The sequence below is a fragment of the Argentina silus genome (genome assembly GCF_951799395.1).
Source record: "Argentina silus genome assembly, chromosome: 20".
Taxonomy (NCBI): domain Eukaryota; kingdom Metazoa; phylum Chordata; class Actinopteri; order Argentiniformes; family Argentinidae; genus Argentina; species Argentina silus.
The window spans coordinates 2,468,180-2,540,268 of NC_139674.1; the positions used below are offsets into that span (position 1 = coordinate 2,468,180).

Genomic DNA, 72,089 nt, shown 5'->3' on the forward strand with positions numbered 1-72,089 from the left:
TATTAGATTCACATAAATAAAAACATTTGTGACATAATATATAATATCTTTCACAGATTTATATTACTAAATATGAAACGTCTTATTGATAAACCTCTCTGCGCATGCCTGCAGTGGCTACGTTGGATTTCGAGCCACTCAACCAACTTCTAATTATAAAACATATTTGCCCTAACCCCAACCTTCAAGCGGCAATCAGGGATTGGTACATCAATTTTTGGGCTTTTAAATTATATAGTCATTGTTACGGGTGGAGAGGTCTTTTTCTGTTAGACCTGGGGTGTTTGTTTGTCCCTCCTGTCAGGTGAATCAGTGGGAATGCCTGGCAGCTGGGATCCTTCAATCAAGTCCTCATTTGTCCATCAATTAACCCCTACCACACCCTATTTAAGTTATTTTGTTTGGTTCCTCAAGGGGAGTGGCAGTCCTCATTTGGTTTGGCTAAGTTAGAGAGGTGGCAGCTCTCCTTTTGTTTTTTGATACTTTGTTTAGGATGTAGTTTGTGTTCCTGAGTTTTCACTTGGTTTATTGTTCAGTTTGTTTACCTTTTTGTAAACCTTGTTTTTTTCTCTTTTTTCAGCCGGGCACAGAGTTCGAGAGGTAGGGTAATTAGTTACAAACCTGCAGGTTTACATCTTGTCCTGCACAACACGTAGGGTACCCCTTGTATTAGTACATCAGATAGAGCGGCGACGCTAACCCTTGTATTGTTTAGGTGCTTCGGCGCCGGTCATGGGGATTTGTTTAGGGGGTTAGTTTTGGGGTTGTTTTTGAGTTATAAGTTTAGATTTAGTTTTTTCCTGGGGTTTTTCCTTTAGTCGTCGCTGCATAGCTCAGGGGGTTGGGGTCTATGTTGTGTCTCGTTCTCTGTGTCCCGTGCTGCTGCAAATAAATTATTATTGAACAGGTTTTTGGTTGTCGCTGGTCTCCTTCGTTCATGCTCTCACTGTCCTGTGTTGCGCCGGCGGTCCCCTACCACCAGGGGGTTTGGGCGTAACAGTCATTGATTCTTGAGGAATATAACCGAATATAACCTAATATAAGCCACATGAGCTTAGTTCAAATTACCCCATCACAACCCAAAATAAAAGCTTGTTTTACTATTTGTAAACAATGTAATTGTAAATAAACACTCTATAGCTTCAAAACATGGTTACTATCATTTTGACCTCATGGATGGTCAATCCTCCATAGCACTGTCTTTGAATTTGAGAGTTGTTACAATTCTCCAGCCCTATGTCTGAGCTGTTTACCCCAAAAAGTGGCGGGGTGACTGCTTTGTTGTTGTGTGAATCCTAGATTGCCCCTTTAACGCAAACAGTAACCACATTTAACCAATTCAGAAATTGCTCCCACAAGATCAACTCTAACAAAGAGTATAACCAAACATTTTAGATGTTAGAGGTGTTGCTGTAACATAACCAAACACAAATATAGTGCAGGTTCTATCTCTGTCTAATATTGGCACTAATGAGTCCAAGAGTAAAATGCAAAGTTTCATCTAAATAAACTGAAGACTTTTTTTAGCCTGAGAAACTTAAAGAACACATGCTCTGTATTTCTTTGCTACATCTTATATTGACTGACAAAGAATAAAGCATTAAGAATTAAAGCATTTTATTTGCTATATTATATAAAATACAATCGACTTGACAAAAGACACCATAAACAATATTGTACAAAAAGGCAGAAAGCGGAAATATCAATAATAACTGGAGTTAATAAAGCATTATATTTAAAAAGTGGTTGAGTTAAACTCGTGTTACACATGTATGTGGTCTGCTGTAACTGTAGTTTTGTTATAGGCCTAACATCTTCTTAAGTGTAGACCCTTTTTTATATCACGTATAAGTATAGAACATTCAAGGTAGACTCTGGGATATGACATCATATTGTTAGACGTCGGAGCATGTGCACCGTCACTGTATGTGTGCCGGAGTTGTCATCATTGTAACATCTCTAACAGTCAGTAACTTTAAAGTGCTAGACAAGACAGTATGCTGTAGGTCCAGAAATGGAGGCACTGATCTTATCCTCATTGCTGCTTCTGCTTGGCCATCATAGTTACCACCAACCAAACATAAGCAAAAGCTATTAAGCTATTGTGTTCTATTGTTCTCAAAGCTATTAAGCTATTGTTCTCAATGCAAACAACATACTGTGAATTTTTGTCTGCTCATAATACTGTTACAGGTCCCCTGACAAATAACACTCAACAATGGAATTTGGGTTATGACTTGAACTCGCTCCAGAGGACTGGCAGGTCTCAGGACGTTGTCAAAAGTCAAGTTCCATCTCCTTGTCCTCAGTGTGTTCTAGGATTTTGTCAGCGAATGGCTTCAGGCGCTTGGTCACCAGTTTGAGGCTGGCTTCGTGAAGAATGACCTGGGTCAAGTACTTCTCTCTCTTGATCTGTTCCCTCACCCGATAAGGCACGTCGGGAATCATGTAGGACAGGATGAACTTGGTGAGGTACACGATGTGCTGAGGGGACAAGACGGTTTTGTTAGGCTGGAAAAGGTGTCATCTGGCATTAACAATGGAAAAGAAAAAAATAAGCTATAGTTCACACTCACCTCTACAACAATTATGAAGGCCATCTTGGCAGCTATCACATGCCAGTAGTAAATACTGTATTCATATTCTCTATCATGTCCAGGGGGATACCGGAAATCTCGATACCTTAAGCAAGAAAAATGTAAATGATAATTGGTGATCCTCACCTGAAATCTCAGAGAAGCTGATGGAAATGCTCTACTGTCTAAGGGTTTAGGATTAGTACAATTTATTAAAGGGGCAATCTGGGATTCAAACGACAACAAAGCGGTCAGTTTTAACCATGTTTTAAAGCTATATAGTGTTTGTTTACAATTATAGTCAAGGCTTGTCAGAGGAGGGGGGGCACCATCGTACTCAGTGAATTTCAGACAAATAAAAAATAGTGAAAGATTTATAGATACAACTATACTAAATAAATTCACGTCACCAAATACCTGATTAAAACCCACTGTTTTGCAATGAAAGTCTAGAGTAGTCTCAACAGCACCCTCTAGGGCAGCACCATGGTGTAGCCAACAGCTGTTTTCCGTCCAACACACAAACTAGTTTTTAGTCAGCTGTGGTCTGTACCTGCACGTGGTGATGTTATTGAACCAGTAAGGTAGTTGACGAGGCCTGCTATGGTTAGAAAAGTCCTGGATGTCAAACACGGAGAGCGTGTTGTTGATGTAGCCCTCCATGGTGTGGTATGACTGGTTTCCATATGGATACACTGAGAAAGACCAGTAGTACACCAACCGTGGGATCATGTCAGACGTGAAGGCAATGATCATGGCCTGGAAGAGAAACCAGGAGGTGGCACGGATCCATTAAACTGACCCTGTGTCCTCAATTTGACTCAATTTAAGCATTGCATAAGCTGCAAAAGATTCAAGGTATCACTATCAATTAGGATTACACAATACTCAGAAGTCAAACTATATCTGTCTTGAAACACTGATCAATAGTACAGTAAGCTCTCTTAGATCCAAATAAGTTCCGGGCAGATTAGAGGAGCAGTTACTTACATTGGTTGCCACAGCCAAGATGGCGACGCCTTGGAGAATGGGCTGCCATGCTCCAATGTCCTGGGCCTTCTCTGGCACAACACGGCGGAACTGGGTGGTGATCTTCCAGGCGTCCACCCGGATCTCAAACAGGTTGTTGACCAGAGCCAGGACAGGGGCCAGTGGGAATGAGGCCACGAACAGCGTCACAAAGCCAAACTGGATCACTGTGAAGAAGACACGCAGTCATAGTGTCAAACTGAATCACTGCAAAGTGATGAACTGAGGGGAATAAAGCCTACATTGAATATATTTGAGATGCAATAATTTGTTGCATACTGCATACTTAGTTAGGAGATTCAAAGTCATTTTTAAGATGAAGTGCTACTTCGTGATTCACTGTTATTCAAAACTCAGACATGCAATATCTTGACCACCTTCTTGAGCGCACAAACACATTCAAAGCTTTACTCTTCATACTGTATCTTACCCATCTCCAGGTATTCATAAAAAAGTCCCAGCTTTCCAATGGGCAGCAGCTGGTAATCCTGTTCCCAGCGGGGGATTACTTTCTCAGACCCCACCCGTGTGCAGTAGCGGAAAATCAAATTCTTCACCCACCTAATGAAGACAAATATAATTAAAAGGTGCAATCTATAAGTTTATCCTGCAACAAATGCATACAAAAATAAAGAAATAACTTATTATTTATAATTATGGCAGCAAATAACTTACGGCAACAAAACCTCCTGAATATTATTCCAGATGGCCTTTCCACCCATGATGACAGTCAACTGGGTTGTCAACTCAATGAGGCATCCTCCTGGATCACACTGTAAGGACAGCACATTGTATCAACCGCTTGAATTAGACATCCTGTAAAACTAGAGGACTGGGCACTTCCATTCAAACAGCATACAGAATATCCATTGGTAGGATTTCTACATTTAGGTTTCAATTTGTGATTATGTACAGCATAATATAAGCCTTATTTCATGCATTATCATTAAAAACATCAACAAGCTGACCATCCATTTGATGGATGTAAATAAGCAGCAAAGAGTATGCCAACTTTTATTTTATTTTCATCTTCTTTCTTCAGCTATCTTTTTTGTCCAGTTTGTAATACTTACTCTCCTTCAGAGATTTGATAGACGTACCTCCTCATTCCTGTATTTTCCCAGTAGGTAGACGGGCTGTCCAGGGTATCCAACCACTTTCCCTTTGGCAAAGGCAATGTAGAAGCAGGAGGAGTAGTAGTTGACGAATTGGAAGAGGAACATTTTCAGAGTCAAACTGTTCTCATACTCTGTCTTTGTCCTCGGTAGCTCTGTGAAATGGGTGAAACAGGTAAAAAAATCTTCTCAACCTTTTCAAAACAATCTGCATTTCCAAGGTTACAGTGGAGGGAAATAAATCATATAATTAATTTGTAATTTCATTACTATTTCATTACTATTTCATTACTATCTAACTATCCATTTCATGCTTTGTTTTCATTTGGGGTTCTAACCGAAGTCAGTGATCCAGATGGCAACCCTCTCGTAGAGAATGTTGAGGATCATGATGACCACAAAGCTGATGATGGAGGCTGTGACTGAGGTGGCCATTTGTGGAGTCACATACTCCTTAAAGGGCTCAAACTCCTTTAGGTCGGCCCGGAGTCTTGCAGAAAATGTAAAGAATACTGCTAAGCGGTACACGATAATGGCCACCACTGATACCACGATCAACACAATCTGTACACAGTATGAAAACAAAAACAAGAGAAGGGGGAGTCATACTTAGGGTATTTTCACATATAGTCCTCTTTAAATGAACCAAACTCACTCCTCTTTCAGTGAACCAAGAGGTGTACAGTATTCACACTGCACTTTGTTTGAATGAGTTCTCTTGCTGGTCCATATTTCACACTTGGTCCCTTTCAGAAGATTTTACGAAACTGATGCATACGTGAATGATCCAAATGAACTCAAACCCTTTTGAAGCGAACTGAACTGAGGCCATCTCCGGAGGTCTGAGTTCAGTTCACTTCAGGTCTGCAGTGTGCAATGTGCAATTACCCAAGGTGCAAATCAGTTAATTCCAATTAAAGATGGTGCTTTGAAAACTAAGTGGACCTCATCACTGCTGAAAAAATAGTTTTTGAACTTTTTCTCAACCTCTTGGTTCACTTAAAGAGTTTGGATGTTTTAATGAGGACGAAAATGTTGGCAAACCATTATGCAAAAAATGTCTGAAAGGGATCAAGTGTGAAAATACCCTCAAAGAGGACTATACTGTATGTGAAAATACCCTCAAAGAGGACTATACTGTATGTGAAAATATCCTTAAAAGCAATGGATAGAGGATTGATAGGAAAGATGAGTTTCTACCAAGATTAGAACCACACACAGAATGTCAGAGTAATAATCGAGAAAAATACAGACAAAAAATTATTGCAAGGATATAAGAGTGTATTTTTGAGTTTGACAACAGTATATACAGTGCCTCTAGAAAGGCGAGGTACACGAAGCCTACACCCCCTTTCAAAATGTTCATATTTTGTTGCCCCAGAGCCTGAAATTGAAATGCATTAAATTAGGATTTTTTTCCCACTAATCTACAGTACACAGCCTACTGGACACTTTCAAAGTGAAAGTGAAAAATGATTTCCAATAATGTATTAAAAATGAAAAACAGAGAAGACCTGTTTGCAAAAGTGTACACCCCCTTGCTGTGGCCTTCATAAAATTTACTCAAGTGCAAAAATGTCTTCAACAACTTACTCAATCAATTGAACTGAGTCCATTTATTGCAATGATAATAGTTTGAATAGCAATCAATTGGCACTTAATATTTTGATTCCAGGCTCAGGGGTAACAAAAGGTGAACATGTTGAAAGGGGTTGTAGGTTGTTTCTATAGGCACTGTATATTCAATAATATGATAAGATAAGACAAGTTTTACCCAGAACAATACAGTCCCGATGCCTAAAGACACTCTAATACACCGACCACAGGCTGTGTAAGGCACATTCTCTTTCACCTAAAACAGAAGAGCAGAAACATGTTTACAAGAGAACAATGGAAAGAGCAGGCATTGTTCATTTATGACATATGACATACTGTATGTAGCTACAGTACTCTGCATTTGAAGTTATATAGCGGGCATGCCTATACTAGATCGCACAGATCTTATGGCACACACTAAGCTGTGTAATGGAAATGCACTTCCCTTGGATCACTTCTAAGTCAATTATACACACTGTGAATACTCTGTATTAGAGTCCTTGTGCAAATGGAATGAACCAAAATCCCTCTGTGTGTGTGGTAAATGGCATATGTTCCAAATCAAACCAGTTCATTTTGTATATTCCCAAGCACGCATTCTTATGGTACTGTAGGCTTTATGCAGCAAAATCAAACAGGTAGAATGATAATGTTGTCTTGTCTAAAGAACTCAACTTCTAACCAGTGAGGCTGAAACAGATCAGCCGTGACAGTACCCACATATCCCTAGAGACGTCTGTGTTTGGTTCGAGACAGACACGCACACGCACAGCGGCACCAGCGCTAGCACCGTTGTGTTACTAGTGTAGAACAATGACTAAAGTCTAAGACCCAAAACCAGGTGAATCAAATTAAGGGTAGACTCAGGGATATGATGTTGCTATATCCCAAATCGTGGGCAGACTACCGGCATAGAAAACCGGCCTGAAGCTAGACAATTCACTTGCCAGCCTTTTTGTCATGTGGCTCTCAGGTTATATTGCTGTGCTCATGCACATGCAGCATCACTAAGTGAAAAGTATTGCTTGTATTAGGCTGAAACATCTCTGAGGTCACTCCACTGAATCTACCATTACATCTCAAAATAGAATTTGACATTCTCGGATGGATATGATGTACCCCATGATGTAATTTGCTTTATCACAAGTGATAGCTTTAATGCTCTTCATTGTGTGATTTACTAAAGGTCATCTGGACCTTGTTAAAGTCCAGTAGATTGCACCATTACTCCCTTTTTGTGTACAACGCCCTACTACATAAGCTCCCAGATTACCTCCCTGCCTTGTTATTGAAATATAGGAACAGAAGTTACCAAACTCATTCTCAGGGTTGGTTAACTCTTGAGGTTCCTCGGGTCTCCAACAAATTGGTTAAATCCGCTTTTAGTTTTTCTACAGAGTACATTACAGTTGAAAGGGTTGCAAGATCTGTACCCCAGGGTACTATCTGGGCTCGTAGAGCAGAACACAGGTGTGAGTAGAAGAAGAATGAGGTACCAGGGAGATTCTAATGCTTTTGTAAATCCTGAAACGCAGGTAGGCTTCGAACCTCCGAAATGTCAGCCAAGGTTTAGATATCTCTATCACTCCAATTTGGGAAAGAGATTGGCTGGACCCTCAAGAGGACATTGTAGTTGTTGAATAATGGCATATTGGGGTGGTGTTTAAGAATGATCTTACAATGAGAGCCCATTGAAAGCCACACTGAAAGCATTCGAGTAATAATCAGCCCAAATGTAAACTTACGGACAAACTATACCAACGGCATCACGTCGCCGTAACGTCTCCGTACTGTGAGCCGCAGTTTAATAACCGTGATCTATGAGACATGCTAGACCGCATGCAAAAGCAGTATGTCTGCGAAGCGAGGCTCGATTGAAGCAGCTTAGTTTTATGCTTCAAATCTATTTTCCTCGGCAGCAAGAGTGTTGCAGAGGCTTAGGTGCAGTGAAATAACCACATAAAATCGAATATAAATTCACAAATAATCCCAATCATCCTAAAACTAACATTGCAAAACCACAATCGTTGATGTCATGCAGGTATAAGCTACTACAAATAATTTAAATTGCAGATTGGTTGTTGAGGTTATATACAGTATATAGTCTCCTGTTATGAAGTGTAGCTGAAATTATTTTCAGATAGCTTCCCTTTATGAAATATAGCCTTTTTTGTCTGCAGATCAACGTTTGCGGCAGCACATCTCGTCTTGCTCTTGGTGCAGCACCCTGAAAACTGTGTTAACAGAAGTATGACAGTACGCTCTCATTTACGGTGTTGGTGTAGTTTCAAAGTTAGACTTCTGAAGCGGAATTTTAGCATAAAAAAATCTTGGAGCCTGTGTGGCTTTATTAAATTCTCCTCCATGGGGCGAAAGATTTATATTCCAAAGTTTTTTTTAATTTACTATGTATGTGGATTTCAGGTGAAAACAGGGTGTTCATTTCTTCATAAAAATATTAAGAAGGATAGGTAATGAGTGTGGTACATCTCTGACATACAACAGGATGTCATCTGCATATAAATAAGAAATATGGTGGTCAGAGTTATGCACAGTTATAGGAGTTATGGGAGGATTGACGGATTGCCTGAGCCAGAAGCTCTTAAGAGCACAAAGAGCAGGCTGGAGGGAGGGCAGTACTGACGTGCTCCTCTCGCAGTTAGAAATTGTCGAGTGCATACTTTCCCAGTAAGGAACACAGCTGATGGAATGACATTGATGATATTAATGAAACAATTTCCGAAGCCCAAATATTTGAGAACTAGCCATAAATTCTGCCACTCGTCTAATGAGAGCACCGCATTGGGCAATTCCACATCTACAGCTACAATGATATGAAGTAGACGGCAGATGTTGTCTGAGGCCAAGCGCCGTTTTATGAAAGCAGTTAGGTTATGGTGGACTAAAAGTGTCATATAGCATTTAAGTCTGCGAGTGAGTGATTTAGCATACAATTAATTTAATCAGAATTTAGGAGCAATAGGGGCAGTAGTGTGCACATTATTTTTGGGTCCATGTCCTTTTTAAGTAAAAGTGAAATGATTACTGTATTTACTTTCCTCGAGAAACACCCCTAGGAAAGTGAACATTGGATCATCTCCAATAAGTTAGTTAGTTAGTTTCGGTAATTGTTGCCAAAAGGCAGTGATTAGTTTGGGGGGGATTCCATAAAATCCGGGTGACTTCCCTATGTTAATGCTATCAACTGCTTCTTTAAGTTCATGTAGAGAGACAGGAGTTCATGTATAGAGACAGGATTAATGAAGAGAGACAGGACTAATGAAGAGATAGAATCTTTTTCTTCATAATTTTCTTCAAAACAAACTCCTCAGAATAGGTGAAACAAATTTAATTGTTCTTATTAAATTAGATATGGAATCTAGTTCCTCAATTGAAACAGCAGAAAAATGTGAAAATGTGATGAATGAAAAGTTTGTTGAGTACTGTCAAATAATCAAATCATTTGTCAATCACTTACTATGGGAACAAAAAGGAATCATAATTCCATCGGTTTGGGAGAATATTCAAGCTCCATACTGGTTACGGTTAGGATTTGGGGAGGGTAAACTGATATTAGACCTGTAAACTGGGTACAGTGCCTGGTTGACTGCCATGTCTCTCCCTTACCCATGTGACTGGGTTGACTGCCATGTCTCTCCCTTACCCATGTGACTGGGTTGACTGCCATGTCTCTCCCTTACCCATGTGACTGGGTTGACTGCCATGTCTCTCCCTTGCCCGTGTGACTTGGTTGACGGCCATGTCTCTCCCTTACCCGTGTTACTGGGTTCATCCTCTCATGGGTACACTTGGCCTCATACTCTGGCCGCGGCTGCTCCTCCTGCTCCAGGAACTCCACTGTGTCCCACTCATACTCCAGCTCTGCCTGGTACCGCTTCCAGAACTCTAGAAACAAGGTCACTGGAGCAAAGGCGGGAACAGGTGGAAAATGTGTAATGCTGTACAATTATTCAGTACTCAAAATAATAAAATAAAAAAACAATAATTCTATGTTCTATATTAATAACAGGTAAATAGCTGATGGTAAGATAAAGCACCAAGAAAATAAATCAATAGTTGTATCCCAAAATCTGAAAAGAATAAATTCCTCCTTTCCCTCATCATGACCACTGATGTGGTGACAGTACTGGGTAGGTGTCTGCTATATTGACTAGATCTATCAAACTGTTTCAGATGGATTGTCATAAGGATAAGATAAGTATAATATAAACTGTCAACATTGTTGGTTTTACTAAACCCTCTAATCCCTTGAACCTGAAATGATCGCACATGATGTGATGTCACAATACGTGCTCAGTGTCCATACTGTTTATATTCATATTGTTAAGGTTCATGCAACTAATACCAAATGAGGTTGGACAGCATATTCAAATACAGTGTCCAGACAACAGATACATTTTTTATTTTTTTTATTTAAAAGGGGCAACTGTAAAATGCGGACTCTAAAGCTAAATGAAATTATCTTAAATGACTCACCCCAAATGGCCATAAAGACAGCAAACACCAGTGTCCCGTAGTTATCAAATATGCAGAGTTTCTACAAAAGATGAAGTCAAGTGAAAAACAGTTAGTTAAACGTATTAGGCCTCCGTTTATCATCTCTATGTAAATACACAAAGAACAAAACTTGTTCAGAGCGTTTAAATATCACTTAATAACTGGCCATTCAATTGCACAAACCATCATGTTTTTTTTACATAGTGGCTACACGTACGGACACGTATTCTAATATTGTTCACTATTCGTCCAGTATTTACTATATTGAAACTTCATTCTACCAAACTTCATTTGCCATGATGGCCTCTAGTGGCTCTGAAGTATTTACAGCACATTAGCATCAGAATCAAATTCTACTGTGACATTTTTCTCCCACTCTTGGGTTTAGGGTTAAAGGAGCAGGATGTATGATTTATTTTAGCTTTAAAAAGAGATTCAGTGGGAGAATTAGAACATTGAACAATGTAGTTTTCTCTAAAATCACATTTTCAAAGTATGGTGACGAGGTCAAGCATATGTACGTTTTGGTTGTTTAGAAGGATATGCAAATGTTTGACCCTATGAAAAACAGCATATATATCTTTTCAATTTCCAGTGTGGCCACAGAGAGCAGCAAAGCGGAAAACGTACGTTGTACAATGTACGATGTACAGTGGCTTCGGAAAGTACTCAGACCCTTTTACTTTTTTCCCCCCATTTTGTTGTAGTTATAGACTCAATGTAAAATGTATGGATTTATTTTTTTCGATCAATACACACACAATACCCTATAATGACAAAGCGTGAACACATTTTTAGAAATGTCTGCAAATTTATTAAAATTGAAATACAGAAATACCTAATTTACGTAAGTATTCAAACCCTTTGCTATGACACCCTTAAAATTAGCTTAAATGCAAAAATGTCATCAACAAATCACTCAATAAGTTGAACTGCGTCCATCTTAATGCAAGGATAATAGTTAATGTGATTTTGGAATTAATATCTTTGTTTTTATAGGGTCTCTGATTTGCATAGGAATCAATTACACACTGTGTGGATCAGGTTGTCATTACAAACTGAGCAAATGGAGAGGAACAAAACTGCTCAGGGAGGCCTGGGGAGACTTACAAAAATCTACAGTCGATGGGACAACATCATCTCAGTCACTCTACACAATTGGTCAACATGATGGAGTATTGTGTAAGGATTGATTGCAAAAAACATATTTAATCCATTTTTGGGTCTCAAATTGGGTCTATAACACAATAAAATGTGGAAAAAGTGAAGGGGTCTGAATACATTCTGAAGCCACTGTACCTTCAAGGTATATGTTTACGATTGGTTAAGGTTAGGGTACTGTAAGAGTTAAGGTTAGAGCTAGTGTCAACAGTAACTGCCAAACAGGAATTTTGTCAGCATAAAATACACACGTACAGTTGCGAATTGATTATGTTTAGGTTATGGTTAGGTATACTGTAGGTGCACAATTGGTTGTGGTTAGGTATATGTTTAAAAGCATCCTTAAGTAAATAACATCATTGCAGTAAATAGAATGTGCCTTTGTAGGAGGCTAACCCTAAATCATCAAAGCGATGAGGCTCGGACCGGGAACCTCTCATATAGATGACAGATATACTGTACAGCATACTGTTATACCAAAAGGACATCATTGTGGTTCAAGGGTTACATTTGGGTTTACAACTCTCAAGCAGGGCTATTAATCATGAGTGTAACTCCAAATCTCCACAAAAAAATTCTGTGACAGGATTAAAAAGTAAATTATATTACTGTATAACTCACTTTAGATGATTCACAGGTGCTGTTGAGCCTCCAGTATGTGCACTCCCTATCACACTGGGGACACATCACAATATTTCCTCCAATCAGAGGGTTGCACACCTCTTTGCTGTCCAATAAAATGAACAGAGCAGACAGGTCAAACCTAACCAATGAACTCAACAACAAAGTGCATGGTGTACAGAGTTATACACAGTTTAAGTGACTTAGTAATACAGTGCCCTCCATAAGTATGGGAAAGAGGAAACATTTTGTCTTCTTTTAGCTCTATACTCCAACAGTTTGGATTTGAAATCCAACAATTACTATGGGGTCAGATTCTCAACGAGAATTCAATGTTTTTTTTTGTTTCACCATCTAGAAAGTACAACCTTTTTTAAACATACTCCCCCTATTTCAGGGCTCCAAAAATCATACAATGTCCAAAAAAGCACTTATGTTCAGTATTTGGGCAACAATCCTTTGCATGTAATAACTGCCTGAAGTCTGCGACCCATTCACCCCACCAGACGTATATTCTATGGTGATGCTCTGCCATGCCTGTACTGCAGCCATCTTGAGTTGTTGTTTGTTTTGAGGTCTTTTGGCATTACGTTCCCTCTTCAGCAAATTAAATGCATGTTCAGTAGGATTTAAAGACCTTTTTCCAGAACTCTGCAGGCTCTTTTAGGTACTTTTTAGCAAACTGTGATCTGGCCAACTGGTTTCTGTTGCTGCCTAGTGGTTTACACCTTGCAGTGTATTTCCGAAATATACTTAATAATTATTTTTGAGTGAAGTTCTGCTTTGAATGAACTCATTACAACCTGTTGTTTTGTATTTTAAAAATTCCAATATCTGATGTCTCAAATTTCATATGCACTTACAGCGCTGCACATAGCTCTGGATAATATTGTCTGCTAAATGACTGAAATGGAAATGGAAACAGAACACACATACCTCCAGGTGCTTGTTTCTTGAGTATTATACCCGTATATGAAACAACCTAGTCCAACGATAGCAGCAAGTGCTAGCATTGCTGTGTAGAAGCCCAGCCATGCAAAGTAAATGCCAATCTTCTCCCCGTAATACTTTCTGTGATAAAATGAAAAAATGTGTTGTTAAAACCTCATTGTAATAGCATTTGATCAACCTTTCCTTTGAAATAAGACATGTATATACTTTTAACCAATATAACATATGATATGATCACATTATGTTTGGAAGAAATAATCACAATACAACTAAATTAATGAACAGTTGTTATGTTACCTTATAAGATCAAGTGGCTGCATCTTATAGAAGCTTTTAGGATTAGCCCACTCCATATACAGAAGATATCTCTCATTGGGGCAGTCCTCTTCTGTCGACCTAACATTGAATCTGCACTAAGTTCACATAACACTCTGTCAAACAGCAGTCATACAAATTCAACATAGCAGTAGTGTAACTTAATCATGATCAATAATGCATTCAAGTCATTAATCATTGTGTTATAGGCTTCAGTGAGTATGCACAGAAAGACCAGGCCACATACAGTTGCAGGTACTTATACAGGCTGAAATCTTATCTACTTATCTACTGTAATCACCGCAACCACCAGTGCCACCACCAGTGCTACCACCAGTGTCATTCACCTATTAGGCAGAGACAGTAAACCCACATAACCCCTGTTGTCTGAAACAACAAAAAACTGGTTGGTTTCATATGTACTTTTGGATTTTTGTGTTTTAACTACTACATTTAGTGTCTCTTTAAAGACAATGGGCCTCATTCATCAATGTGTTCTTAGATAATTTGCATATTTGTTCTTATGAAATACAAATCTTACATGAGATTAAGGAAACGTGTGTAAATCTCTAGGGCATCATGAGGACGTTAAATACATGACCTAACGGGGACATCCTGGAACTTGTTAACTTAATTGATGATGTAACTGCTGACGGCAGCAGCAGAATGTATTCTGAAATGTACAGAAACATATTGTCTGCTCGAGTACAAGCAAATGCCTCCAAATTAATTGGATGGCGCTTCATCATACAGTAAGACAATGGACTCCATAACTGGACTATATTGGACCATTTCCTGAGGACCAATATACTTAACTTTGATCATTTGGTCATATTGATATCGCCGGGACATCCTAAGGACGTCCCAATATGGTCCAATTGTGGTCCCTAGTAATGTCCTGGCGATGTCGAAAGTTAAGTAAAAAATCACTGATCGAAGGATGTCATTTTGCGATGTCCTAATGTCTTTAGCTGAGCAGCACAGGACATCAGCCTAATAAAAAACTGTTTAGTAACTGTTTACACAAGGAAAAAGTGTGGTCTGCGGTCCAAAGAACAAATTTAAAAGAAATGCAAAAAGAAATTGCAAAAAGAATTCCCCCCCGGCCCCCACTCACATCATGCAGAGGATAGGCAGCCTTGTACACCGCGCTGTCCAGCAGCTTAGTGATTCCAAACTTCTTCAGATTCCCTTTGACTTCATAAGGAGCTCGGCTGAGGATGTAGTAAGCCTAACAGGAGGGTAAACATTGCAGATCATTCAGTTATCACTGAAGTGTTAAGACAAAGGTCTGTATTTAATTGATTGGAGATTGTGACTTTCCACACTATACTTTCAGAAGTAACTTTTCACAGCAGTATGTCCCAAATAGACACAGTCCTCTGGATGTCTTCATGGCCAGGTTTGACATTGGAACTGAATAGATCACGCTTTGGGACGGCCAGTTACTTAACTCTATCCAGGCTTTGCAGCTATGTTAATAAAACACACCTACACACCGGAAAGGCGCTTTGATTGAACACTGACCTGACCAAACTGAAAGTTGGCATTTTATCAGCACAACTGTTGAATGCCATTTTGTTTCAACAATGTAGGAAGAAAAAATGTGTTAAATATAATTTTGCAGCATTGGACACCTGAGACTGGGCTTTAAAAAGAACATGGTATAATATAGTTATCTCATAAAACATTACAAATAGTCAAAACATCAAAAACAGACATTACCTTGAGCCATACATAGGTTACTAGTGTGTATTACAACAAAACAATTTGCACATATGATTGTTATAGCTATAGTTATACATATGACACTAATTCTGATGTCATGAATATGAACCATTAATTGGTTTGGGGCTTTGTTACATTGTAAATGTTTGCTCTGCAGTGTTAAAGATCACCTCCACTAAGGAACTGAATCACATCTGGAACCCTAACCCTAATCCTCTTCCAACATAAATACCTCTGTAAAACGTCTAAGCCCTGAGGCACAACAGAAACCAGGCTGCAGACCAGGAATCAGCCACACGGGGATTACTGAGTGCTTTCACTTTAAAACTCTTTAACAGCACATTTCAGGGACATTGTATGAAATGCTAATGCTGCTTTGAGCAACATATTTTAAACTTTAAGACATGGTGTAGAATCCAGCCCCTGCGGATGGATCATACATGTAACATCTGCTGACTGGAGTCGACTCTCTATTAAGAGTCTGTAGGAAATACAGAGGAGGAGACAGAGGAGAGGGAGAATAGGGCAGACTGCCAGACGTGGGCGGGATCCCGGGACCTTCAGGAGGGGAAAATATACACTCACCGGCCACTTTATTAGGTACACCAGTTCAACTGCTCGGTAAAACGACCTGCTGAAGTTCAAACCAAGCCTCAGAATGGGGAAGAAAGGTGATTTAAGTGGCATGGTTGTTGGTGCCAGACGGGCTGGTCTGAGTATTTCAGAAACTGCTGATCTACCGGGATTTTCACGCACAACCATCTCTAGGGTTTACAGAGAATGGCCAAAAAAAGAGAAAATATCCACTGAGCGGCAGTTCTCTGGGCGAAAATGCCTTGTTGATGCCAGAGGTCAGAGGAGAATGGCCAGACTGGTTCGAGATGATAGAAAGGCAACAGTAACTCAAATAACCACTCGTTACAACCAAGGTATGCAGAAGACCATCTCTGAATGCACAACACGTCGAACCTTGAAGCAGATGGGCTACAAAAGGGGGTCCAACCCAGTACTTGCCATTCTACTCCTCATGGACGGCGTGAAGAAGAGGTCCTGGTCTTTCACGTAGAAGTGCTCCAGCCTGTTCTTCTCGAAAGGGGCAGTGAAGAACTCTGTCTCTTTGGCGATCAGGTCCTCGCTGGGGTAGAAGTACTTGGTGAGGCAGGAGAGGAAGCTGAAGGGCGATGCCTTGGAGGACAGGTCATTGGGCTGGATGGGCAGCTTGATGTGCAGGACCTCGGCATAGGTGCAGAGCACATCCCACGGCATATGGACCTTGACAAACATCAGCTTTTCATCCACCACCTCAGGTGGAGAGAAACAGGGGAATAGAGAGATAAAGAAAAAAAAAGAAAGGGGGAAAAAAAGAGAGCTTTCCAGTTGAGTTTGAACCCCGTTAACCCACTATAAAATCCATTTTGTGTTCTGTGTTGACCACTCACAGATCTGGTTGCCTCCAGTTCCATCCCCATCTTCATCAAGCTGGCCTCAAAGTACTCTCGCCGTTTCTTGGGGAAAAGAGCAGAGGGTATCATCAATGGATCTTGTGTTTGAAACAGCATCCAATATCCATCCCAGTGGTTATGTTTCATTACAATTGACTGCATGATCATTACTCATGCACAGTGTTATTACATTGATTTTTCATTTAGATATATTCACTCAACTGCTCTGGATATCTGCATGCTACCATTTAGTGTCTGAACTAGCAATAGTCCCAAAGCATTGCATTTACAGACAAATCCTGATGGGCACACTTTGGACAAGTGCCCAACCACTCTGTTGAGAATATGAGGAATGAATATGACAGTTTGTAGCCATTTGTTTCATGGAAGTGGCATGTCAATGTGGCCATGAAATGAATGTCTGACAAAGCACAGGGTATGTCCAAACAGCCTCTCAAGGTTCAAGGTTCCTCCCCTAAGATATTCCCCTCCAATGCTTTTTGAGTAGGAGGCAAGGAGAGATGATGTGAGGATTAGAGGAATGTCTATTGGGATGCAACCACAGGCTAGAAGTACCTCCCTTGTGGAATATATCCTATATAATAGTCCCGCTGAGACATGACATCAGCTGTACAAAGAGCTTTCTTAATGTGTGTAGCCACAGCTGCAGGGGCGCGGCACACTACTGCTGCTCCCATATGACTTTTTGGACAATCACATCTTTACCTATCATTTTTGCCACGTTGATAGAAATGTGAGCTGGAGCATGCTGCAGACTCAAATTTTCTCAAAGTTTCTTTGACAGTGCAGATTCAAATCCACTCATTACTACTTTCTACCATGTGTCCTCTCTCTCTCTATCAAACTCTCTCATATTTCCCACTGTCTCAATACACTGGTAAAGTGATTGCATCACAATCAAAGAATACCAGGACTACAAAAATATCTGGAGACAAGCTTGTATAGAAAGCTCCATCGGATACTGTAAATACATCTATTTTAGCTAGGTTGTTGAACTTGATTTGATTGGATTTGATATTCGAGACATGTCTTCTAGTACAAGTAACGTGGCTAACTGTGACCAGTTGCTAATACTGTATAATGTAGCTAAAAAAATATTTTTGATTTGATTAGATTTTTTCACACTGTCTCTGTCTCTGAAAGTGAAATAATGAAGAATATTCAATTATATTACTACATTTAGCAGCCAAATATTTCCATTTTCATGTCAGTTTTACAGCGTTAAACGTTTGTTTGGCTGTCTCCAGTGACGTTCGACTTTACCAGCGTATACAGGAAAAAGAACACAAGAATGAAACTCCCCTAACCTTTGAAAAAAGAAAATGTGCAAGAATAGTGTTCCACCCACTTTACGTCTTTGCCACCTTGTTGTGAGTGATGTCGTAAGACATGTGGTCGGCGATTTTATCACCGCCCCAGCTTGAAATGCCTGACACGCCTGTGCTTCCTGCCAACAGTTTCCTTATACTGAGGATGTTGAATCAGAACTTTTTTAAATACACTTCTTCAGCAAGTTTTTTTCTTCTGTATTTGATGGAAATATTCCTCAAGGTTTAATGTTTGCATTAGTACTTGTTTGGCATGAAATGGTATGGTAAACTACTTGTCATTACTCTTACCTAGAAGTGACACAATAACGGCGCCAACAAAAACTCCCTTTACAAATACTCAAATACTCCCTTTACAAATACTGAATAATGTAGGTTATAAGGAGACTTAGAGTGTCATTGGTCAAGATAACTTATATGACTGAACATAACAATGATTCTGCTTTAATCAGATAAAGCAATCTTTTGACAACAGTTTGAAACTAATTTGTATTATGACATTTAGTAATTTCTTTGATAGAGAATTTGACTTGAGGATAAAAGCCAGGTTTAAAGTAATAGTAAAAAGCTGCCAATTACTCTACATGAATATTATTTTGGATTCGTAAGAAGTTTTCCACAAAACTATGTTTATACTATAAAGCAAAAAGAAATTTGGCTGAGTTTTATCGTGGAGAGGCTTTTTGACAGCTTTATCCCAGAAAGATCCTTGTGACTGCTTTTGAGTGAATGATGCCACCTTGTCTAACAACTGAACCTCCACCAGAAATGTACATACTTTTCGTCTTTGAAACGTGTGCCTTTTGTCAAAGTCTTTCTTGTCCTGGTCTTCATAGACCAAGACAAAGTCGATCCGCCTCACCCCATCATTGAAGAACAGAGAGTCTGGTTTGTCGTTGAACTCAGCCTGAGGGCAAAAACAGGGGACATCTGGTAACTCCAAATCCTCAAACTCATACTCCTCTTCCTCCATGATATCGTACATGCTGAGGGAAAAGAGGGATCTAAGAACAGCTTCACTGAGATCCTGCTACACTTGAATCAGCCACGTACTTTGTGACTGACATCAGACTTAGATGGGGAGTGGAGTGCAGAGTCAATAACAGCACAGAGTGGCCCACCCATTTTTTCCATGGACAATAACATCCCAAACCTAGGATCTCTCAAACTTAGATCTTTTCTGTAATTGAGGAGAGTTGGTATACTATGCAGATAATAGCAACTGAATTAATTGAAATGTAAGGTGAATGTTAATGTTATTCTTGATGAACTAGTCTTGTTGGTCTCATGCCTCTTTGGGAGGATTATTTTAGATTGGCTTGGATTGATCTGGACTGAGTGATGGGAGAATGTGCTCTTTCATTGGATGTTACATTCCAAGATCCCTCCCCCCACATGCCCATAGAATGGTTACTTGTTGTTATGTGCATCCCTTGTACGACCGGGTAGGACTATTCTGCAGAGAGTTGTTGTCTATGCTAGAAAAACTGAATTCTGTTTATTTGGATCTCTGCCCAAGCAAAGTATTGGTTTAACGGATTTCCACCCCTTTGTAGCTACTTTCTGCAAAGAATTTCCCCAGACTAGGAAAGCCTGATCTCAACAAAGCTATTTATGAACGAACTGAATACTTTTAGAAAAGAAGGAAAAGTCAATGCTTTACAATTATGGTATCAAATGTAAAGGCAATCATTTGCAGCTCAAAATATAACTAGCAATGCTATCTGCCCATATGAGTCATTTTCATGATACAGTGTTAATAATAATGGATAAAACTCACCTCCTCTGCTTTGGGAACCGATGCCCCTTCAGGTATAGTTTCATACGTTGGTAAAAACTCCTGAGAATAGACTGCCGGAGAAAGAGAAGAGAACGGGGAAAGAATAATAATATTGACATGACATGCATGACAGTCATCAGTTAATTTGTGGCTTTACCAAGTTGACCTATATGAATCTAAGAAAAGTTACAAACTTGAACTAATATAAAACGCAAATCTGGCCCTTAGAAAGCTTTATCTGTTATTAAATTGGACACACACTCTGTGTGTGGTGCTACATTAATAGTTTAAACAGACAGCACAAAATTACATCTGGAAAACCTTGTAATTCTTCCCCTGGTAGAAAGCACTATTGGAAAGCTAACTGGAGTCAGATGTTGTTTTGAAAACATTAGCCTTAGTAACGCACTCGAAAAGGCTTTAAATGGTCAACTCAGATATTCCATGATGGAATTATTATGGATCTAAAACTGAAAAAAAGATCACCATGTTACATTTATGTGACATAAATGCATCAGACATTTCTTGTAGTTTAGATGTATTGATGACATCTATCTTATCCATGTGTGCTGTCTGGGAAAGTGGCACAAACTCTAAGTTTTGACATTATTTCAAAGAGAGGTTTTAAACCAAGAGTCCCAAGACACACACTTCCCGTATGTTGAAGGGTCTTTCCAAATCTAATGTGGTGGTGGTTTTACATGCTCTGCTGCTCTTACTGTTGCTGGTAAACATGGTCAAAGTCTGTGTTTACTAATCCGTGACAGAGACAGGCAAAACTGTGATCAAGCACCAGCTAGAGCCCTAGATATGGGCACTTCCAAAGTACTGTTGGGCTTCTGTGTTAAACTGGAGCCTATGGTATACAGTACTATCAAATACAAAAACAAAACACAATAAATAGATATGTCTTTCAGATCCTTTCAGGGCCTCTGTTGTGCTATTTGAGTGGATAGTTTTTACGTAACTCACTAACTGCCAACGAATTCTAGACTGCCAAGTGTTTTATGTGGTATTTACCTAGCAACAATACTTAGATTGGCTGCAAAATGAAGCATCACAATTTATGCATTTTTGGGTAATAAAGTCACCCTTGGCTCTAGAATGTTGACCATTTGAGCAACTTTATTCACCTTCGGCAGTAAATGAGTTACTGGAAGTGCAAGATGAGTGGAAAAAAAAATGTTTGAGGGGCAAGTGAAACCAAGTCTCAACAATGTAAAAACTCAACAATTTACAATAATAAGAAACTGAAACAACTGGACACGTCATAAAAGGGCTATACGGCATCGACTTCATTTAATGTTTAAATATGCTTTATACGTTTGTTTGTTTTTAATATAAGAATCGATTTGAGGAAAATTGTGCACAACATATTGCATGATGTATGCTGCAATTCACGACTCACGTTCGAAAAAGGGGAAGCCGCCTTTTTCTCATTTATTACATTTATTTTTTGGCGAAAAATGAACTCACCGACTTCCTCTCCTATCATTCCCATTTCTAGCTCCAGTTCTGTCTCGGACGCAGAGTCCATCTCAAGAATGTCGTTATCCCTATCCTCAATACGTGCGTTCAACTTTACTCACCACTCACACTGTTTCTACGGAAATGCCGTATTCTGATCAAGTTTTTACTTGAGACAATGGGTGGGGTGGGGTAGGAGGAGGAGATGGGACTTGGCAGTGCTTGACAGCTATGCAGTCACAGCCCGTTTCGTTCAGCCTGCAAAATAGTACAAAGAGCATTCTTTCTATGAATCTTACTGTAATACGAAACTGTCTTCCGGCTCTACGCAGGGTTCTGTCAGTGGAAGGATTGCGTTATTGCCAAAATCTGAAAACCTTCTCATTATCATTAGCATATATATGCTTCAGTATTTTGTGCCAATTCGCACTGATGGTTACACTTGATGGTATTTATTGAAATAGTCATAGGATATATAATGAAAATGTTCGCCAAAAAGCCTATCAAATTATGTGATGATAGTAGGCTGTTTTTGCTGGAGAAATGCACTGGAGTTGAATGTCAATTGGTATGTATGGATACAATCACACTTCATTCTAAAACCATCACACGTCCATCTGGTTCTGTGAACGTCAATGGTGGAACTCCGCCAACCTACCTCGGGTGCAAGTAAATTAAGATGTGTAAAAAATAAAAGTGCCCACGTTAAACTTGTTTAATAATTTAGCAATACTAAATATCGATAAAGGAAGCACAAATTATATTTAACTTATCTCTGGAAATAAACATGTAATCCTCTCAATGTATCATTAGTGTTTTTAAGGGTTTGTAATTCTTCTAATATCCTAATTACCAAGATAAAAGACTGCATAGGGCACACATAATAGACTGTACACAAACAATTTTCCAAGGCTACACTTGATATTTAGTGACAGTCTACTCAGCAACACTTCGAGAATATGAATCCATGAACCATGAGCCGTATCATACAGTGTTGGTAGCTCATTACTGTGGCCCAACATTTCAAAGTGCCCCTAGTGGACTCCATAGGGTACACATAATGGACTGTACACATTTTCCAAGGCTAAACTTGATTTTTATTTAGTACCAATCTACTCAGCAACACTTCTAGAATATGAATATGAAAGTGTTGGGCCACAGTAAAAAGCTGTATGACACTGTTCATGGTTAAAACTCACTTGCCTTGTGCAAGTATGTGTGTACAGTCATTACATTATACATGCCGTATGCAGTCCAACAGTGTTTCACCAGGGTAATTAGGATATTAGAACAATTACAAAACAAATTATACATTGAGAGGATTGAATGTTTACTTCCAGAGATAGTTAAATATAACTTATGGTTCCTTTATCCATGCTATATTTATACTATTTCTTAATGCTTAAACAAGTTTAACGTGGGCACTTTTATTTTGAAAATATCCATATTTACATACACTGGAGGTAGGTGGGCAGAGTTCCACTATTATCGTTCACAGAACACAGATCTTACATCCTCTCTCAACACAGGATACAATTAGGTATTTTTGGTAAAGATCACATCTTATTTTCTTACAGTGCCTCAAAAAGTATTCACCCTCATTGACAATTTCCATTACCATTATTGTCATATCTACTGTCGACAATAGTCCCAACTGACATAGATGTTCTTCTTTTTCTCTGTTTTTTTTAGAGAGATTTAGTTCTCCATACATCTGAAGATGTCAGTAGGCACTAAACCAAACCAATACAAATGACTGGACTGGAATATCACACCAACGATCAACAAAGGCTTTGGAGTCATGGAGAATGCTAAACAGTGAAGGTAATCTACAAAGGTATGCTACAAAGGCTCTCCTAGGGTGGGTGGTCAACGGACCACTCCATGATGACACTGACCTGGATGAATGTGGTCGACCCTGCATGAGTGTTAATAGGATATCCATTGAAAGAGTGGAGGAACTGCTTGTCTCTGCATGAATTTGCAGAGCAACATGTGACAACATGTGATGACATACCACATCACAGAGTTTATCATCCAAGAAAGAAAAACATCTGTGTTGTGTTTGATTGGTGCATCGTGGATCCCTGAACCAAGAGCTTCTCCGAGGACTTGACCAACACTCTGATTGGTGTGCTTCTTGTTTTCCACCAGGGTCAGATTGCCCTTATGGCAGATGTGGAAGGAATGTTCCATAAGGTAAAAGTGGAATGAAGATGAAGATGTTGACTTCCTTTGGTGGCCCAATGGTGACATCAGCCAAGATCTTGTTGGGTACAGATGGCTGTACATCTCTTTGGTGCCGTATCATCTCCAAGCTGTGACCCCTTTGCACTGAGGAAGACTGCCGATGACAATCAGGAGTACCATCCACCAGAGGTCACCAAAGCCATCAAGGAACTACTTGGATGATTGCTTAAAGTCTTTTGACACAGAAGGTCAAGCTATATCATTAGTTTACTCATTTGTTTACTCTTCAGCACCTGATCAGCCAGAGGAGGATGGGCCCCCCTGGAGTCTCGTTCCTCCCAAGGTTTCTTCCTCTGAGGGAGTTTTTCCCATTTTTCTCCCCTCTGGGGAGTTTTTTCCTTAGCTTACTCCTGGGGGTCTATGATTTGGTGTTAGATCATATTTTTTGTATTGTATTTATTGTTTATATTGTTTAGTATTATTTTGTTGTGAAGCACTTTGTGACATTTGTCTATGTAAAAAGTGCTATACAAATAAGCTTGATTGATTGATTGATTGTACAGAGATCTCAGAGATTGATTGTACAGAGATCTCAAAGAAGTGTGTTCTCTTTGGTTCTCATGTTGACATACATCAATAGCAGACTCCAAAGGCAAACGCAAAGCCTAGAATCAATACTAGACATTAACAGCTCTGTTATGCCTGCACAAATTATGTGATGGAAAACACCTGACTAACCAGAAACACCTGTCAAGCCAGTTTTCCAATACTATTTTGTGCCCTGAAATAGGGGGACTATATATAAAAAGTGTTGTAATTTCTAAATGGTGAAACCAATCTGAAAGAAAGTAAACATTTAATTAAATATTAGATTCTCAACTTTAACCTCATAGCAATTGTTTGATTTCAAATCCAAATGTTTGGTTTATATATAGTAGTAGTTGTATAGAGTAGTAGTAGTATAGAGCTAAAAGAAGACAAAATGCTTCCTCTTTCCAATACTTATGGAGGGCACTGTATATTGGAATCATTGAAATTGATTGAAATAATTAAATTAGTTTCGATGTATTTCTTCATCATAATGTGATGTTTCCGTTTGACCAAGTATTTTTCCATATTTTTAATGTTGCTAATATGTTGGCAGATTTTTGGTAATACATTGATTTTATTTGACAGAGTGTCTTTTAACTTAGAGGGTCAAAGGATCAAACTGACAACTTTGACTGAACCTTGCTCTAAGGACTGATGTCATTGGGGCCGGTATGAGAACACAACTTCTAATCTGCATCTTATTGTGGCAGGACCAATCTCTGCTGCATAGCGCAGTTAAAACATTGTTAGATTCAGACTAGACTCATAAACATATTAATATTTCTCTTCTCTTCTCTTCCTCCCTCTCTCTCTCTCTCTCTCTCTCTCTCTCTCTCTCTCTCTCTCTCTCTCTCTCTCTCTCTCTCTCTCTCTCTCTCTCTCTCTCCAGGTAAGCCCCTCATTGCAGGGTCTGTTTGGCCTTCTGTTACTGTATCCTTCTCTTATCAAAGCACTGCTGAGTATCACTGCCTGTTCTACCATCATGAATGCTACTGCAAGACAGATGAGACCATAAATGAGAAAGCATTAACTAGGGTCTGGACAACTCCCAAAAACAATGTCTTTTACCATACATTCCCCCCATCCCATCTCTTTGGATCTTTACCCAGTCTCTTAAGCCATTCTCCTCCTTCTCTTCCTTCCTGTGGTTTCCCATAATGATAGCTCTTTAGCATATGTATCACATTTGTTTTTCCCTGTTTTACACACAACAGAATTGTTCTAAAGTATGCACCAAACGCGGGGGTGGAGGACGGCCACATAATAAATAAATTTTATTTGACGTTGTAGCAATTATATTTAATTACTGTTGTGAGATAAATGTCTGTCTCACCCAAATTATATGGTGCTACAAAATAAATAATCAGGCATCAGTGGGCGTTTTCTGATATCAAGGAAGGCTTATATGAACAAACACCCAGAATTGCGGTCTGCGATTAAACCCTATAGAATCTTTAAGATAAGATGTTATCCCCATCATGCAACAGGTAATGAAAGGCGCTGATCAGCGCTGGTTGGCAACTGATCAATATGTATCCTCTCAAACATGGCCCAGTGGGGCAGACTTGGTTTATCATCTGTGTTCTCTGAGCTTGAACTAGCTCCATTAAGACTTCCGGTTTAGCTTTTCGCTGTATTCGCGGCTTCAAAATAAAAGCACGAGTATGGAAAGTGATGGGATCACAATATTTTCTTTTATCTTTGCTGAAATAAGGACAAATTACCAAACAGAAGGTTAATACAGCTGTGAATGTACATATTGGTGCAATTACATGTAATTTTACACATGCCTATTATAATTGTATAAATTGGACTGTAAAGAAATATTTTTTCAATCATTTCAATTCATCTCTGGTACCGCTCTACTCGGCAACACTTCAAGAATGCAGATCAGGTGAGTTGGAGTCTAAATGTCTTAGGATATGTTGCTAGCCGTTTACTGGGGCCATGCACCTCAACGTACCCAATCTGCAATGTGTAGGACACATATAATGGACTGTACAAAACTATTTTTCAAAGATTTCACTACATCTCTGTTACCACTCTACTCTGTAACATTTCTAGAATACATATGAGGTGAGTTTGAATCTAGAGCGATGTCATTGCAAATGTTGCTGGCTATTTACCCCCGCCATACAGCTCAAAGTACCCAATTTGCACTGTGTAGGACAGATATAATGGACTGTACAGAACTATTTTCCAAAGATTTAAATACATCTCTGGTACCACTCTACTCCTCAACACGTCCAGAATGCATATCAGGTGAATTTGAATCTAGAGCGATGTCATTGCAAATGTTGCTGGCTATTTACTTCAGCAATACACCTCAGAGTCCCCAATCTGCACTGGGACACATATAATGGACTGAGTGGTACCAGAGATGTATTGAAATCTTTGAAAACAATTTAATAAGAATAAGAACAATTACAAACCCTTCTGGGGTAATACTATACGAAATATTACATTGTTATGATTGATATATATTTGTTATTATTAGAATATTTTTTGTGGTTCCTTGACCCCTATTTACCACGTTTGAATGCAAAATAAAGTTAAACTTCTGACATCAATGTGCATTGACTGGAAATAGATGGGCGGAGTTCCACTATTGGAGCTCAGAGAACACAGATTTGTTTGTCCACTGTCACCTTTCAAATATGCCTGACATGTAAATTAATTCCAGAGATGGGCATCAAAATAATGTGTTGCATATAATATAATAAAGTTGTCAACATCCTCGCACTGTAAGGTGGGAACCATTTGAGAGCAAAAAAACACGCACGATCTACAATTCATGACGGACATGCTTCCGCCAATAACATTTCCATGAAACTGCATTTTTATTTTAGTGTTTTCTTAGCTACATGAACATTAACTCAGTTGTACAATTACCACGTGTATGTTATTGGTGTAAAGGAATTATACAAATAGTGGTGGTATATGAACAAAAATATATCAGATGGCTTTATTCTTTAGATGAATTCGTAAAGCTATGCTTGTTTATAGATAGCTGCTAAAATGGCTCGCTGAGTTGACTGGCAAGGCATATTGACGCGCTTCATCGGTCTAAAAACAAGCACATTTAATCCCTCTGATCGTCAGGGTTGTAGTCAACGCATCGAATATAGCCAGGTAACGTTGTGACAATACACTTGATACATACAGGTAGTAGTCACTGACAGCAGTACAGCTAGATAGCTAGCTGGTTGGCGAGCTAAATGTAAGCTAATGTCGTAACTTCAACTGCCTGCTTGACCTCGGACGGCTAGCTAACGTTACGCTAGCTAAGTTAGCTTTAGCAGACATGTTAGTTAGGATTGCACAGTTGGATCTGAGAGTGAAATTCGAATTTCAGTTGATCTTCCAGAGCGTGGAAGTCAAATAGGCGATGTTCTTTTATTACTCCTGGGCGTGAAATCAGTTTGTCCTTTAAGATACATTTATTATGTATGCATGCCAGTTATCTCATTCGTCTGTGAGTTGCTATGAGTGATGGAACCAAAACCTCCATGGCAGTTCCTATGAAGTTAACTGGGGTTTATAGATTTTTGTAGTTGATGTTTTATCCCTAGCCCCTTTCCAAATTGAGAAAACAGATGGCATGTAATGTTTTCTATTCTCCTAAGCAGTCTCTTGACTCCAGACTAGTAAACTTGTCCTTGTTCTCCCCCCCTCCACACACACACACACACACACACACACACATACAGACCTTACACAGTGCAGAGGCTGAGATGAAGATGTTCTCAGTCCCCCACAAGACTGCCTTTGTGGTCGACCACTGCCCCTACATGGCTGAGTCCAGCCGCCAGCAGGTGGAACATGATGTGCTGACCAAAAGCCGGGCCCAGGGTGTGATCCCTCTGGCCCCGGTGTCCAAGTCCTTGTGGACCTGCGCTGTGGAGTGCTCCATGGAGTACTGCCGCATCCTCTACGACGTTTACCCCACCGACAAATTGGTGAGTCAGCCCTTGCCCTCTCCTTGGATATTGGTCTCAGTTCCAAGCCATCCATGTCCCAGATCTAAATGTGCTTTCGCCAACTTCTTTTACTCTTTCTGTCATGAGGAGTTGGCTCAAATATGCACACACCTGGAACCATGGTTGTGTTCAGTAGGGCACAGTGTATAAACCTATTTTGAAACTGAAAATAAAAATCATGTTCTTGTCTGACAAGTTTATGCTCAGTCTAAAGCAGGTTGACTGGACTGAAGGGTTTCTACAAACAGCTGACAAGCTGCCCAAAGAAGTAACTGTTTGGGCAACGTTGTATTGAATAATTACTCCTCTGCTAGTGATAATTTGGTGTTTGCACGTTGTTGTAATGCCTCTGTGGTCATGTTTCAGGTCAATTACATTGTGAGTGATTCAGAGTTCCACATCCTGAACAGCTGGAAGCAGGAGGACCAGAGCACTCATGAGGTAATCAGCTTCACAGTTAACAGAACCTTTCAATTGAACATCCATGACAATCTGAGAAAGCAGGCTAATGTTTTTATCAATTAGGACAAACATTTTGCACAGCACAGATTTTAAGGAACCTAATCTTATGTTGAAATTGTACAGTTGTGTGTAAAGACTAGAGGAGCTGATGTGACGTCAGCGGATTAGACTATTCTGCCACTCACTTTCCACTTCCCCAATAAATGTTGACACGTCTTCAGTGAGAAAGATCTTGCTGATATGTGTGGTTGACCTGCTTCTCCTTTCTGTGTCTCTATGGTAGCTCATGGCTGCACTGGCAGCTGTTGGGCCACCTAACCCACGCGAAGACCCCGAGTGTTGCAGCGTCCTGCACGGGCTGGTGGCAGGGGTGGAATCGCTGTGTAAGGTCACTGAGCTGCAGCACGAGAAACGCACCTCCCTGATGGACACGGCCGAGCTGGTGGCCAACAGGGGGCGCATCATCTGCCTCACCAACGCCAAGAGGTAAATACTGGGAGGTGGCTAACCCTAACCCAGACACTGGTTAAGCCTAGTCCTGAAAATCTCCATTGAAGATGCTTTTGTAGCCTAGAATTAGGCTTAACCTGTGTCTATGAAACCAGCCCTCGTAGAACCTTTATTTGCCACAAAGCATTCAAGAAACTCACCCGAGTGAAATAATTAATAAATGTACATCATTGAAGACATCCACAGTGTTCAATAGAAATCCTGTTTATCGTGCAGTGACACCCATGTGAGGATGCTGGAGGACTGTGTCCAGGAAACCATTCTGGAGCAGAACAAGCTGGCAGCAGGCTCTGACAGGTCAGTATTGAGCAGTTGAAAAGACAATGAGATGGTGGGGTGAGTGTTTGTGTTTGTGTGTGTGTGTGTGTGTGTGTGTGTGTGTGTGTGTGTGTGTGTGTGTGTGTGTGTGTGTGTGTGTGTGTGTGTGTGTGTGTGTCAGGGTAAACAGGTGTGTGTGTGTCAGTGTGGTAAGAGCATATGTGTCAGGTTGACCTGATTGATCATCACTGGAGAAAAAACGTGAGCTTCTTCTTCGGGACAAGGCCGTCCTTGGCCCATTTGATTCCACTATATCCCAGAATTGAGCTTGTTTAAAAATAGTTAACCACCCCTTTAAGGATATAGACTTAGGGCTCCAGTTTGCTTGTGTTAAACAGTTGCGCACAACGCAAATACCATGTGCAAAGACCGGTTTGGTAATTTGGTGTCACCTTTAGCTGTGTCTGCTCCGACCCACACAATTTTTATCCTTTAATAAATTGTCATTTAATTGTTAGGAACCCTGACTCCTCACGCCCTCTTCTCTGTCCTTCACACGCATCCTACTGAAAACACATGGGAGGAGGAGGAAGAGTGGTCAAGAGGGGGTGGGAAAATTAGCCACGATCAATAATTAGGCCTTACAATAGGTGAAAATAGACACTGTATTTGATCATAACAGGCATAGCAATTATCTACAAATATGTGAAAGTAGTGTTCTTACACTAAATTCCTTAGGCTATATTCCCTAAAACATCCATTAATGAGAATGTTCCCAGCATACATAATCACCTCCACTCTGTGCCAATTCTACCTCCAAATCAGTGTTGGGGAACTTTTAAAAGTAACTCATTACATTAAAACGTAATGCCTTGCGCATGTTGGTCATTCTTATGCCCAGTAGAGGACACAGTCTACCTTTGAATGGCTTGACTGACTGATAGGCAATACTAACACGTACAGCAGCTCTGGGAGATATTTGGCATCGCATCTCAACACAACAGCAGCAAAAACTTGCCCGACATATCAACTAAACTTTGTGGTGCGCAGAGCACTTTTAGTGGAAGAGGGAATCCTTTGTGTTAGGTGCTGTTCATTTCAAGGGTTTGAATTAGGACTACAAAAGGGCAATTCTTTTGACACTTGTGAATCAGTATAAAGTGTATTTTTGTTTCAGACTAATGACAATCCAGCAGTGTGAGCTGGTTCTAGTCCACATCTACCCTCAAGGAGAGGACACCCTGGTCTCAGACCGGCTAAAGAAAGAGGTAGGTTTAACCGTCCTCAGAACAACTCTTTCTTTGTCAATGGACTCTTTCATTCAAAACACACACTGGCTGTTACTAGTCTTAAGGTTTCCCTAGATGTGTCTAACATTGCCCCAAATACCTCACCACTTCACATCTTAGTAAGAGACTGCAGGTCTCTAGATCAAGGCTCTAAATTGCGAACAAAATGGTCGCATTTGTGCACAAATATTTGGCAGTGCGACCTGGAATTTGTTGTGCGACTGCAACCGATCATCAGAAACTACCATGCAGAAGCGGTTTTTAATACGTTCTCTCACAGGAATTGCCTCCTCATTAAATGTCTCAAATGGATTGACTCACATTTCTGGCTCATCTTGAATATTTTCATGCCACGCAAAATTTTAATAGCAGCACAATGACTGCAGAGCACACACAGGCTATTTTCAATTGCCTTGGTAAGCAAACTTTTTTGGTGAATCTATACTTTTGAAAGTAGTACTTTCTGATCAGATATTTTGCACAACTTCTCATCCACGACAAACTTGTCAGCAGCGGCAACATTTTGAAAACGATATAGGGTTTATGTCTGAACTCCTAAAACGGCCATAATATGTCCAGATGTGAGGGGAAACAATGTTTGAGAGATAATGCGTCCAGGCGAGCAATCAGGTTAGTGCGAGTTTACATTCACACAAAAGTGATGTGTAACCAAAAATGTAGATTGTCACTATCAGACGATGGGAATTTAATTAAATCCACTTTGCTTCTCTGACAATTCAGCTGTCATTAATTTGACTCACCCCTCATATCTAGCAGGTCTATAAAGATCTACTACACCTATCTGTAGTGTTGTTTACTCACCCCCTGTTTTGAGGAGGTGCTCCTAAAAATATTTTTGGTGATCCTAAAAAATGTTGTGCTGCTCCTTAATTTTCTCGTTTGTGAGCCCTGCTCTCGATGTGGATAAGTCAAATCACTAGTTATCCTCAAAAAGGATGGTCAGGTTACAGTTTGGTAAAAAACCTGCAGAATATTATCATGTGCCAGCGTGATTGCAAGAGGAAAGTTTGGAGAAAAAAGGATCTGGCCAAGATGTACAGCATACCACCTCATCAGTGAAACAAATGGTTTGGGCATGTGTAGATGCCCCTAGACCTGGCTAACTTTTCTTTTAGTAAGTTTGTTCGAAATCTGCCACTACAGCGAAATTCTGTTTGAACATCATCTTCCCTAGTAATAATATAATCCCCGAAATTGACTTGTTGAACAGTGTTAGTGTTGGGTTTCTGCATGCGCAAACGATTCAAAGAGGCAGCAACCAAAAGGCGCAAATCGATGAGTACACTCCCCTAGAACACCCCTGGCAGTAATTTTAGAAAATGCTTTTTTTTTCGGTCCAAAACAGTGTTTGTAAATATTTCTTTCAAGGGATCTCATTCCCTGATCGCTACCAGTTAAACATAATCATTACAACCATTAGGAAGCTTTTAGAAAGCTTGAATGAATTTTAATTGATTGTAACTGCTGACTGCAGCAGCAGAATTGATTCTGAAGTGTACAGAAACATCTTGTCTGCTTGAGTACAAGCAAATGCCTCCAAATTCATTGGATGGCTCTAAATAATACAGCAATACAATGACCCAAAACATACTGCCATAGCAACTAGGAGTTTTGCAGGGACAAAAAGTAAAAGTTATTTACTGGCCAAGTCAATCTTCAGATTTAAATCCATTTGAACATGCATTTCATTTGCTAATGATAAGATTGTAGGCAAAAAGACCTCAAAACAAACAACTACTGAAGATGACTGCAGTACAGGCCTGGCAGAGCATCACCAGAGAAGACACCCAGTGTCTGGTGGGGTCAATCAGTCACAGAGTTTAGGCAGTTAATGCATGCAAAGGATTGCCGAACAAATACTAAATATGAGTGCAATCCAAACTTTTGGAGTATAGAGCCAAAAGATGAAAAAATGCTTCACTGTACCAGTACTTATGGAGGGCACGGTATGTCTTATAGACCCCAAGACACACTGCAATATACATGCCTCATATAGCCACTGCTGTTATTGTATTACTGTGTTACTATTGTATCCTATGGTACTGCTGTTGCGTTCCTGTGCTATTATTATATTTTCAAAGAGGAGAGCTTGTGAGTAAGAATTTCACTGTACTGTCATCCACTCCCCTGTGTCCCAGTACATATGACAAAACATTTTGAACTTGAACTACACCCCCCTTTCCTCCCTGTCCTGCCTATACTGATAGGTGTCTCCACTGCTGACCAGCGAGGTTCACAGTGTTCGGGCTGGGAGTCATTTAGCCTCCAAACTCAATGTTCTGGTCCAGCAGCATTTTGACCTGGCCTCTACCACCATAACCAACATCCCCATGAAGGTATGTCCTGCTCTAATGTACTGATCACCCCTGCACCAAGCCACGATATGACCTTTCATCCATTACTGAACATGTTGTGATGATGGCCTGGATACAGCCCCGTTTGCATTTTGCTGTCATACTCCCTCTCCTTTCCTTATGGCAATGCCCATGTCGCTTTTCTCGCCTGAAGCTGTCTACTGAAATTTTGCCCCCCACACCTCCCCCCCCCCATCCCATCCCATGCATGCCCTCAAATTTCCCAACTGCCTGCCTCTTTGTTTCTCTTGTTTTCTCACTTTTTCCCGCACCCATTGAGCATTATGATTTTCGCAGTGTTAATGTTTTCTTTGTTCATCACATCATCATGTTGAAATGAATCTTGGAACAGCTGCTGTTTTCATGCTGTATTTTCTGTTTTGCTAGCCCACATTAAATGTTTGCGAGCAGGTCAGTACTCTCACACACACCCAAGGGGACCACACAACGCAAGGCTGTGTGCATCATACGGCAGATGCTCATCGCCCTTCTCAGTTTTGATTATCCCTGACTGTCCACACGACACCACAGCGGCCAATTAGACTCTAGCACAGGCGTGGGCAACATCGGTCCTGTAGGGTCCACAGTGTATGCAGGCTCTTGTTCCAGCCCAGGTCTAAAACAAACACACACACACACACATTTGAATACTTTATTTGGGTTCACAGTAAAGCATTACATAAAAAGAACCCAAAATATAACAAAGGGCATACACATAATCATGGATACAAGTAGCACTGTCTTCGCCACATAGCTAATCTTCTCACAACAGCTGACACAGAACATTATCTTACAAGCTTCTTGGCTTTTTTCTTTCGGAGGCCTGGTAATGCACATGTCCAAGTCTGCCAAATGTCAGTATTACTGGCTGACACCTGAAGCCAAGGCCACTAATAAATGTGACTAGGGACTGGTATTTTAACAGTTTTGTAGAAAATGCTTCCTCCATGTAAACATCGAATGAGCAGCCTACTTCTAATAGTCACCTCTCTTTGGCTATTATCAACAACAACAATGTCAGGTCTATTTGGCACATTAGAAAATACCTTGTAATCATTCTCACTGAACCAACTTTCCATAACATGGGAATGCTTGTGAATTTTAACTGTCGATGGTGATACCTGTTTAACTTCACTAGCCATTCCGTCTACAACGCAGTCATGCCTGGCAATGTAAAGGCCTTTGTATGCATGCAAGCCATTAGTGATATGTGCCACTGACTCCATTTGATGTACATTTGGGTGCATAATACAAAAAGCTCATGGCTCGCAAGATACCAGAGTGCAAGGTTATACTTAGTTGGCAGAACCTGTAACCTTGCTTTAAGATTAAAGAGAAGGATAAGTATCTTTGGCTATGGCAGTGTAGGCACACACACACACACACACCTGATTAAATTAATCATATTCTAAATTGAAGAATATTTATATCATGGTGTGTTCATGCTGGGTTGGAACAAAAGCCTGCCCACAGCAGTCCTCCGGGACTGGAGTTGCCTTTCCCTGGTCTAGAGCGTGTTGGATGACAATGTACGCACCCTGTAGTTTTCCAAACCTTCCCCTGGCCCCATGTCCTACTCCCTGTGGATACCTTCTCTACTTGTGAGAGAATATTGGCCGCAGTCCCTCCTTTGTCGTGTCTTTCTGTGGTCCATTGTGCTTTGTTGAGTAGTAGTTATTGCTATCAGACCACCTTCTCTTCCTCCTTTTCTCTCTCTCTTTGTCTCACTCTCCCCCTCTTTCCTTTCTCTCTCTCTGAGGTCTCACGCTAATTTTCTCTCTCACTATCTCTCTTTCTATCTGTTATTTGAATGGGGAGACATTTAGTCTAAGCTGTGACAGGGAGGTAGATTCCTATACCCTAACAATCTCCTAAATGTCTTTGCCCTCCATATACGGTGCACTGCATAAGTAATGGGACAGTGAAGCATTTTTTCTTCTTTTGGCTCTACACTCCAAAATTGGTTTCACCTTTCAGAAATTGCAACACCTTTCATGCATAGTCCCCCTATTTTAGGGTACCCAAAAGTGATGGGACAATTGGCTTGACAAGTGTTTCTAATTCTTCAGGTGTGTTCTATCACATCATTTGTGCAGTCATAAGAGAGCTCTGTCTAGTATTAATTCTAGGCTTTGTGTTTGCTTTTGGAGTGGATTGATGTCTGCCAACATGAGAACCAACAAAAACCAATGAAAGTCAAGGAAGCCATTATGAGGCTGAAATATCAGACACAATCTGTCAAACAGCCAAAACCTTAAACCTACCAAAATCAACAATTTGGAACATCATTGAAAGGAAGGAATGCACTGGTGAGCTCAGAAATCACAAACGAACTGGTAGGCCAAGGAAGACTGTGGATGACAGTGGATGACTGAAGAAGTTCATGGTTAAGAAAAACCCTAAAACAACTGTCCCAACGATTAGGAACACTCTCCAGGGGGCAGGCGTAAATGTGTCAGAGACTACCGTCTGCAGAATACGTCTCCAGCAGAACTAGAGAGGCTACACTGCAAGGTGCAAACCACTAGTTAGCCACGGATGGCCAGGTTTAGGTTGGCTAAAAAGTACCTAAAAGAGCTTGCAGAGTTCTGGAAAAAGGTATTGTGGACAGATGAAACCAAGATTAACATGTACCAGAGTAATGGCAAGAGTAAAGTGTGGAGAAAAGAAGGAACTGTCCAATATCCACATCCACAGCACTCTGTGAAATATGGTGGAGGGGGTGTTATGGCTTGGGCATGTACGGCTTCCACTGGTTACTTGTCTTCCATTGATAATGTAACTGCTGATGGCAGCAGCAGGATGAATTCTGAAGTGTACAGAAACATCTTGTCAGCTCAAGTACAAGCAAATGCCTCCAAACTCATCGGACAGCGTTTCATCATACAGCAGGACAATGACCCAAAACTTACTGCCATAGCAACAAGGGATTTTTTTACAGGGCCAAATCCTTAAATCCTATATCTCCTAGAGGAGACACAAGGCAAAACGTCCACCTCAAAACAAACAACAACTGAAGATGGCTGTAGTACAGGCCTGGCAGAGCATCAAATACTAAACATGAGTGCTTAATTTGGACATTTGATAAGTCTGTTCTATCACTTTTGGTGGCCTGAAAGAGGGGGTGTTTCATTTCTGAATGGTGAAACCAATATCCACACAAATACCATCAAATACAAGCTACTTTACAATCTCTACTTTAACCTGATAGTAATAGTTTGATTTCTTTTGGAGTGTATAGCCAAAAGAAGAAAAAATGCTTCACTGTCCCATTACCTACGCAGGGCACTGTAGTTCCATGTTATCCATCTGTATATGAAGACATTTGGTCATTTACACAAAAGCACATTGACACTCATGTAACATAAAGGCTCTATGATGTGAAACTCTGAAAATCAAGTCTGCAGCAACTGCACAGCTCCACTGATCTTCACATCATCAGAATTACTTTAGAGAAAGGACAAGAGAGAGAAAAAATCTGAGTAAAAGAGTGAGAGAAAGAACAAGAATGAGAGAGAGGAGAGACATATGATGCAAAGATCGGGGGGGCTTTGCATCTGCTCTATCACTTGGACCCTTGTGAACAGAAAGCAGCAGTAATGATGCAGACAGCCAGCTGACACTGCAGCAGATACCTGAAGCGTGTTTCTGTTGTTCTTCCCATCTTCTGTCGACGTAAAGGAGGAGCAGCATGCCAACACATCGGCCAATTACGACGTGGAGCTCCTGCATCACAAGGACGCCCACTTGGAGTTTTTCAAAAGTGGTGAGTTGTTTTTTGGGCAGTGAAACATGTAGATCTGTCTTTGTTTGTGTCGTTGGGAATTTTAGCATTCACACTTGGTATCAAGGTATTATTTTGGCCATAGGACAGTAGATAATAAAAGTCCTCCCTTAAAAGTGCAAAAACCCTGTAGTCAAACAAAGATGACAGTGGCATTGAGTTAAAGTCACAATCGGTAACTTTTATTTCCAGTCAATAGTTATAGTATATAGTATATATTTTATATACTATATAGTATATATAATAGTTCCCCTGTATTGTTTGTCAGCTGTGGGATCGATCTTAGCAAATGTGGCTGCCACTGAGTTGTTTGACTTTTGTGACCCCCCCCCTTCCAATTGGCTGTGCTTTTGACAGAAAATTAGTCAGTTTTGTTCTGCCTTTAACAGTGGTTTTAAAGTTTCTCTGCTCAGTGAACTATTTACACAAAAGTTCAAACTAAATCACCCTTTCTTTTTTCTTCTGCTGTTTAGGTGACCTGCACATGGCTGGTAGTACCAGTCGAGACAGTGGGCTAAAGGAGACTGTTACCCTCAAGTGGTGCACTCCTCGCACCAACAGCGTAGGTGGGGACCATGAACCCTGGGAAATGTAGTCCCCCTCAGAGTTAGTTGTGCTCATTGAAAGACACGCTCAGGAAACAGTGAGGCTGGAGTGATCTGTGTTTGAGAAAAATGTGTTCTGAGGAATCGGAAAAAGCTCATGGTTTAAACTGTTGTGTTGATGTATGTCAGATGTGATGTATCTCAGAAAGAGTTTATGTAACATTATCCTATAGCTTATCTGCATTATTACCTTCTTCTTTCCTGCATGTGTGTGCATGTGTCTCAGAACTGCACTACTGCACTGGAGCTTATCGTATCTCGCCCACGGATGTCAACAGACGACCCTCTTCCTGTTTGACCAATTTCCTCCTCAATGGTGAGCCTATTTTACCCAATCCCAAATCAACCCCTGCCACCTACCCCCAAGGCACTGTTTTAGATCTTGAATGATGTAATGGGTATGCTATGTGATGGTAGCTCTTCATTGGCCTCTGGTGGCATTTTCACCATATTGCTTAGTCTGGGGTGGAGCAATGTTGTTGTTTTTTCTTGACCAGGCCTAAGAGTTATTGTCTGATAATGTATTGTCAGGTAATGTATTGTCAGTGCGATTGTATTAGATTTTTTTGTTTACTTCCTTGATTGAGCTTGCTGGTGCAATGGAACCAATGGGAAAGTCACTAAATGTCATGCCCTGCCTATCTGACACGACAGGCAGACTCAATCAAATGCTCAGAGTATTTAAAGGAAAACAAATAGGCCTTCTATTTGAACCCTGGTCTGGTCTAGGATGATGACTTTGTTTTCACATCTGTTTTTATTCCCCTCTGTTCTGTAAAGTGTGTTGAGACCCTTGTGTGAATATATTGTACTAAAACACACTGATTGATTGATTGCTATTCCTGTCTGCCCAGGTCGCTCAGTGCTTCTGGAGCAGCCCAGGAAATCTGGCTCCAAGGTAATCAGTCACATGCTGAGTAGTCATGGTGGGGAGATCTTCCTGCACGTGCTCAACAGCACCCGCTCCACTCTGGAGGATCCGCCCTCCATCAGCGAGGGCTGCGGGGGACGCGTGACGGACTACCGCATCACTGTAAGCCTCACCTCCCTGTACTCTCTTAAGATGCACGCAAGGTGACATTGCCTCCAACAGGGGTAAAACAACAGGGTCCACCAGTGCTTAAGTGCCACAAATCATGTCATTGTGTAGGTTATTGTGTCATCATGCCTGACGAAGACCTACTTGGTTGAAACATTGCAGAAATAAACTACAGTTGTGCAGGTATCTTCTGTCTTTTCATTGTGTAAGTTTATACCAATTGATTGAGTCAGGGATATACTGTACACTAACTACACCACAAATCATTAAATGTGGTTAAATGTGTGAAACCAGTTTGAAGAACTACTCTCTCTCTTAGGCTATCTGTTCTTGTGCCTGCTGTTACTTCTCTCTCATCTCAGCACTGGTGCCTATTTGCCTTTGTGCTTCAAATTCATGTTGCCACATTGTAGGCAGTTACAGCCTCAAAATGCAAGGTGACCAAAAGGCATAGTCTCACACCCTAACTGCTTATGGGGTGACCTACAATTAAATGCGGACGGTCTTGCATCTCTATCAGCGAGAATTGTCAATTGAGAACTATTTTCTTGCACTGGTGGCCGATGTTTTTTTTATTGCCACTGTTGAATAACGGTGCTTGTGCTGTATGACTTTCTGGAGTTTCTGATGGGCTTTTGATATAATAAAGCAATATGATACAATAGGCTGTGATACGTTGTATATGTACTGTATATATCACTAAAGACCGTCTCTAGCGATATGGCATTATTATCCAGCTCCATGACTGCTGTTATACTGCTATGAATGTGATTTAAGGCAATGCAACAATTCATAAGAGGGTTCTTCAAGGAAAAGTTTTACCCAATGTTTCTGTGTGCTCCGTAGGACTTCGGTGAGTTCATGAGGGAGAACCGGCTGACTCCTGTCCCAGAGTCCCCGGATGCTGAGACCTATGGGAAACCACCCGCAGAGAGGGCCAAAGCCCAGCTAGAGCGCCACACTCGCTACTGGCCGATGATTATCTCCCAGACCACCATCTTTAACATGCAGGCGGTAAGCATCTCCTTCTGCCCTCCTGCTGCTCACCTTATGGCACTCATTTGTAGGGACAGACGGAATCAGCTGTGACAGACAGGATTTGGGGCTTCATTTTGCATTTTTTGCTGTGCTGAGTAAAGTTTAGTTGACATCTGCGTGTGGTTTGGGTATCATTAGGATTTAATGTTGGTACCAATTCAGATTTTTATTAATGATTTGGTTCTATTAATGGTTCTGTTAGTGGTTCCCAATTAATTATTGTTTTATTGACTTTAGTAATGCAACAAGTTGAATATCAAATAATGCATTTTCATTAAACAAATATGAACACCTAAATACTAATAATATTGACATTACTTGGCTCAGTAAGTCATTTCAATATACAGTGCCCTGCATAAGTAATTGACTAATTAACAATTACTATGAGGTTAAAGTAGAGATTCTTGGCTTTTACTTGATGGTATTTGTGTACATATTGGTTTCACCATTTAGAAATGACAACACTTTTTATACATATTCCCCCTATTTCAGGGCACCATAAGTAGTGGGAAAGATTCATCAAATGTCCAAATTAAGCACTCATGTTTAGTATTTGGTCAACAATCCTTTGTATGCAAAAACTGCCTGAAGTCTGCGACCCATTGACCCCACTAGACGCTGGGTATCTTCCCTGGTGATGCTCTGCCAGGCCTTTACTAAAGCAATTCTCAGTTGTTGTTTATTTTCTGGTCTTTTTGCCTAAAATCTTGTCATCAGGAAATTAAATGCATGTTCAATTGGATTTCAATTTGAAGATTGACCTTTTGCCCCTGAAAAACTCCCTAGTTGCTATGGCAGCATGTTTTGGGTCATGTCTTACTGTATGATGAAGCGTCATCAAATGAATTTGGAGGCAGTTGCACTTGAGCAGACAACATGTTTCTGGACACTTCAGTATATAATCTGCTGCTGCTGCCAGCAGTTACATCATCAATTAAGACAAGTTAGACAGTTTTAGTGGCAGATATATATATGTGTGTGTGTCTGTGTGTCTGTGTGTCTGTGTGTCTGTGTGTGTGTGTGTGTGTGTGTGTGTGTGTGTGTGTGTGTGTGTGTGTGTGTGTGTGTGTGTGTGTGTGTGTGTGTGTGTGTGGGCAGATCCTTTTTTCTCCAAACTTTCCTCTTGCTGGTACATAAGATTAATTTTATCTGTCCATAATACCTTTTTGGCCTACCACCCCATTTGCAATTGCTGAGCTTACCATCTTTTTAATGATAATAATTTTAATGTTAAAAATTGTTGATTTGTTTCTGAATTTATTTATTTTTCTTCTAATAATGGCTCCCTTGACTTTCATTGACACCACTTTGGTCCTCATGTTGACAGGCACCAATAGCCAAATGACAGTCACAAAATGCCAGCACAAATAATGTGACGGAACACACCTGACTTGAATCACCTGTCAAGCCAATTGTCCCATTACTTTTGGTCCCCTGAAATAGGGGGACGATCTATAAAAAGTGTTGTCATGTCATAATGGTGAAACCATTATTTACATAAATACCCACAAATAAAAGCCTAGAATCTCTACTTTAAACCTCCTCATTTTTGGAGACAGGCGTCAGCATTATGATTGCTAGAAAATGTGATCGGAGCTGTGAATTAACAATTACTCAGTTTACCTCACCTGGAAAGCTTAGTAAATCTTGGGGCAAATGAGAACATATTTACTGTTAGCTAGCTACCGATCAGATGACAGTTATGTTTACATTCTGCAGTTTATGTTGTATGGACCTTCATAGTTTATTAGGATTTCACTGTCAAGATGATGAATTCAATGGACCGAATGGATAGGTGGACAGATGGCTTCTATGCCAGCTTCTTCAGCCCCCATGCAGGGCCAGCGTCCATACTTAACCCTTGCTGTTTTCACAAGGGGCATTCATTTTTGACAAAAATCAAAACTGTCTGTCTGTCTGTGTGCGTTTGACAGGTCGTACCGCTCGCTAATCTAATCGTGAAGGAGAGTCTTAGCGAGGAGGATGTGCTGACCTGCCAGAAGACTGTGTATAATCTGGTAGACATGGAGAGGAAGAACGATCCCCTGCCCATCTCCACCGTGGGCTCCAGGGGTAAAGGCCCCAAGAGGTAGTGTGTGTGGGTGTGTGTGAGAGAGAGAGAGACTGTAATGCTGAGAATACATTGTGCAGTTGTTTTTCTCACCAGCCACCTTTTTTTTTTTTTTCAAGATCGGCATGAAATCCTAATGTCTTGAGAGGATCGGGACACCGTTATTTGCAATGTGATGGGGTTAACAATGTCATATTTTATTGCCCCTACGTTCTCCTGACACCTCTGTGACGGCCGATGAAAAGTCTGGGGGGTACAAGCTAACCTAGGCTCCTAGTCTTTCTTCTCACCTGGGGAAATTCAAGGTAGAAGTGCTTTAGCGAGGAGTGGAGTCCTACCCCCCCCCCCCCCCCCAACAACCGAATTACAATTCCAGAAAAAATAAAACCACTGAAGTAATGTACATTTTCAAAAATATAGCGTGCTAGCAATGGCTAACACTGACAAAATGATATTGCGCCCAAGGAAGCTCCTCCCCCACCTCCACTGTTGTTTTTCATTTTCATCCTAGAGTTGTTTATGGGAGCTAGATAATTAATAAAAAGTTAGCGATGGAGATGTCCAAGAGACTAAAAACAAAAAGCTTGTTTGATGTTTTTCATTTCAAAATGTGATGTGCTCGCTTGTATTACCTGATTGGTGCTACTACCTGTAAGTAATTTCATTTTGAACATCAACAGTCCACCCACTTCTGAAAGCTCAGTAACCATTGAACAAGCCAAGTTTGACAGACTCTAGAGTTTGGAGTGAGGGAGCGTTCTATCTGTCGTAGAGAGACTAAATGTAACAGGAGAGTTGTTGAAATCTCAAGTCGCATAACAAGTAGGACTGTACACACCATTCTCTCTCTCTCAGGCTGCATGGTCATTTCCTAAATGAAGCCATTCAACGCTGAAATTACTTATTACAACACACTTCCTATTTTCTGGTAGGCTAGCATTTAAACTTTGTTAATGCCAGGTGGCATCCAAGTGGAAGGGCACCACTAGCTGGTTGCCTGGGAAACCCCCAGCACTTCTCCGCCTTCTGCCCCACTCCCATAGAAAACCCATGGACCCCTAACGGCTGAAACCCGCTTTATTGTTGCCTCATTATAACCTCAGAAGCCTGTCAGTTGTTAAGAGAATGCATTAATACTCTGAAATGAATGGTTTATCAATTAATTAAAGCGCTTTTTAAAATTCCTTCATAATGAAGCACTGCATATAGTGGAATGCTGTCCATAAAATAAAAACAACTTTAGTCAAGATATAAAAGGAAAATGTGCATACAAGTGGTGTGAAGCATCTGTAATTTGTTACGGTCCTCAGAACAAATTAGAAAATAAGAACTTTGAATGTCGAAATGTTCTTGAAATCGGTCTTACAAAAGCGACACACTGCCTCTTGTAGAATGAATGTTGTGGCCTACCCTGACTGGGTTTATCTTCCTCCTCAGGGACGAGCAGTATCGTATCATGTGGAACGAGCTGGAGACTCTTGTTAAAACACATGTTGGAGGCAGTGAGACACATCAGCGGGTGTTAGACTGCATCAGTGCTTGCCGCAGCAAACCCCCCGAGGAGGAGGACAGGAAGAAGAGAGGGAGAAAGAGGGAAGACAAGGAGGACAAGGCTGAGAAGAATGGCAACAAAGAAACTGAAGACAAGAGCTGGCAGGAGTCCGAGAGGTAATGTATGACACACACACGGAGACAAAGCTTTTGGTCTCTTGGTCCGACTTGGTTGGCTTTTAATGCCAGTCTCCTGTAACCACCTAAAGGCCTAAGAAACTGCTTAGCTCTCTAATTCAAATCACACTACATAGGTTTGATACCTCACTTGACTGGCGCCCTATTCGAAAGTTACCAGTTTCCAGAAATATAATGCACATTTAGATACAGTGCCCTCCATAAATATTGGAAAGAGGAAGCATTTTGTCTTCTTTTAGTTCTATACTCCAAGAGTTTGAAATCAAACAATTACTATGGGGTCAAAGTAGAGATTCTCAGCTTTAATTCAGTGTTCTTTTTCTTTCAGATTGGTTTCACCATTTAGAAAGTACAAATGTTTTTAAGCATCTTCCCCCTATTTCAGGGCTCCAAAGGTATTGTGTGCCTACCTTGACTGTAAAAGAAGCTGCCTGCTCCAGCCACTAGACAGTCGTTCACCACCTAGCTAAGCTAATAGCTAGCTAAAGTTAGCATATAAGCAATATCATTCTCCATGCTGCTAGACATTTAAGCATTGTAACTCAAGAGATTCTCTCTGAATATGAATACTCGTCTTACTGGTCAGTGTCGGGTAGGCTATGATTTAAGTGAGAGTAATGTTGCATTCAAGTTCTCCTCGGAAATAGGACATTTGGAAATGTCCGACTGGGCAACTTGTGTTACTTTGGGTTCTATGCTAAATCTTGGTGGGAAGCTTTGAGTTACAGAGGATCATTTGAAGGCATTAATGATTAGTAAAAAGCCATATGCTCTTTTTGAATGGTAAATATTGAGTTTCATAATGAGTAGCTAGCAACCTGGTAGTAACAGTTGTAACACAGATTGTCGAGATGGGCTGTCAGTCAACCACCAAGGATACAGGCCCCGTCAATCCTGAGGCTTCTGAGCTGAGGAAAATCTATACATTCACAAAAGCTGATTTGATTTTACTTCACTATAAAATAATGTTATAACATTGTTGCTCTGAGATACTTTAGATGCATAACAAAAAATATTTTCAGACTTTAAATTTATCCTAGAAAACCTGTGTTTTTTTTATAAAGTAGAGAACCTTAGTCATTGTATATCTGTCCGCTTATGCGTTGCGTGTTGTGTTCCACCACCAGACTAAAAGGGGTGTTGGAGAGAGAAAAGGAGGAGCAGGAGTCAGAGGTTATAAAGGATTCTCCTGATTCGCCAGAACCTCTCAATAAGAAGCCCCGTCTGGCTGCAGATGAGATCCAGCCTCCCGAAAGAGCCAAAGGTGCAGTATTACTGTCACTTAATGTTTGTCAAATGCTAAATGTATTGTTACTAAACAATGCAAGTAAAATGTAATTAGTCATCATAGTTTTTGTCATCATCAGAGAACTACAGATAGTAGTTCATTTGTTCAGAAGGAATGCGTAGCAAGTAGACTAGTGGAGAAAGTGCCATCTACATTTGTATGCACTTGCTTCTGTCTTGGGCCAACTTAATGCGACTGGGTGTTGTAGACACCTCTGCAATTAAGCAGTTTGTCAATCATTGTCTCTGCATTGTCTCTCTGTGTTGTTTGTCCACCTGTCTACCTGTCTACCCGGTTCAAAGGTCCAGTCTCGCTGCTTACCATGTGGACCAACAGGATTACTACCGCCAACTCTCGGAGGCACCAGGAGTTTGCTGGAAGGATCAGCTCGGTGAACAACAAGGCAGAGTTATACCAGCACCTTAAAGAAGAGAATGGGTGTGTGATCACTTGGTGTGTGTGTGTTATGATATATTGATATTACATTCAATGTCTTATTTGTTTTATTTATTTATTTTCAGAATGGACCTCCACGAGAATGGGAAAGCCACCAGATGATGTCATGTGTCACTACTCAAGATCCTCGGTGTCCCTACACAGGATGCCACAGCAGAAATAGGATCTTGGACCAGAGATTGTCAACCTGAGGTGTATGGAATGTCCTCCTGTACTCTGTCCATTGACAGATGGACGGAAAACTTTTTTAGAATGACTTTTGTTTGTTTTTTACCCACGTTTGTATGGTTAGACTCACACATTGTGTGAAGCAATAAAAGCTGTTTACAGGCCGTTTTGTCCGTGCCATTGGCTCTCCTATGCTCTAAATGTGTCATTTTTCAGTGTTCATTCATAGTATTCAGGTGTTGGGTCAAGTCCCAGCCATGTTCAGTTCAGGATGCTTTAAGCCTGATCTTGCTCCCAGATACTTATGCCAAATATTCTTGGAAGATCTGGTGGACCAACATCAAGCTTGGCCTTCATTTATCCATTAGAAAGATTGGAAAAAAAACTTGTGACGCATAGCCAGTGGCTTTACCTTGCATCAGTCATCTCCCATAGCACTCCTCCTCCTTATCTACTGTTTTCTCAGACATAAATTAGCAATGGAGGTTGCAGTCACAGAATTGTGAGAGTCAACTCAAGTGGAAGTCAATTCTTCTCCCTTTCAAAATGAGTCGACTCCCCACCACTACAGACAAGTTTGACTTGTGCTCTAGTAAACCACAGTGTCAATAAGTATCTTGACTAATTTTCACTTACTTACATAGGCTTTGGATATGTTTGATGACAGTACCTACAAACAGTGTCTTTGCTAATTACATTTAGATTAGATTATGTGCAATGCCGTAACTACTGTATCATAAACTAGATTGAGCCAAGAGCAGGGATTTAGGAGGTATATTTCGCAAGGGGGTGCTGCCTAAAATGTTCTACCCAGAGAAAACACTGGGACCCGATAAAACAGCTCTGATCACCAGAGCGTTGCATATATTTGTCAGAATGTCAAACCCAACTCATCCAAACCGCTACAATCTAGCAGGAGAATATGTCAACGCACTACTAAAGAAATTGATCGCATATACTGAGAGAGAGCAACGTAATGTGAGTTGGAATACGGTGAACACCTCGTATTTTGCCTATTTGTCCCGATTCCGACAATGACAGAAGATGTCCCCAGCGAAAATGTTGCCTATCACCTGTTAAACAAGCAATTCCGGTGACTGTTGATGGAAGAAGAACATAATAGTTAGTGCGAGTGAAAAGTGTAGAATCCAGTAGCAGTCACACAATCTAACCAGTTGCTTAGATGACGCACATAGACTTCCACATACTTTCACACACACACCATCACAGGAACATAAATTAAAACAAAAAAAAAGACACCCGCCCTTCCAACGTGCCTGGCCAAGAGCAAAGTGACCATCATGGATACTCTGAGAGATAGAGAAGGGAGAGAGACAGTCACACTGTTATGTCAACAAGACCAAGATGATATCAGCGAAACGTTGTTTGTGTGTCACAGAAAGTTGTACTGAAAGATCCTTTGAGGTTATAGTAAGCAGATATTACCCTATTTTCCTAAAGTCACTAATACATTTGGGATTGAGTGAGTGGTGAAGCCTGTTCTCCAGTCTAAGTAAGTTGTAAGTAAGTGTTTAAAGTCAGTGTGCTGTCCAAACTATTAAGTATTTTTATTCTATTAGTTTGTTTTTTCACTACTCTGAGTGTACTGAGTGCTACTTACATCTTGTATTGTCCACAAACCCTCTATATACCGGCAAATATCACAATGTGCTTTCTCCCCACTCCTGTTATTTCATCCCTCAGGAGGACACATCGATGCTACACCCCCACTTGCAGCCCTTACAATCTAATCTACCCACCATGCTCAACTGACCATGTTATGGAAATCTGAAATAATTAACCAACCAGTTCTTATCTTTGAGACTTTTTACTGAATAAGCTTCTACAACTCTGACCCCCGACGCATGTGGCAGGGCATCCAGGCCATCACAGACTATAAACCAACTAACACCTCACCCCTCTCCGTCGACGCCTCCCTCCCTGATGAGCTGAACCACTTCTATGGCCGCTTTGACAGGGACAACAAGGAGGTGGCCATCAAGGCTGTGCTCCCTGCGGATCACCAGCCCCTCACTCTATCTCCCACCGACGTGTGTGCGGCACTGAGCAGGACTAACGCACGCAAGGCTGCTGGTCCTGATGGGATCCCCGGACGCGTCCTCAGGGCCTGCGCTGTGCAGCTGACTAAGGTTTGGACTGACATATTCAACCTGTCCCTAGCCCAAGCAGCTGTCCCCGCGTGCTTCAAGACCACCTCCATCGTGCCGGTGCCAAAACACTCCACTGCAACGAGCTTAAATGACTTCCGACCAGTGGCACTCACGCCCATCATCATGAAGTGCTTCGAGAGGCTGGTCTTAGCTCAACTCAAGACCTGCCTACCACCCACACTGGACCCCTTTCAATTCGCCTACCGGCAGAACAGGAGTACAGAGGATGCCATTTCAACGGCACTTCACTCCGCCCTGTCCCACCTCGACAAGACTAACTCTTATGTGAGAATGCTGTTTATTGACTTCAGCTCAGCATTCAACACCATCATCCCCTCCAAACTGATCTCCAAACTCAGGCAACTGGGCATCAACCCCTCCCTCTGCAACTGGATTCTAGACTTCCTAACCAACAGGCCGCAGTCTGTTAGGCTTCACAACCACACCTCCTCAACCCTCACCCTGAACACCGGCGTTCCACAAGGCTGTGTGCTGAGCCCCCTCCTTTACTCCCTCTTCACCTACGACTGCACACCTGTACATGGCTCAAACACCATTGTTAAGTTTGCAGATGACACAACGGTGATTGGTCTCATCAGCAACAACGATGAGTCGGCCTACAGGGAGGAGGTCCAGCACCTAACAGTGTGGTGCAACGAAAATAACCTGGCTCTCAACACCAGGAAGACCAAAGAGCTCATTGTGGACTTCAGGAAGTCTAAAGCTGGCGCACACACCCCCATCCTCATCAACGGGACTGAGGTGGAGCGAGTCACCAGCTTCAAGTTTCTGGGTGTCCACATCTCTGAGGACCTCTCCTGGACCCTCAACACCTCCACCCTGATAAAGAAGGCTCACCAGCGTCTCTTCTTCCTGAGGAGACTAAAGAAGGTACATCTGTCTCCTCAGATCCTGGTGAATTTCTACCGCTGCACCATCGAGAGTATCCTTACCAACTGTGTCACAGTATGGTATGGTAACTGCTCGGCATCTGACCGGAAAGCACTGCAGAGGGTGGTGAAAACTGCCCAACGCATCACCGGTTCCTCACTCCCCTCCATCGAAGCTGTCCAGGGCAAACGATGCTTGCGTAAGGCACGCAGCATCGTCAAGGACATTTCTCACCCCAACCACAGACTTTTCACCCCACTCCCCTCCGGGAGGCGCTACAGGTCTCTCCGCACCCGAACCAGCAGGTTCAGAGGCAGCTTCTTCCCTGCGGCTGTCACCCTACTGAACTCGAACACTGCACCTACCTGACAACCTACTACCCCTGCAACCCCTGCAACCCCCCCCCCCCCCCCCCCCCCACCCGGACAATTGCACTCACTCCCCTCCCCTGCTCTTACTCAATACCACTGCTCTTCTGTACATATCTGTCCATACTGTTCATACTGTTCATAATGCACATAATGCACATATCCTTATATTTTCTTAATACTACTGTTAATACTCTGCACATACTGTACATACCTGTTTATACTGTTCATACGGCATTCCATATTTATATTTATTCTGCTATCTACCTCATGTTACTGTTAATACATATATATACTGCTAGACTGCATTACCTATACAGTTCATATGCTGCTACACTGTTCATACTGTAACTTATTTACTCTGCTATAATGCTAATGCTACTCATATACTGCTTACACTGCACTACTTATATTATACTGCACTACTTACTGCTCATATATTGCACTACCTGTAAATACTGTTCATTGCACTTTCTGCTATTTTGCACTTCTGGTTAGACGCTAACTGCATTTCGTTGTCTCTGTACTTGTACTCTGCACAATGACAATACAGTTGAATCTAATCTAAATCTAATCTACAGAAGGATCACACAGTCAGAGGAATCTGTCAAATGTGATGAGGATGTCAGTTACAGAATTCCTTTATAAGATAAAAAAAAAACATAGGTCAAGAGTTCACAAACAACATCCTCCCGGCGTGTCTGTCTGCTGTTAGGCAGTTTGCAAAACAACAGTTTTACTTCGGAGTGCAAAAGTTCAATCACATGTCAGTAGTTTCATAGCAGAAGTTAATTTTTCCATTGCAACCACGACCTCACTGTCACGGGAGGACTTTGGAACTGCCAGTCAGTGGTCTGGAAAGCAGAGGCTATCTCAGCCTATGCCTGCTTCATGTCCCTCCACTTCCTTGCCCTCACAGAGACATGGATTACACCGGATAACACAGCTACTCCGGTATAATGTCCTTCCCCTGTCACACCTGTCCATATCCACCTTCGAATTCCATGCTGTTTCTGTCATCTCCCCAGTCAAACTTCACATTGTTATCTATCGTCCACCAGGTCAGCTTGGCCACTTCTTAGATGAGATGGATGTCCTTCTTAGCTTCTTCCCTGAGGACGGCACACCGCTCACACTACTGGGTGACTTCAACATCCAGTCGGAGAAGCTTCACTCGTCTGGAGCACTTGACCTTCTCTCCTTCAGCCTTACCCTGTCCTACTCTCCTCCGACTCATAAGGCGGGCAATCAGCTCGACCTTGTCTTCACCAGATCCTCCCATACCTCAAACCTTACTGTTACCCCTCTTCCGGTTTCTGATCATCATTTTGTATCCTTCTCCCTTCCTCTCAAATCCTCCCCCTCCCAGACAGTCTCTACCCACACTGTATCCTCTCATCGCAACCTGCGTACCCTCTCACTCACCGCTCACTCTTCCTCTGTCTTATCCGCCCTACCCTCTGTTGAATCCTTCTCTCTTCTATCCACTGATGAAGCCTCCTACACCCTCCTGTCCACTCTTTCCTCATCCTTCAACTCTCTCTGTCCACAGACCTCAAGGCCGGCACGATCCTCTCCACACGCTCCCTGGCTGTCTGAAACCCTTCAAGCTTGTAGAATAGGGCTTCGGGCAGCTGAGAGGAAATGAAGTAAAACTGGCCTCCCTGATGACCTAGACCTTATCTATCTGTCCTCCTCAACTATACCTCATCTGCATCAGCTGCTAAAGCTTCTTACTATCATTACAAAATTCAATCCTCTCACTCCTCAACTCACCTCCTCCCCCTCCTCCCTCCTCCCTGTCTGCGGATGACTTTGTCACCTACTTTGAAAAGAAGATTGATGACATTAGCAGCTCTTTCCCTCTACCTCTCACCAACACTACTACCTCACCTCCCAAACCCACTCTGCTCAAGCTTCCTCCCTCCCCTCTGTTCTCATTCTTCTAGACCTGTCCGCTGCATTCGACACAGTAAACCACCCGATCCTTCTCTCCACCCTCTCAGAATTGGGCATCTCTGGCTCTGCACTCTCCTAATTTGCGTCCTACCTGGCCGATCGCTCTTACCAGGTGACGTGGAGAGGATCGCTGGCCTTTCCACGACCCCTCACCACTGGGGTCTCCCAGGGCTCTGTCCTAGGGCCCTTACTGTTCTCCCTCTATACCAAATCTCTTGGCTCAGTAATTTCCTCACATGGTTTCTCCTACCACAGCTGCAGATGACACTCAACTCTTTCTCTCTTTTCCCCCTTGTGACTCACAAGTGGCAACACGTGTCTGCGTGTCTTGCAGACATTTCTGCTTGGATGTCAGCCCACCACCTCAAGCTCAACCTTAACAAGACTGAGCTGCTCTTCCTCCCAGGGAAAGCCTGCCCTCTCCAAGACTTCTCCATCACAGTAGAGAACTCTACTGTGACCTTCTCTCATACAGCCAAGAACCTTGGGGTGATCCTTGACAACCACTTATCCTCTGTGGCGAACATCACAGCGACAGCACGCTCCTGTAGATTCTTCCTCTACAACATCAGAAGGATACGTCCATTCCTCACCAGAGAAGCAGCACAACTTTTGGTCCAAACACTTGTGATCTCTTGCCTTGTCTACTGCAACGCACTCTTGGCCAGTCTCACTGCCTCCACCATCAGGCCTCTGCAGCTCATCCAGGACGTTGCCGCCCGTCTGGTGTTCAATCTCCTCAAATTCTCCCATGTCGCTCCCCTTCTCCGCACCCTTCACTGGCTCCTGGTAGCAGCTCACATCAGTTTCAAGACCCTGGTGCTCGCCTACCGGGCGGCAAAGGGAACAGCCCCTCCCTACTTGCAAGCAATGGTCAGCCCCAAACCCCTGCTCGATCACACCGCTCTTCCACCTCGGCTGGCCGTCTGGCACCGCCCCCTCTACATGGATGCAGCAGCCACACTACTCGGTCACGGCTTTTCACTGTCCTGGTGCACCGCTGGTGGAACGAGCTTCCCACTACTGTCATGACTGCAGAGTCACTACCAATCTTCTGCCATAGATTGAAGACCCATCTCTTCAGGCTACATCTTAATGGTCCCTCCTAAAGACCTCTTCACCCTCAGTACCTCCCTGTACAATTTTCTTTCCTTTTTATTTATTTTTTAATTTTTTTTAATTTAAAATGTTTTTTCCTTCTTCTAGTATTCTGACTGCCTATGGCCTGGCCCCTGGTCTGAGCATTGATTACTTTATCTTATGATGACTGATGGATAGATGATTCACTTACTTAAACAAATGTATCGCTTTGGATAAAGGCGTCTGCTATATGCCTAAAATGTAAACTCATGGCACGCGATGCAGGTAATAAGGTGTAACAAGGGTATGCCATGGTAACAACAATGCCAATACAGGCCTACATCTATTGTCTTATGACAGATCCATCTAACCCCCAAGCAATTATGGGAAGGTTAAAAAAAAGTAGCCCAGCTAAAATATGCACCAACTGTCCAGGGGTGTTCCTTGACAGTCAAGGAACGCCCCTTATTTATTCTGATTGGCTCCTCGCCAGAGAGGTGCATATAATAAGGAAATTAACACAAATCGAATCATCATCTGGAACTTGTGTCGGGACCTTATTAAGATTATAACATTATTCCTTGCTCGTGAAACAGTGTGTGTCTTGCATTAGTCCGTCTTCATCAATACTGCAGAGCACATACACCTGAATTATACAGCAAACTCTATATAAACTCATTAGGGTAGGCACAATCAACACATCACAAAGAGGCACCAATCGTAGTCAGCAACACTAACAATAAATCTCCATAAGCATAACCCAACAAGGTAACATACGAAAGCATGATGGGTCATATGACTGAAAAACAACAAGGCAGCACTCCTGCTGTCACTACAATACTAATTTGAGGTGTGATTTAAAAGACTACCGTAATGTTGTTGGTGAGTTAAGAACAAATTATGTTTTTTTTAAATAATAAAGTCCCTCTCCTTAATTTCCCCATCGAGGTGTATAAGTTATTCTTTCAAAGTTTTACTTGTTGACATCCTTCACAAATAAATTGGCCAGAGTACATCGCCTCATCAACCCCCACCTTGCCCATCAAGCAGAGAACACAACACAGTACTTGTTGTTGTTGTTTTAGCTTATGTATCTAATGACACATTTTACATGGAAAGACCTTTGTCAATAGATCATGTATACCAAATTTCATGCAGATCTGCAAAGCTTTGGAGGAGAGTAAGTTTAAAGTCTGCTACAACTTGAAAACACAACAGGACACATCATTAGTATTTCTCAGACTTTTCAAAATGACAGGAAACGCTAACAAAAGTCCTATATAACTTATATCGGTCACTCAAAACACCTCATCGCCATTTTTCCAAGTGTTCTTGCCCTGTGAAACATGCGGTGCAATACTGTGCCATAGCTTAAATGCCAGGCATGGCTACTCTCAGCTATATTTATGGGTCCAAGCCCCTAACCCTAACCCTATTATTGTATGTGTTATTGTATGTATTATTATTTCTATTATTAGGGTTCCAAGCTCAGAAGGCCCCTATTGTTATTCACTGTAGTATTAGGGGTCCAAGCCCCGAAGGAGCGAGGATCGTGTTGTTATTGTCCGTGTTATTATTAGGGGTCCCAGCCCCAAAGGGGCGAGGCCTCTATTGTTTTTCTACATATTATTATTATTATTATTATTATTATTATTATTATTATTATTATATTATTAATAATAATAATATATTTATATATATTATTATTATTATTCCTATCTCAGCAACCCGCTGAGTGAAACTGAGTGAACTCAAATCAGTTGGTCACATGGTGGCGCTATACTGAAAGAATCAAATTCAAAACATCAAATATTCATTACAAATCATAGATTCATCATGCACATAATGTCCCTCAATCCTCAATACAACTTTTATACACTGCAACATAACATCTGAAGTCAGTTCCCTCCATTTAGTTAAAAAACCTGAAATCAAACAATAGTAATAGTAATTTAAAATCAAAAGGAGTGTAGAACTAAAAGAATAAAAAAAGCTTCACTGTCCCATTACTTACACAGGGCACTGTGGGTCCTCAGACCCCTTCACTTTTTCCACATTTTGTTGTGTTATAGACCCAATTTAAAATGGATTAAATTATAATATCATATATATATATAATATATAATATAATATAATATCAATTACAATACCCCAGAATGACTGTACCCAAGAACAGTTTTTTTTAGAAATTTCAGTAAATTTATTAAAATTGAAATACAGGAATACCTCATATACAGAGTATTCAGACCCTTTGCTATGACACACACAAATGTCATCAACAAATCACTCTAAGTTGAATTGAGTCCATCTTAATGCAAGGATAATAGTTCATGTAATTTTGGAATTAATATCTTAGTTTTTATAGGGTCTCTGATTTGCATAGGAATCAATTACACACTTAAACAGTAAAAGTAATAAGTAAAAAATACTGTTTTGCTTCGTACCTCGCCATGGACAGTGTTTTGTTGTGCTTTCGCCTTCATGGAGATGCATGCATGCAACTGTACCGGCGTTGCTGGGGATTGACAGAGCGTGCGTGCGTGCAGTGGACTGGGACACTTTTCGCTCGCGCATGCATGCTCCTGATTGGCTGAGAGAGTCTGTGGACGACGTCATCCCCAGCACGAGACACAGGAGCTGTCTGAGTTCAAGCAGAAACATTGCTCCAGGACAGGGAGACAGCAGATTTCTTTCATTGCGCCGCCCAGGGCATTTGCCGCACACACACACACACAGTCTTGAACAATCTACCTGAAAACACTTTAATGTGGAAAAAAAAAGGAAAAAGGCACCCCTCCCTCCAATTATTAGACCCGGCCTGACCAAAATTCTCTTGAGTTGGGGCATATTGAGGATACCCATTTAAATACATTCTGGAACACTCCTTTTCTGGTTAAGGTTAAGCTGCTAAACCAGGCCATGACTGCTACACTAGACACTGGTGCCTCACTGTCAGTGATTACATGGCTGACAACTGGTTTCCAAGGCAAGAGTTTCTTTCACAGATTCGTTGTCATTCTGCAGCTATCCTCACCGTTCATTCTGGGCATGGACTTCATGCTGCGAGCTTCAGTCAACATACACGTCCCTACCAGGACCGCGCCTATAGGCGATGATGGATTCACTTGCCGTCCAGACCGTGTGGCTCCGGAGGTTAGATGTTGGAGGGCCATTGTGTTGGCTCTTTACAGGTGGAGCCGACCGGTGTTGGCACAGGTTGCCGCAGATTTTTGGAGGACGTTTATGCTCGGCACGGTGCCCCAAGATTCTTGATATCGGACAGAGGCTCTCCGTTTGTGAATGACCTTTTTATTTGTGCTGTCGGCACATTGGGTACAAAGCACCGTCTCACCACAGCCTACCACCCACAGACAAATGCTACGGAGAGAGTAAACCGAAACAGCGATCTGCGCCTATGTGGACACGAAGCACACCTCATGGGACAAGTACATCCATTTGATCACCTTTGCGCTGAGGATGGCCCAGCATGATAGCACTGTGTTTAGTCCGGCAAGGATGCTGTATGGACGGGACCTGGACACGCCACTGGACCTAATCTCCCGGCCCCAGAGTGAGGGATCCAATGACCCAGTCACCGACCACTCACAGAGTCTCAAAGCAGCACTGCTGGAGGTATACAATCATGCAAGAGCCAGTCATGCCAAACAGAAGCGATACTACGAGATGCATCGTCACCCGGTGTCTTACCAGGTGGGTGACCTGGACCGATTGAACCCGAGATCAGATGCCATGGTGGACTTTACAGCAAAGCTGGCACCACTGTTCACAGGACCTTATCGAGTTGCGCAAAACACTCTGGGGTGAACTACTGGCTTGCTAGGGTGGACAATGGTGAGGATGCTGGTGTCGTTCATGTAGTGAACTTGCAACCATTCCACACTTGGGTGACAGCTGATCCCGGTAATCCACACAATCTCGTTCCGCCTCCAGCAGTAGAGGCGGACCCGTCAATTCAGGATGTGTCTTGGGAGTACATTTCAGATGATGGGGAAGGGCAAAGGCTTCAGATTGATGACTTAACTATGCATTCAGAGCCCTATGTTTCTGACCCAGATTCGCTGCCCCAAGAGGGCTTTTCACTGGCTGACTTTGATGTGGTGGACGAGCCTGACGACTTTCAGGTTGACCATATGCCTTCCCATGAAGTGGGGGGGGACAGTCCAAGACAGTGTCTGGCCTACCCGGCCATACGGTAGATGTTATTTGTCTTCCTTTAATCTGCACAGCAGTGCTCATAAACTTCCCAGACTGGCGCCGGGAATTACCACTGACTGGCATTCCAATAGGTGGACTAACCCATATCACTCTGATAGGTTAGATGTGGCTCTTCTAGCTGACTTAATGTGGTCCACAGTTTGAGTTCCTATGGTGGATTGTATAAAACAAAAAAACAAAGGAAAATAACATTGTTGAGGAAAATTGTTATACTGTGTGCTGATACTGTGCTGGTGCCTATTTATTTTACTTTTTTTTTTACTTTTATTTTTTTCAATAAGTGAAATGTATTTCTTATTGGTATACTGAACATGTATGTTAGTACTATGACCTAGGTCATTATGCCATTATCTCTCCTAAGGGTGTTCGCAGACTTATCCATGTGTGGGTGGGTCTGAAGGTTGTTGCTGCTTGTAAGTGGCTGGGGTCAGCCTATATTCTCCTGGGGATGTTGTAATGACCGGTGACCCTTTTAAGGGTTAATGTTTTGGTTGTGGGGGCGCGCACCAGGGGGTATCCGAAGATACGTTACTTTTATAGCCTATATGCATGGAGCAATCTAGCAATCTGTGGATTGGTGACCGATTTGATTGTACATCTTTTATTTGGTTTTCCCTAAAGTGTGGAATAAAGTCACATCATTGCTATAACCCCTCCGTGTGCAATCAATAACGTTACAGTATACTGACTCAATCATTGCATTACTGTAGTCCAAGGAAACCATCCCAAGCACGACTTACTAGCGCCATCTAGCAACCGGTCAGTGCACAAGATCAGTTTTAGCTTGCCTCAATTCACTGCGATGCTCCACAGAGGAAGTGCGCACAATTGCTCCATCGTCATACGCAATATATTTGGTTCCATCGGTATCTTCATGCCTCTCAACTACCAGAAGCTGCACAGTATGTAGGACCAGAGGGAGAAAGGGAGTTCTAACTGTGGAATACAAAAGAGGGAAACAATTGTTGCATAATGTTACGCACCCCGGCCCAGGTCTTGGGGGTGGGTGAGGCACGTAAACATAGGACACACGCAGACCGTTACAATGGAGTGAGAACAGTGAAAAACAATGACAAGGAGAACAGTGTAATGATGATTTATTGTACCAAGACTAAGGAGAGAAGGGGGGGGGGGACTGTGCCCAAAGAAATAACCAAAAATAAGGTAGTCCCTAAACTAAGACTAAGTTATACCTGAGAATGCCGCTAGACAGTCTAGCGCCAACACTCTAGCTAACCGAAAACACAACAGATGGCACCTGTCCCCAACTAACTAGGGTATATAGACAAGAGTAACCTATGTGCATAAATGTATACCCATGAGCTGGTCTCACCTATACCACTTCTCTCCTGTAACCGGAATGAAAATACAATAGAGGAATTAAGAATGAAAGTGGACTGAACAGAGAATTGTCACACTGAATTTACACACACGGAAACACAACAGAACACAAGACACAATAAAACATAAATTGTTGAATATTAATGGAGTTGCAATTGATAGTTAAGTCCCATTGAATTGAAAAACAAAATATTTTTCATGTTTATAAGAGTTTGTCAATTACAGTACAGCTAATACTGTAAATTTTAAAAAGGGGATAATAGTGCAATATAATAGGGTACATAAGAAAAACAGTAACAGAAAACAAACAAAATAAATAAATTGAGTGTCTGGTTCCATAGGAATGTCAAGTAATTTAACGCTTTTGTCAATAGTTTTATTGTTATATGCTTATATTTAAAGACAGATACAGGTACAGTAGTACAAGCTTAGGGTGTTGGTATTACTTATAAGAGATGTTGTATACATTTGTGGGCGGTTCCCAGACACAGATTAAACCTTAAAGCCATCAATGGATAATCTTTTATTTACATAACATAATCTTGGCCTCAAGATGGAAGTAATTTTTTTTCTTTTTTTTCTTGGGATTCATCTTCATATCAGGACCGAGGTGGAAACTGGTATCGTGGAGGTGGGTGAAAAGGCATTACTCTGTGATAAGGTTGGAGGTATATGGTGGTGTGAGGCTCTTCGCTGGCTGGTGTAAGGTTTAGCCACAGCCTCAGAGGTGGTGGAGGTAAATCATGTTGAAACAGGGGGGGCAACCTTGGCCTGATGGCTCTCAAGTCGATTGTGTGACCTGGGACAACCCCATCTGAGGGCCAAATTGTGAGTGTCCTCCTTACCCTTCCACGGCCTCTACAGAACAGCAAAACTGCAATGGTAAGGGTGACCACCAGACAGAGACAGCATATCACAAGTAGAGCAATCAACACACTGGCCATCCAATGGTAGCGTTCCGTTACTGAGGAAATGGTGGCAGTGGTGGGATCTGAGGCTGTGACAGTGGTGTTGGCGGTAGGATTTGGGGCACTGATGGAGAGAGTGGGATTAGAAGTTGTAGGTGTGGCAGTGGAATAGGTCGAGACACAGTCAGGCCTGTAGCTCACAGGGCCTACCTTGGTGATGGGGAACTCTGGGAGCATTGCTTGGTTGAATGCAGGGCTAACCTGTCCACCTTTTGAAATCATTTCTGTCCACATGCTCCAGATTCGATCCACAGGGCACTGTCCCTGAATACTATCACTCATCTGGCATAGAGTGAAGTTGTACCAAGACACAATTGTGGATCCAGGTGCCAGGGAGAGCACTGATAGGTGATGCCCACCAGAGTCATTAAAGAAGCGGGATAGTTTATCCAGTAGGAGCTCCACCCTGCGGCGCTGGTGGAGAAGGTAGTGCAGGCTGCGGTGAACCGTGAGGCTGAACCTGTGGCAGGGCTCAGCAGCATGTTGACAGAGGTCTAAGGTGAGGGGCAGCCAGGTGGTAAGGCCCTGGCTGTCCCGAGCAGCCAGCAGTAGCTGCTGAGGGGCAAATTGTAAGTCTACGTCCAGAGGGACTCCATGCAGCTCATGTCCATCCAAGGCCACCCATGACCCCATACTTAGGGGAGGCCCATCAATGAACCTCAATTCCAAGGAAAGAGAGTCTTCTCCCCCATCCTCTGGGTCCTGAAATGTTCTTGATGGAATTGTGTGGTGGAAAGGGAAGCCAACTGTAGCCACCAGAGCTGGGATGGACTGCAACACTTTGGAGGGCAGATTGGAATTCACTGAAATGAAAGGGACATACAATGTTACACAATGCTTAAATAAATTGGTGTTATTTGTAAGTAAACACCAGTTAAATACCAGATTGTCAAAAAAACAATTGTACAACAATTGTGCAGTTCTGAATACATATATGCCATTTAGCTGACGCTTTTATCCAAAGCGACTTACATTGCAGTGAGTGCATACATTTCAGTATATATTGTCCCAGCAGGAATCAAACCCACAACCTAAGCGTTGTTAACACCATGCTCTACCAACTGAGCCACAGAGGACCACTGAGCCACAGAGGACCAACTGTTGATGCACTAACCTGAGGCAGCTGAAAGAGATGAGGGCTGGGTAGAGGCTCCCTGCTGCCCAGATGGAGTAAAGCCGAAAGAAACGGCTTGTTCCTTGGCTGGTGTTGACAATTGGTAATTTGAAGTTCTGGCATGATCTCTCCAGCGAGTGCTGGGGATTAGTGAAGAGGTCAACAGGCAATGTCCTGTCATTGAACACACAGTGATGGTCCTGTCCATGTCTGCTACATATTTAGTCTTGTGCAGTGATTGACGCATTACCAATGTCTCAGCTGACCTATGTGCGACTCTTAGAGATATTAGAGATGATGTTGATGCTTGTGTGATTACTGAGAGATCCTTACCTACAAAGTTTGGCAGAGAAAATGATCCAATAAGGCTAACGCTTGATACACTTGGGGTGGGGTGAAGGGGTGAAAGCATCAAAGCTGTTATGGCCTGGTTCGTCTTCGAGAGAAAGGGCAAAGAGCTGAATCCTTTCATGTGATTATGATCTGTTCTAGCAGCTGACACAGAGGAATACTGCCCTGAGGCGACTTCCTCCATTTTGGTATAGACTGGTCCAGAGGATTTTGCCCGTGTTTCTAAGTTACTGAATCTCAATGAAAAGTGAGTCTGTTCAGTCTCCCCCTTCTGTAACTCGAAAGAATAAGTGGGATAGACGAGAATAGATTGCCTCAATGTGTCCTCTGGGCTGAAGCAGTCGAGAGGTGGAGTGCAGCCACTGCCCTCCACATCCTCTTGACCTTCAAGTTGGGTATACTGTGGGTAAGAGGGCTCCAGACTCTGCACCAGAAGAAGGGAAGATTCAGTAAAATGCCATTGAACAACAGAGGGTGTTATGAGATTGTGCTTGCTTTGGGCTGTTGTCTCCATGACTTCTGTTGCCTGTGGAATACTCTTTGAACTACCAAAGACAGACTCAAGACTAAATGTAACTGCTGTCATCACAAATGTCAGCGATGTAATGCCTAGTTCTGTAATTAGTGCTGAGCTTATTTGACGTGTGGATGGAGTAGCTAATGGTGGTTGAGTCAAGGATGCCTCCAGAGTAATGTTGGTCTCTACTCTCTGGGATTCCTCAGCTGATATTGGTAATGACAGACGTGCTTGTGGTGTTGAGGCTTTAGAATGTGTATCTGGAGGCCATGTATTTGTGCACATGTCAACTGTCTGCAATCCTCCTTTATCAGAAGGTTGGGGTCTGTGGTCAACTACTGAGGGGAGGTGAGTGATTTGAGTCAGAGGCACTTGTAGTAAGCTTTCATACAGACAAAGAGGTGAGGAAAGGCATGTTGAAACTAGAGTCCAACTAGAGTCTGGCAAGGGTGACTGGTGTCCAATTAGTTTACTCAATGTAGATGTTATTTGTCTTCCTTTAATCTGCACAGCAGTGCTCATAAACTTCCCAGATTCATACTGTGCAACTGTGCTCACTGATCTCTTTTGATTAAAAGGCAAAGATGTGGCCATTGATGTTCCAAGATTAGATGGTAAAGATGTGGCCATTGATGTTCCAAGATTAGATGGTAAAGATGTGGCCATTGATGACCCTAGAAAAGGTAGCGGTGCTGTCCCCAGTGTCTCAAGACTGAACGTCAGAGACGTGGTCATCGATCTCTCCAATTCTAAATCCACAAATATGGTCACTAAAGGTGGTGTAGGCGTGGTTGTTGATCCTTTTATAAACGACACAGATCTGGTCATCAAAGTTTTAATAAAAGACCGCAGAGATGTGGTCACTGAAGACTCCATTTGTAATGGTAAAATTGACTTTGGCCACTCCTGTTCTGTCAGTGAAAATATGGTTAGTAACTTCTCTTGGTTAAACTTTAGAGATTTGATCGGTGATTTAGTTGCTGGTGTCTTGCTTGGTTTGGAACCAAGACAGATGGTGAGGTGAGACTCTGTCAGACTTTGGCCTCGAACAGTAAGAAGTGGATGGGTTGGAGGAGTGGGTTTGTCTGACATGTGAGTATGTGGCTCTCTCACAGTCTCTGTGGTATCCATGAAAGGTCCTGGGAAAAATAGAGAGATGTTAATACATTTACTATGTATTACTATAATACAAAAAATAATATTAATAATACAAAATAAATATATATATATATAATTATCTTGTGGAATCACGTAAACAAACACATTACATAAATGATCCCCCATCTGGAATAATCACTTTCTTGTCTCTGATTCCAAACCCTTTATTTATGATATTTTTTATATAAACGGTTTATGTTCCTTTCAAGATCTGAGGATATCATTTTCTCTCCCATGCTCATCCTATTTTGTTTTATCTACAGTACGACTCCCATGCCATGAAAACATATGGTGTCCCCTCTCCACTTAGACCTCAACTATAGCAACTATGCTCTCCTCTTTACATTCCTCAGGGTTCGACTCCTATCTCTATGGCAAGCTTTTAATGCTCAATAGCAGGTCCTTGCTGTGACATTTGTCTGGAATAGAGAGAAGTAATTTGGGACAATGTCTTCACTTTTTAATAATCTATCCCATCAACGAATACATTATAAATGTATACATAAATAATTGTGCAACCCACTTAGATGCTGTCAAATGGAACTGTCAGATAAAATAAATATTTGCAGTAATTGCCATGAATGCAACAACCCTATGCGAAAATGTAAATAGAACTTTATTTGTGCCCCTAAAAGCGCATTGTTTACACTGTGACGTTATAGTGAAATAGGGTTATTGGAACGTAACTCCACATGTTTTGGGAGTGCCCAATAGTTAGTACTCACCTATTGAAATTTGTCTTGGCTAAACTGTTTTGATTTGAAGGTTAGCCTCAATGCAGTGTGACTGTTAGAAACTGTAAGGTCATTACCCCTCCTCTCCACAAGAAGACACCAATCAGTGAACTTGTGGTTCAGTGAACTTGTGGTCCTGATAAGGACCTCCTCCTCTATGTTTCCTTTGTCTCCAAACCTTCACCTGAATGTGCCATGTGTCTTTTGATTGACCGTCAATGTAAGTTCATTTCTATGGGATTGATTTCTTTCTATTGATGTTGATATTCTGATGATGTATTCTGATATTGAAATTGTGACATGATCTCTGATTTATTCTGTTACTTATGATGAAGTAGGCCTGTGTTTGGTCAGTCATTGTTTGAAGTATGTAGGCATCTTAAATGCTTGTGATCTATGCTAGATTTATGATGGATTTATGATTTAAAGTGTATATATATGATGGTTGTACAATATATAATTTGTTTTTCTTTATTCAGAACCATGGCAATCAAGATACACAATATTCCTGTTCATCTAATAAGATAAAATAAATGGACTATTGCATCCCTTGTTTCCTGGTGGTGTGTGGCTCCAGTTAGAACCCTTAATCCATAACAAATGACTCCACTACTACCTGGAGATACTAATCCTGGAGAGGTCCACTGCAAAGATTCATAGAGCTAAGGCATCTACTATGTCCACTTGGCCAACAACTATCACACCATTTGCATCCCATATAGCCAGCCCATGATTATGTACGTAAACTGTGTTTTTCGATTAAACAAGGGATTCTGAGCATCCACCATTTTAGGTGTAACTTTACAATTACTCTCTGTGTTACACTGTTTTTTATTTTTTGTTGTAGTTTTTGTCAGGATGTATCTTTTATCATATGTTCATTTTGTCAGTTGTTTATTGTCTCGTCTCTGTTAGTGTGTGTATTTTGTTGTTGTTATTATTATTATTATTATTACTGACAAACAATAATATAAAAAAAACAACAACAATGGATTCATTGTGCTACACTATATATAGGGGTGGTTTTTGGGACACAGATTAAACCCAGATTAACCAGAACCATTTCCGATTGAAGCCTGGAAGGTCAAGACTTACCAGACGAGACTTGCTTCAACTGGCTTCCATCCAAAGAGGGGGTAGAGAGAGGCTCTCCAGTTAGCTTTGACTCATTCCAGGAGCCCTGGTCCTTTGATAGGGGATATAGAGTTGGAGCAGTGCCTAATGACATTCTAGTGGTGGTGTCCAGCTGCATTGTAGAGAGAATGGTGTCAGGGCTAGGGGTTTGTGGTACAGGTGAAGGGTAAAAACTATGTAGCCCGGAGGTCTTCTGCAACAATGTAGTGGGAATACCGTGAGGCCAAGGCGTCTCAAGTAACGTTGTAGAGTAAATACTGTGGAACGCAGGTATACTTTTCATAGACATATGGAGGGATGTCTGTATTGCACTGAAAGAGAGAGGAGCCAGAACAATAGAACTCTGGTGGGAGGCTCGAGTGCTTGGAAGCCCCATGTTTATGGAAGCAATCATCAAGGCTGGTCCCACTAGTTGCTCCACGGTGCTCCTCTGAACTTTACTTTCCTCTGCAGGCTGGCTTTGCTGGTCTGTTGTCGTTCTGGAGACTGACTTAGGGCTCCAGCCATATTCTGCAGATAGTGGTTCTTGAGTTAGCCGAAAAGGCTCCATTCTAGATGTTCCACTGTGGTCTTCCATCCATGGTGGTAATGTTTGGACTGGATTCAATTCTAGAAACATTTGGCTGCTGATGCTGGTCCCTAAACTTTTGTGTGAAGTGAATGGGTTAATTGTCCTATCATATTCTGTAAACCCACTTGGGCTTGTGTTTGTAAATGCAATGTCAGAAGGTTTGTGAGCAACTGTGGCAACAATCTTAACACACTGTGTTTGTGGAACCATGTAAAGTTGTTCACTGGATGATGACATGTGTGTCTGCTGTGTTGGAAGTAATGCAGTTGAATAAGTTAGTGCTATCTGTGGATGGCTTGATCGTCTGGATTTACAGACAACTGATACTACCCCTGCTCTGGTGGCTGTGATAAATGTGGTCTTTAGTGTTGGTGTAAAACACTTAGGAGTGAGTAGGAATGGTTTGAGAGACATGGACAACAAATGCGAAAATCGTGCACAAGCAGCAAGGTATGCAACAGTGTGACTTAAAGTCTGGGTGTATGATAGGTTTGGTAAGGGATCTGGAGCCCCAATGTGTGTGTCTTCCAGGGTGGATGAGAGCTCAGTTGCTTGTGTGTAAGCCAGCATCAGCCTTGTTGAATGTTCAGGGACATGTTCATATGAAAGTCCCACTTGGATTGACATTAAGACCTGCGTTGGGGATGGGATAACTGCAGTTGGGGTGGGTGTGTGATGCACCTGTTGAAGGCCCCTTCTGGTCCTACGAGGCACCCCCTTGCAGAGCACCCTCCAGCCAAGAATGGGTCGTCCCAGCAGGGCGGCCAGGCCACCTGAACCAGTGTTGTGCTCCAGGATCTGGGCCAAGTTTGTCAGCTGCTCCCAATCACCGCAGCCAACTGGCCACACAAGCTCCATGGCCTCCCCACTCTCCAAGGCCCCCACTTCTGGGATCTCGCCCTCAACGGTGCCTTGTTTTGCAACTGAGCCTTGCCTACAGACCCGAATGTGTTCACTCTGCACTGCTAAGCGGGTCCTCATAGAGAGGAGGTAAACAGAACCAGGAGACAGTCGCAGGTAGTCCTCTATGGTAGTGACCAGTTGTATACGATCGCTGGCATCCAAACTGCCAGAATTGGCTTGGAGCAGCAGATCAGCCCAGATGATAAATTTCCCCACAGAGCAGACTTGGCCATCCCTGTCATGAGCACAGACCAGGGTTGGGCTCAATTCCCTTTATTGTTCATTCATTGAAATTCACCTCATGAACTGAATATTGACTTTCTATGTTGAGTTTTCAATTCATCAATTGACTTTAAGAACTGACTGAAACAATAAGCTAACATTTGATTTCAGCTCACATTTAGCCTAACACATTTGACTGAGTTAAACATCATGTTGGAATCAGTGGGATGTAATTTAAGACCCTCCCTAAACTGTCAATACTCCCTAAACTGTCAAAAATTCTGTATTTAACATTTTTCAAGATTACTTTTTTGTGTTCAACAAAATTGAGGACAAAGATTGTTGTTAGGCAGATTTGATGTTTGGTTATTATTATAAACGCTTGATCAAGGCTAAAAATCACTGTCCACTTACCTTATGTGAGTGGGTGGTGGATCCCAATCAGCTACTGTTTCATTAAAGACATGCAGATGAAAGGTGGTGGTGATAACACAGGGCCTGATGATGGACACGTTAAGGCGGTACTGCCCACAATCCTCTCTCAGGGCCAGGCCAAACAAAGTTTGTTCCGTAAAAGTCAGCCATCCTGGCAGACCACCTGCATCATCTGCCAGTGTGACCTGGGTGGTTGCAGAAGGACATACATACAGTAACACTTCATTGATTGATACAAATAAATAGTTCACTATTCTACCAGGCCTATTTATCCTAGGGCCTTTAACAACTATCAAACATGTTATCTGGCTTATGGGGTGAGAGAAAACAACATTCCTATCACACTGATAGAAGGCATGTTTGAATTAACAAGCTCCTTCTCAAACTGCAGTATTTTCTCTCCAGTCTCTTAGGAAACTACTGGATACCACTTCTGATCAAATATAGCTCCCAGGTGGTTTATTTTAAATAAAGGTTTTGTTTACAAACTTACAGTTTATACAAAAGCTGACAGTAACACTTGTAGCCTACTGGACAATTATTCCATTGTTTTTCCTATAATTTTACCAGCATTCTTAATGTGGCTAATAAGTATGTGTGAGTGTAATCAGTGTTTCTATCACCTGATACTGCTGGCCTGGTTCCTGGAGCGCTGGCAAGGGGAGCTGAAAGAGGAAAGCGACCCCAGCTTGGACTGTACGGTTTGGGAGACCCGGCAGCTCTCCCATTGGAGGACAAGGGTTCGGTGTGACCATGACCTGGACCTGCATCACCCACCCCAACAGGAGCCAGAGGAGGAGAGGGGAGAGGTCAGAGGGCATGGGCTCCACGTCCTACAGACCCCCAGGCCCACCTTTTAGGAACAGCCTCCGCTATGCCAGGTATCAGTTTCCGGGAGTGAATACACCATGCTGCTTGGACACCCCTCTCACATCTCTCCCAGTCATCCACCTGAAAAATAGATCTCAATTCCAATAGAGGCAATAACAGGAATCCTTATGATGTCATCTCCTTCTCAAGAGAACACCAAAGCTCATCAAGTGATATGGCAGCGATCCGCAAAAGAGTGGGATCACCACAAAGCTGAATAATAATTGAAGGTACAAGAGAGCAATGAAACATTACTAGTTTCAGGCAGTAGTAATGTGACCGTAGAATATGATCCTCTAAGGGAAGCCGTCGTCATCATTGTGTGTCCAATTACCGGGCTCTACTGGTTACTAGGAAACCAGAAATGCAAGCAGGTAGCCTTCAAAGGCTTCAGTAACACAGGTCCATGGCTGGCTGATCACGGTGCATTCAACAGATTCACATATTCAGTGTTCCTTTTCACAATCAAACAGATGAAGAATATGAAATAGCACTTGCTATAAAATGCAACTGTCTACTCTTGGAATCTATGGACTGGTGTGCCCTGTAACATCCTATATGTAGACCAGACGCAGTGACAACTAGGGGAGCGCATTTCAGAGTACAAGAGCTCCATCAAGCAGCAAGGCCCCCAAACTCCCAGTAGTTGATCATTATTCATGATGCTGCTGTCTGACGCTGCCCCCTATCTCTTCCTTAGAGTCTTTGAAGGAGAGGGAGGGTTAGGGTGGAGAGGGAGGGGAAAATGTAGAGGAGGGTTGCGGCGGAGGGGGGTAAGCCATTCTTCATAAAAATAGGGTTTTCTTCACAGGGTCACTGTTGGAGAAAAAGCTGAAAAAGTGAGCAAGGAGGTCAAACTCTCCATCTGACAAGCAAAATTACCTTATAAGAACAAGGTGGAACACAATTTAAATCAGGGTAACTTTCGTTCAGCCTGGCAAGGTATTAAAAACATGGCTGTTGTTAACATTGTTAAAGACTCCTCCAGACCGGTCGAGGGGATCACTGAAATGTCACTGAAATGTCCCTCCCCAATGACCTTAATACATTCTTCACCTGCTTTGAAAAGCATATTCCTGTTTCCCTAGATCTGACCCACAGTTTTTCATCTGGCCAGCCACTCAGTTGCCTACTGTCTGTATTTGACTGTTCTGTGTGACTCTTTTTCGCCCCTTTCCATCATATCATGCATCATAGTTTGCTACAAATGAATAATTTTCATAAAGGTGTCATATCATTGCTGTAGCCTTGGACAGTTGTTATGTGTGATGTTCATGATGCCATAGGGATAGACTATTGGGTATGTCAACATTCTGGGAGTCAGGTCGTGGAGAAAGAATGAGCATTGGTAAATCCTCTGTACAACATTTTACAAATATTTAAGCCTTAATTGTTATCAAAATTATATAACTTCATACTCATTACAGTATTGTGCACAGAAAGTATGTATTTGGTGTGAATTGAATGTAATCTGGAATTTATTTATTACCCCAACTTTGAGAAATTGCTGATTCATTTGTATCAATGTGATTTTAGGTTAGTGTAATATGCATGAATTTGAAAACAAAACTAAACTAAAAAAGATGCACACGTGTTATCCAGCCATTTACATTACATTTTACATTTATGGCATTTAGCAGGAGCTTTTATCCAAAGCGACTTACAACAAATACATTTGTCTAAGTGAGTGAATCATCTACCCATCAGTCATCATAAGAAAAGGTCATCTATGCTAGGACCAGGGGCTATTGGCAGTCACAATGCTAGAAGTGACCAACCTTCTCTATCCTACCAATTCAGTCAAAAGCACATAAATACATTTTACTTTGAGATAGCACTAAATCAAGACGAGTGGTGTATTTCCTTGGTGTTTATAATGCAAATTATGAGAACTGAAATCATCAAGCTGTGAGGGGAGTCTAATGGCAGTGGTAAAAGGTTCGTACAGTACTCCAAACAACTCTCTGATTTAATTTGGAAACGTGAAAAAGAGCATGTGTGTAAATACTGCAATGTGAGCTCCACCAAACTCAGCCCGTGGATTAATACAGTTACAGTAACTAGAGAGAAAATGCCCAAACTGCATCTTCACAGGTACAAGTACAGTTTGATGTGATGTCACAATGATGTTGCAAATGATGACATCATACAGGGGTGTGTTGTTCAGGTAGTTGGAGAAAGACTGAACAACTGGTAAGTCCTCTGTAGCAAATCTTCCAAATGTTTCATTGAAAAGGCAATGATTGCTATCAAAATTCTATAATGTCCTGCTAATTTGTACAGTATTGTGCACAGAAAATATTCAAGTTTTGTGTTGGTGTGAACATTTTAAGAACCAATTAATTGGTAAGCAGCATGTATTTCTCTTGTTAGATTTGATGCAATCTGGAATTTGTAATAATTGTTTCTGAAAAGCATTGATATTTTTTTTTATGTCCATTAACATTTTGTGTGCTTTTTAATACATCGGTAAAATAAAGAGAAGGCTGGATAAGTCTTTGATAACAGATCATTGTAGTTATAGTCATTTCAAATGTTCAGCATGGAATGAACCTGGTTGCCATAGTTACATTACATGATGTCACAGTGACATCATCAGAGGTGCCATGGTTATTATTGCTACGAGATGCGAAGTACAATACAACAAAGCCAGAATATGTTGTAACACAGTGACATCACACAAGTGGTGACACAAGAAGGCTCAGAACCATATTTGATGCCGGCTGTCATGGTAACCGACTGTAGGTCAAATCTCAAATGGAATTCCACATATAGCACACTGCTTTTGCACCTGTAGTTCACTAGTATACTGCAGGGAATAAGCTATTACTGGAGATGCAGATTGTGACATTGAAAGTCATATTTTCACACCTAACATTAGAGAAAAGGTACTGGCCAAATGAATGGAATGTAGGCGGATACATTTTCCATACTTTCTGAGCTGATCATGAGTTCAATGGTGCTCGTGGAGTGAGTTGCAGGTCAAAGTCTTTATTATTTAGCTACTTTATTGTACTGGGTTGATGTAAATGTATTGCTTTTAACTAGTGTACTGTATTTTGGAAATGTAATGTTACTGTATGTGATGTTAATGTGCTTAAATGTGTCGGACTATAAAAATACTTTTCTCTCTCAGTCTTCCAGGTGTCGGACTAAAAGGCAGGGGGTCACATTTGTCCCTGAGACAGACTGATGAATGCCGACCACCCCCCAGATCTCCCCAACCTGACTGGCACCCTACCCCTCTCTCTCTCTCTCTCACACACACACACACACACACACACACACACACACACACACACACACACACACACACACACACACACACACACACACACACACACACACACACACACACACACACACACACATTGCAACCTGACTGGCACTGATGGGTTGCAGGCAACCCTATGACTATGAATCTGCACTGCAGTTTCTTATGGACATTAATTATTTTATATTCTTATGCCATCACATTAGTGTGTGTAAATGTCATTGTGACATGTTATGGTATGCTGCCATGTTGTTGACCCTACTAGAAGTAATTGCCTCTTGGGGTGAATAACATATTTTGAATTGAATTGAATTAAATTATTCCCCCATGGGGAATTACTAGCCTTCAAAAAGGTAAAGAATATATTATTTCATATACATGTGACCATCAGAAGACAATGATTTACAGTAACATTTCTGTATATATGCATATATTGTGTGTGTGTGTGTGTGTGTGTGTGTGTGTGTGCACTGTATAGATATACTGTATGATATACGTATAGCCATTGATTCTTGAAGAATATTTATAAATGCTTCATCAGCTTAGCTCAACTGTTTTACCCCATCAGAACCCAAAATATAATCTTGTTTTACTCCATTGTTTGTCAGCAACGTAATTGGATACAACAAAGCTTCATAACATAGTTAAATCTATTTTGATCTCATGGATGGTCAGTCCTTTCATGGATAGTTCCGTCTGCATTTTAGAGTGGTTACATTTCTTCAGCCCCATCCCCCAAAAAAGTGGTAGGTTGTTGTTTGAATCCCAGATTGCCCCTTTAACACAGAACAACGTTCACATTTCCCACAAAGTTAATCGTTTGGGTTTTGCTTGACTGATTATGTTGTTTCAAACCCAGGCTTGTCAAGGGTAATTTCTGCTGCTCAAAGCACACATTATTTAGTAGTTTCCCTGCAGTGAAAAAATGTGTCCTTTGAACATTTAACAAACCCAGCAGGTTGGTCAAGGGTCATTTCTGATGCTTAAAGAAGACATTCTTTCACTGCAGGGAAACTACTAAAGAATGTGTGCTTTGAGCAGCAGAAATGACCCTTGACAAGCCTGCTGGGTTTGGGCTGATGCTGCCGAGATGCACCTGAACTAACTTGGGGACCTCCAATGTCTCTGGCCAGCATGGTGTCTACTGAGAGTGCCTGACCTGGATTTGGGCCTGGCAGTTAAATGATTAACACGAGGAAATTGGCGCACTGGAATCCCTGACTGTAGAAATCACTGAGTTAAATTAGTATCACTGAGTATCACCCAGTGTAGTTGTGCACCGCAACAAACTTCAGGAGACACAAGAGATCTTTTTTGCAGCCTAGTTATTCATGGTCTAATTACCATTTTGTTTGTCAATATGGGTGAACTGTAATGTCATTAATTGTATCTTTATGATATAGATGGTGATATTGATTTGTTTTGATTGGATATTACAAGGCTTAAGGAGGAGGTTGAATACAATACCAAAGTATCTTCTGAAACAGACAACACAGAGCAACCCAATTGCTCAGAGGTAAGTGATTATTACCATCCTTACTTCCAGTTCCTACATTAATTTTCTTATTGAATGAAAGAGAATTGGCATAGCTTGATATAAACATTTGTATTGAAATTATAGTATTTTTAAACATATATTGTTTATTATGTTAAATGTGTTTAACTGTGTTTACGGTGCCATGCTATGTTAATTGGTATAATGGCATCAATGGCAAGGTGCTGCAAACTGTTATCAATTCATACATTTTGGGATACATAGGATACATTTCAAAAACAATCTAAAAGTGTGTCAAACCTACACTAATCTGAGAGTAGTAGCAGTCAATGATGTGCACATATTTTAAATACTATATGAAATGTTTGCACAGGGATATAATTCCTACTTCTGTCAGCCGAGTGCTATTTCCTATGCACACACTCAGAGCAAGATATTCTAATTGTTTTCGTTATAGACACAGAATTCAAAAGAGATACATTGAAACAGTGTTTCACAAAGACAGCCACTCCCCCACCCACACACACACCTCTACCATTTCTGTCAGACCTGAAAATACTGTAACCATCAATATATATATCGTCCTATATAGATTTGTTTAACCAAAACCAAAAATGTAAATGTCTGGATTTGCCTGAATGTTAACAAAGTCCATTTTAGAAACTACGCTCCTTATATTCATGCAGCCCAAGCCCATGCCTTGATTTCAATTCATGTGGCATCTCTAAATCTGTTAAAGGGGGAAAAGGGGAATTAGTACCCAAGCGGAAAAATATATCATTTAAGTATACTTAAGTATTATATTTCTAGTATACTTGAATTGAAATATACTTAAGTATATTAAAAGATATTAAAA

At 41.5% G+C, this 72,089-nt stretch overlaps 2 protein-coding genes across 4 annotated transcripts; one reads left to right on the top strand and one right to left on the bottom strand.

The window, feature by feature from the left end:
* Positions 1-1,600: 1,600 nt before the first annotated feature.
* Positions 1,601-21,796, bottom strand: ano6 (anoctamin 6). Its single transcript, XM_083692433.1, has 20 exons — positions 21,658-21,796; positions 20,182-20,252; positions 19,180-19,308; positions 17,050-17,115; positions 16,625-16,912; positions 15,000-15,113; positions 13,865-13,980; positions 13,553-13,687; positions 12,617-12,722; positions 10,814-10,874; positions 10,092-10,237; positions 6,495-6,572; positions 5,059-5,284; positions 4,706-4,875; positions 4,281-4,378; positions 4,036-4,166; positions 3,567-3,772; positions 3,130-3,335; positions 2,577-2,682; positions 1,601-2,484 (listed from the first exon to the last, which is right to left on the bottom strand). The coding sequence occupies exons 1-20, from the start codon at positions 21,716-21,718 to the stop codon at positions 2,278-2,280; spliced, it is 2,721 nt and encodes a 906-aa protein (XP_083548559.1). The 5' UTR covers positions 21,719-21,796; the 3' UTR covers positions 1,601-2,277.
* A 5,459-nt stretch (positions 21,797-27,255) lies between these two features.
* ints13 (integrator complex subunit 13) lies at positions 27,256-45,605 on the top strand. Of its 3 annotated transcripts, none has more exons than XM_083692521.1 (17): positions 27,256-27,561; positions 28,140-28,388; positions 28,776-28,850; positions 29,155-29,357; positions 29,598-29,678; positions 30,817-30,907; positions 33,157-33,285; positions 36,985-37,069; positions 37,561-37,653; positions 37,919-38,008; positions 38,547-38,725; positions 39,578-39,745; positions 41,704-41,858; positions 43,278-43,508; positions 44,657-44,793; positions 45,120-45,255; positions 45,339-45,605. In XM_083692521.1, the coding sequence occupies exons 2-17, from the start codon at positions 28,164-28,166 to the stop codon at positions 45,373-45,375; spliced, it is 2,115 nt and encodes a 704-aa protein (XP_083548647.1). In that variant the 5' UTR covers positions 27,256-27,561; positions 28,140-28,163; the 3' UTR covers positions 45,376-45,605. The 3 variants fall into 3 exon arrangements, with proteins under 3 accessions (XP_083548647.1, XP_083548648.1, XP_083548649.1); XM_083692522.1 differs by having other exon boundaries at positions 28,151-28,388; XM_083692523.1 differs by having other exon boundaries at positions 28,156-28,388.
* The last annotated feature ends 26,484 nt before the right edge of the window (positions 45,606-72,089 follow it).

What these genes read in the sequence shown, in the direction of transcription:
- ano6 (XM_083692433.1), bottom strand. Translation starts at nt 21,718, where the DNA reads ATGGACTCTGCGTCCGAGACAGAACTGGAGCTAGAAATGGGAATGATA. An exon ending in CGTCCATGAGGAGTAGAATG is followed by an intron (nt 15,114 to 16,624) that starts GCAAGTACTGGG and finishes CCCTCCTGTTAG; the next exon opens with GCTTACTACATCCTCAGCCG. An exon ending in GGATGAACCCAGTAACACGG is followed by an intron (nt 6,573 to 10,091) that starts GTAAGGGAGAGA and finishes CTTCTGTTTTAG; the next exon opens with GTGAAAGAGAATGTGCCTTA.
- ints13 (XM_083692521.1), top strand. Translation starts at nt 28,164, where the DNA reads ATGAAGATGTTCTCAGTCCCCCACAAGACTGCCTTTGTGGTCGACCAC. An exon ending in TTTACCCCACCGACAAATTG is followed by an intron (nt 28,389 to 28,775) that starts GTGAGTCAGCCC and finishes GTCATGTTTCAG; the next exon opens with GTCAATTACATTGTGAGTGA. An exon ending in TGCCTCACCAACGCCAAGAG is followed by an intron (nt 29,358 to 29,597) that starts GTAAATACTGGG and finishes TTTATCGTGCAG; the next exon opens with TGACACCCATGTGAGGATGC.